Below are 72,089 nucleotides of genomic sequence, written 5' to 3'. Positions count from 1 at the left end.
AATGTTGCACTGAAGATTGTGCTTTGGTCTTGGGAATGTTTACTTTCCCATGGACCAAAGATGTTCTTGATGCACCTGACAAAACAACGTCTGGGGCAATTACTAAGAATTATAAACAAGCAATAGATAGTGTGGGAACGTTTTGAATAAGTGGGTCTCGCTATGGATTGTTGAAGGTAGAAACATTAGGATAAGGAACCTGATACATAACCTCCCTTTCCTTTAATTCAAAATTCTCCTGAATTTTTCTCGATTTTGAAATTTTATTATTTATGGTGTTAACCGGTAACAACATCCATCGCATTTATTTAAGACGCACTCAGAGGAGACTTTCTAAAAATGACATATGATGGGTGATCTGAATGCCAAGGGATCTGACAACGTCTTGCTTGGACATGTGACTAGGAAGCGCGGTCTTGGCAATCGTAATAGGGCCCATACACTGTCAAACAAATTGCGCAACGGAGCGATGCGCAACGTTGCGTTGTGCAATTGTAATTCCCATAGACTTAGTTGAAATTTTGTTCAAACATTAGTTACAAGTTGGAAACGGAACGAGTAACATGCTATTAAAATGGTATTGCACATCTCTGTATTGTTATCGGAAGGGGTAGAATGGTGGGGGTGACCCCCTTTGTAGCCCCCCTTCCACATTGGGACGATAATTACTCGACCTTATTTATGATTCGAAAATAGCCGCTTTCGGGGTGCCATAACTTTGATAGGAGTGGAAAGGAGGGACATTTTTTTCCCTTCTACATATCCTCTTTACACTCTTACTCTCCGGGGGTATGGTAAGCAGACTCAACTGATGATAACAAAATACCCCCCATTAGACGGAGGAAATTTGGGAGAGAGGACATCCTTTATCACTGCGGGAATAGGACTCAAAATTAAACCCTACCTTTTAAAGGGATTATGACCGCCGCTGTCCTTTAACGGGGTTTAAAGAAGAGAACCTTTCTTTCCTCTACCTATCCTCTCCCATTATGTCCTTCTCATGGGATAGTTTTGAAAATTCAAGTTAGCGATGCTGATGTAAAAGGAACCCCACTTTAAATGGCCATAACCTTATAAGGGCGATGGGCACATTGAGTTTTGACCGGGTTTGAACAGGAGGCACCATCCCCTTTCTCCTCCATAAACTTTCCAACCCCTCCGGGGACGAGGTTGAAAATTCTGCCTTCTCGAAAATTATATTTTAGCCGTCACCTGACAAATATTGTGCAACAGAGCACAATATGCCCACACACTACGCAATGCATTCCGCAAAAGATTTCAAACATGTTTGAAATTTGTCAAACATTTGCGCAACGCATCAAACGCGCCCATACATTAACAAATTATTGCGCAACAGCCTGCGTTGCACAATTTGTTTGATAGTGTATGGGCCCTATAACGATAATGGTGAGTGAGAAGTTTGTGGATTTCTGCAGCTACCACCGTCCCGTCATTGGTGGTACATTGTTTGAGCTCAGAGCCTTTTTTTGTAAGGAAGAGTGTGGGATTTTTACCCACTAAAACCACCCCCGACTCCCTCCTATCGCGTGGAACCACGATAAGGGTTGTTGGGTATCGGAGTATAGCAAAAAATCCTTAAGATAATTGCTTAAGGCTCTTAAGCCACAACAAAGATTACCGATCCTTGGGACGGGTAATGGGACTAGTAAAAACCACGGATTGATTATGACTAGCCTACTCTATTCATTTCCTTCTGATTTATATACAAAATTATTTCTTAGTTCAAATGCTTAATCAACAAATTATAATTCAATTCAACAAAAATTCTTGGTTGTAATTCGAACGCCTTGACTGTGATGAACTTCAGTTAGCGTTTTGTTCCCTATATTATTGCAGGCACAGTTGATATAGGTCGATTACCTGTTCGTACCTGGTTAGCACGTTTTGTGGTGCAAGGTGAAGGTCGCTGCCTTGAGTATGGGGCATTGCGTGGGTATCGTGTATCTATCATGAACATTTTGCCGTGGAGCGAAAAATGTTTGATGATCTGTTTCTTGGGCAATTGTTGTTGGACTTTGCTAGTGTCCGGCAAGAATTGTTGCAATAAATTTTGATTGTTTACATTTTGTAATTCATTCAGTTTATCTCTTGATGTGGATTAATTTTTTTGATTTATACAGCGAAAACTGTTCGATCTGTTTCTCGAACAAGGGTTAGCTCACTTTAGCTATTTCTTCACTCTTCTATGCGCAACTTTCGTAACCGCGTCTTCCTCACCTCTTCCGCTTATCGCAGTTTACCCTGGATTGAGGCGATCATTGAATTGATCGCACCCCAATCCTCCCGCAATATTAGCATTCTCCTCACCACATTTGCCGGTATCAGTGTTTCAGTTTTCTCTAGGTTTCTCCTCTCGTCCCTGAATCTCTGGGACTCCCTCGCAGTTTGGACAATTGGGGAAATTGTCCAATTTGAATCAGTAGAAATACTGGCGATATCCTCCATGCCTAAGTGAGATTATCTCCCCATGTTGTCTCCTCAGCCACTACTTGATGGTAGGGATCAGTCTGTGTGTTCAGCGACCCTTTTCTGAGTGACCCCAATGCTCCCGCCATCTATTTACAGATCTCAGCTTCTCGTAGTGCTTCGTCTGTGACAATGTAGAAACTGACTTCAGATTGTATATATTCGTCATCTCATTTGCCAAGATGTCAATTGACATCATTCCGGAGATGATGAATGCAGCCTCATCTGAGACGGTTCTGAAGGCAGAACACACCCTATAGACCACACTCAAGTTATGGGCATTACATGATATGCGAAATGCCCTTCTCCAAATAGGAATAATATAAAGCAAGATCGGGCTCACCACCCTGGCAATAAGTAGCCTACAAATATACCGTGGCCCTCCCACGTTCGGCATTATTCTTACCAGGTCATACTCGTCAAGCATCCCTCGTCACAAGCATATTGCACGTGTTGTTTAAAACTTAACTTGGTATCTATCATCTCTTCCAAGTATTAGGTTGCCGATTCTAATTTCGCTTACGGCGCTTTGTGATGAGGACCACTTCCGTTTTTTCCTCCAGAAGTGCCAATCTAGCAGTCTCTAATCACGCTTTAACAGCACTGATTGCTTCGCAAGAGTATAACTTGGCATCCTCTAGATGCTTCGCGACCATAACCAATGCTATATCATCGGTATAATCCACCACCGTGGCCTCTTTCGGAACCGGAAGGTTAATTACATCATTGTACATGATGTTTCACAGTAGTGGGCCAGGCAACAGATTTTTTGGATTCATCATCGGTGTCATACAAGAGCTTCCGTTCTCGCAGGTAGCTAGCGACAATAGCTCCGAGATAGGTGAGAACACCAATCGGGACCAGGCGTATAAGGTCCCAATTGGTCGAATTAAATCCATTCTTCACGTCTAGGGTCACCACCACGTAATATTCACTGATACTGTCCCCTTTCGTAAATTGGATTTTTGGCCAAGTCAGTAACGATTTTGATGATATCAATGGTGATCTGGCTTTACGGAACCCATACTGCCGATCTGAAAGGCCTCCCTGGCTCTTGACGACATTTTCCCCACAGTGTCTAGAAGACATATGGGTCTAAAAAAGGATGGTTCATTTGTAGGTTTACCAGCCTTAGGCAGTAGTAATCGCTTCTGCCACTTCCATGCTGTAGGGAATATCTCCTCGGACATGCGCGCTTCGAACAATTCATGACGAGCTTAAGGGCTCCGTTCGGTATGCCGTTCAGGCCCAGAGTTTTGTTATCATCTATTCTGCTGCAGATCTCCGACAACTCGTCCGTGGTCACTGCAGGAATTACAATCACATTCAGAGATTTGTGTCAGTGAAATGTGTCAGTGGTCCTCTCTTCCTGGGGAAGTAATCCCTGGATGATTTTCAACAAGAGGATAGGGCACGTGGTCTGTGGGGATGACCGTCCTCAATCGTCCCATCAATTCTATAGACGCTCCCCCACGGATATACATTTGCTTCCGATCAAAGCTCCTTAAAGCATTCCCTCTTGCTCCGCTCAATGGCAAGCTTGAGGTTTTTGCGGGCTACCTTGTAATCATGCTCCTTTTGTCCCTGATGAATGAATGAAAGTTTATAGTTACTTTAAGGTTTCTATTTTTTTTTTTTAAGTAAAAATATAGTGAAAATTGCTGTAAGTACTAAAATGAAAATTATTGTTGAACCAGCAATGTAATTCGTCAGTGATAATTTCCAGATTCTCTGCGGTAGGTACTGCAGTAATTAATTTATAATCAATCAACTGGTAAGAATTTGGTACTTTAATGGCTGGAACCAGGGTGTCCTTGTCGTATTTTAGAAGTCCTACTTTAATATATTCGGGTCCGTAAAAATCTAGTCGATTCTCTTTCAGTTCCGTTGCCGTCAACATACTAGGATGTATTAGACCATGTTTTATCAGCGCTATGTTATCAATTATTTGATTTAATTTGTCCTCCAAGGTTTTTAATTTAAAGATTTGATTGAATTTTGTTCGTTGTAAGATTATTCCCCTTTCGTTTTCACTCATTTGCTCAAATACTCGATTTATCTGATTTCTATCTGCTTCTATGGTATTTTTAAGGTTTGTTATGGATTCGTTGAAGTGAGAGTTTATTTTAATTTGACTATTTAGGTTTTTAATTATATAGGGTTGGGGGAAAAAGAAATGTATTTATGATCAAAATTTAACGCTTTATTTAACATACTTAGAATTATCCGATTTAAGTGAAATTTACACCGTTTTGTTTGCAAACCTGTTGTCATTTAGAAGACAATTTCATGATCCCCTCCTTATTTGCTAAAAACCCAGACAACCAGTTTTCGAAAGCCTCTTTTGAGGCGAACTTAGTAGCACCAAGAGCGTTTTGCATGGACCAGAAGAGATGGTAATCACTTGGTACCAGGTCCCGACTTTACAATGGGTACTATAGGATATCCCATCCGAGGTCCCGTAGCTTCTGGCGAGTCATCAAAAATGTGTGAAGCCGAGCGTTGTCTTGGTGGAACACAACACCATTCCAGAATTGGTCAATTCTGGCCGCTTCTGGTCAATCGCCTGCTTCAAACGGTCGAGTTGCTCCCAGTAGAGGATCGAATTGAGGGTCTGGCCATAGTTGAGCAGCTCATAGTGGATGATTCTCTTCCAATCCCATCAAACACACAGCAAAACGTTTGGGCCGATTCGCCGCGCTTCGACCACGATCTTTTCCGCTTGAGGTTGTCGTACGTGATCCACTTTCCATCACCAGTCACCATCCGCTTCAAAAATGGGTCGAATTCGTTGCGTTTCAGCAGTGCATTGCAGGTGTTGATTCGGTCCAAGAGATTTTTTGCGTCAACTCGTGTGGCACCCACACATCCACCTTTTTTGGAATCCAATCTTCTGCAAATGGTTCCAAACGGTTTTATGGTCTATACCCAGTTCCTAGCCAATCGAGCGAATGCTCGCATGCCGGTCTATTTAAGATGATTTCGACGATTTTATCAGTTTCTACGACGATTGGTGTATCAGTACAGGGTGTATCTTCGACAGCCACTACACCACAACGAAATCTATTAAACCAACGCTGTGCTGTGCGAATCGTTACAGTATCGGACCCATAAACTTCACAAATTTTTTCGGCCGCCTCCGTTGTATTTTTACCTTTCAGGTAGTAAAAACGTAAAATATGACGAATTTCTTGCTTGGTGGACTTCATCTTTGACGCGTTATAACTTAAGACTGAAACGTAAGGAACCTACTGTTATAGTTTTGGACTCTGTATAGTTTTTGAACTATTGTCAAATCCAATTTTCTCGTAGCTACAAGTCTTTCCTGAATCATCATCATCAACGGCGCAACAACCGGTATCCCGTCTAGGCCTGCCTTAATAAGGAACTCCAGACATCCCGGTTTTGCGCCGAGGTCCACCAATTTGATATCCCTAAAACCTGTCTGGCGTCCTGACCTACGCCATCGCTCCATCTTAGGTAGGGTCTGCCTCGTCTTCTTTTTCTACCATATATATTGCCCTTATAGACTTTCCGGGTGGAATCATCCTCATCCATACGGATTAAGTGGCCCGCCCACCGTAACCTATTGAGCCGGATTTTATCCACCACCTGACGGTCATGATATCGCTCATAGATTTCGCCGTTATGTTGGCTACGGAATCGTCCATCCTCATGTTGGGGGCCAAAAATTCTTCGGAGGATTCTTCTCTCGAACGCGGCCAAGAATTCACAATTTTTCCTGCTAAGAATCCAAGTCCCCGAGGAATACATGAGGACTGGCAAGATCATTGTCTTGTACAGTAAGAGCTTTGTCCCTATGGTGAGACGTTTCGAGCGGAACAGGTTTTGTAAGCTGAAATAGTCTCTGTTGGCTGCCAACAACCGTGCGTGTTTCATCATCGTAGCTGTTATCGGTTGTGATTTTCGACTCTAGATAGGAGAAATTATCAACGGTCTCAAAGTTGTATTCTCCTATCTTTATTCTTCCTGTTTGATCAGTGCGGTTTGATGTTGGTTGGTTTTCGGTACTGACGTTGCCACCATATACTTTGTCTTGCCTTCATTGATGTGCAGCCCAAGATCTCGCGCCAATCGCCGCCTGCTCGATCTGGATGAAGGCAGTTTGTACGTCTCGGGTGGTTCTTCCCATGATGTTGATATCGTCAGTATAGACCAGTAGTTGGGTGGACTTAAAGAGGATCGTACCTCTTGCATTTACCTCAGCATCACCGATCAGAGGACACATGATAGGGTATCTCCTTGTCGAAGATTGTTGTTGATGTCGAATGGTCTTGAGAATGATACTGCTGCTTTTATCTGGCTTCCCACATTGGCCTAGGTCAGCCTAGTCAGTCTTATTAATTTCGTCGGGATATCGAATTCTCTCATGGCCGCGTACAGTTTTACTCTGGCTATGCTGTCATAGGCGGCTTTAAAGTCGATGAAAAGACGGTGCAACTGATGGCCATATTCTAACAGTTTTTCCATCGCTGCCCGCAGAGAGAAAATCTGATCTGTTGCTGATTTGCCTGGAGTGCAGCCTCTTTGGTATGGGCCAATGATGTTCTGGGCGTATAGGGCTATTCGGCTTGGCAAGACAGCGGAGAATATCTTATCGATGGTACTCTGCAACGTGATACCTTTATAATAGCTGCACTGTGTGATATCTCCCTTTTTATGTATGAGACAGATAATACCTCGTTGCCAGTCGTCAGGCTTTGATTCGCTTTCCAACACATTGAGCATCAGTTGATGAACCACTTGGTGTAGTTGTCGCTTCCATATTTAACCAATTCGACTGTAATTCCATCGGCCCCTGGGGACTTATGACTTTTAAGTCAATGGATTGCACGTTTCTTCTATGTTTGGTGGTGGTAGCATTTGTTGGTCGCCTTCAGTTGGCGGGACACCCAACTCGCCGATATTTTAGTTGTTGAGCATTTGATAAAAATGCTCAACCTATCCCTCCAATATGTCCATTCTGTCGGAAATGAGATTTCCTTGTTTGTTTCGGCAAGGTGAGCAACGAGGTGTATAAAGCTTCATTCAGGTGACTTGTTGGTAAAACTTCCGCGCCTGGTTCGGTTGCTCACTGTACTTTTAGAGCTCACACTTGTTAATTCTCCCAGGCTTCCTTTTTCCGTCTGTGAAGTCGCTTCGGGATAAGTCTCTGCGTGTGCCTGCGTTCTTTGAAACTGCATGATTATTCGGTATGTTACATTCTTCCGTTCCGTTGCTAGTTTACATTCATCGGCAAAGAGAGCCGTTCCGACTTTTCTTGCGGCTGGGGCCAAGTATCTTTGTGGCCGTATCAATGATAACGCTCTTCAGGTGGTTGTGAAGATCATTTGTTGATGCTTCATCTTCAGGATCTCTGTTGACTGCGGTTATTGCGGCATCCATTTCCCTCTTATAGGTGTTGTGGATGGCTTCAGTGTTAACTCTCACCTGATTGTGAGAGGGGATTCTGGGTGGTGTTGTAATTCGAGCTCCGAGCACCATGCCAACGAGATAGTGATCCCAGTCTATATTGCCCCCCTATATGTTCTGACATTCATCAAGGCTGAGAGATGGCAGCGTTCGATCAACAAGTGGTCAACTTGGCTGAAAGTGGTCCCGTCTGGAGAGGCCCACCTATGTTTGTGAACCGCATTCCACGCAAACCAGGTACTTCCAACAACCATTCCGTGTAACACTGCTAATTGAATAATCCGCAGTCCGTTATCATTTGTATTTTATGTAAGCTATGGGAGCCAACGTATCGCATGGATTCGGACTCTGCCCCTACTTGACTGTTAAAATCCCCAAGTATGATTTTGATACCATACTTGGGGCAGGCTTCGAGGGTCCGCACAACTGCCTTGTAGAAGGTATCCTCCTCCGACTCTACAATCTCCTCTGTAGGGGCGTGAACGTTAATATTTCTAAATTTACCTCGCAAGCGCAGACTGCATAGCCATTCGCTTATGTTTTCAAAATCGACAACAGCAGGTTTCATTTTTTGGCTGACTAAGAAACCTACTTCAAGCATATGGTTTACTGGATGGCCGTTATAATATATGGTGTAGCCGACTCTTCTCCAGGAAACCAGTCCCTGTCCAACGCATCTTCTGCAACGCTATTACATCAATCCTATATTGGGACAGGGTAGCGGCTAACTGCTTGGCAGCTCCATCTCTGTACAGGGAGCGCACGTTCCATGAGAAAATGCCCAAATCGTTCTTCCGTTGTCGTTGCCGGGTTCGTGGTTGTGTTGCCAGTCTAGTCCGAGTTTCCTGTTGTATCTTTGTAACACGTTGTTTTCCATGTAGGGTTGACAGACCTACCCAACCTCCAACCTGGAGGACCGGTTGGTACAATTTGTTCCGTTTTTAGGCGCGGGAGACTCGCCTTCATCCTTCTCCGTCTGCAGCTTTTCGTTAAGAAAGAGCTCCCAGCGGTCACCACGTGGAGGTGAAAATAGGGTTTGGTACTAGAGCTTTTGGTGTTGGTTCAGCAAGCGTTTCCCAGGTTTTATGCTCCATCGTGGGTACCAATCCACGTTTCGCCCTGCGACCTACATTACCCTTTGACCACCACGGATTCGATATCCTCATTCAAAATGTCGTAGTAGTTTTTGTTAACATCATTAAGAATCTCCTTCCTTGTTTTTCCGGAAGCGGTCATAAGTTTGTTTAATTCTTTTTCCTGGACCTTTCATGGACAAGTAGAATCTTTCGCCGTATGACTAGCGCTTTGGCAAAGAATACATTTTATTTCTTTGCCATCAGTCTTCTCATCATGTGAATCCCCGCAGTAGAGGCAGATGATTCTCTCGCTCCTACACCAAATGTCTTTATGCCCCAATTTCTCACACTTTCTCCATTGCATCACCTTTCTTTCATAGTATACAAAATCATACCACTATTTTCTCAGGCAGGTCTTGTCCTTCGAACTCGGCTTTAGTGGTCCTAGTCTTAAAAAATTTCCCACCCTCTTCCCTCCTTTTGAATCTGTAAACCTTCTTAGGGCACCCAATATTACTTATTTCCGCGTCTTCTAAGTCATCAGGGATATTCCTAATGACTCCGTAAATTGATACGAAAGCTTGAGGAATATACGCTATCAGTTCGTACTTTTTCAAATTGGGATTATCCACTAATTCATCAGCAATTTTCGCCGATAAGAAGTTGGCCTTTACCCTATTGAAGGCTGTTTTTTTTTTATGTCAAGAACTCCTTTCACGTTTGACTTATTCAGTGTCCTAAAGATATCAATGTCAGAAATTCTCTCAGATTTTTCGCGCTTTTGGATATACATATTATAATAATAATCGTTGGCGCAACAATCCAATTGGATCAGGGCCTTGAAGTGTGTTAGAGCACTTCATTCAAGACCGTAACGGTACACTACAGAACACTGTAGGAGGCAATGTGGTCAGCATTGCGCTTCCTCGAGATTATTACTCTGATTTGATTCAGGTACTCATTCACAGCTGAGTCGACTGGTATCCGACGTCAAATCACGATACAAATTCCACTGCCATCAGTGAGATTTGAACCGCGACTTTCCGTACGATAGCCTTGCGCTCTAACTACTCAGTTATCCGGACGAGTATATACATATACCATGAAGTTTTTGGTGGCAACGGCTTCCCTATATATAGAAACATATCTATTTTGAACTGACCTATTCTCCATTTGCGTCCTATGTTCCATACTGTCCTCGACCTCTATATTTACTATTAAGGGTCATCCCGTGTGTCGGGTTGGAGAAATCGATTTTTTTTTGCATGAATTGTATCTATATATAGTGGAGAATATGTGGGCAAAGGGATTTTCCGATATTCCGAGTCCTTCAGAAATTACAGGGTTAAACAGGTAAGGAATTTGCAGCCGCGGCTAGAGTACTCGATGAGAAAAAGCATCGAATCTTTTTTGCCTGTTAGTTTTTTACCTCAGCCTTATAAATTTGAACATAGGTATAAATATAAAAAGATGAAAACCCAATCAATTGTCTAAACTTATTTGCTGTTTGGAATAAAAAGGATAATCCAGTCTAGAGTGAGCACTGAAAGGCTTTCAAGCTATACTCAGTTATATTTTATTGTAAGTATTGTGCTGTTTGTGTGTTCAGTGATTTTTTTTAAATGGATCGTACGAAGGGAGATCGCTTTAACGTTCAACGTCATGCTCGTACTAAAAAACGAGTATTTCATGGGAATCTATACTTATCAAAAAAGAAAAGCAAGCATGAACGTGGATGTTTCAATTGCGACAAGTTTTGTATATTGGATTTTGCTGGAGTTTTCTCTGGGCTAGCTATTCGTCGACACGCAAATTCGATAGAAGGAATGAAGCAAGAAATTTGGGCAACTTTCTTCCATAATTGTTCTACAGACGAAAATCCTCAGCATCAAAATTGTCCAGCAGCAAATGGCGCAAAGCGGAAGCTAAAGGAGAACTGGATAATTTTCACCACGAGAAGGCACCTTTGACTGAAGAAGTTCAAACAGTCATCAAACCAATCTACGAAGATTTGTCACGATATGATCTCTTGAACAGATGTTTAGGAGCAGAGACCCAGAATGACAATGAGTCGTTAAATGCATTGATCTGAACTTTCGCTCCTAAACACCTTCATTCTGGGGCCAAGGTCATAGAAATAGCTACTTTTCTGGCTGTAATTATTTTCAATGAAGGATTCAATGGCATTTTCGAAATCCTAATGACAATGGGATGTCAAGTTGGTCACATATGTCAGGTTTATGCCGACCGCCGTAATGAAGCGCGAATATGGCGCTCCGAACGACGATCGACTGACCTCGCTAAAAGAACCACAATTGACACCAGAGAGCAACAATCGGCCTTACAAGACTTTTTTGAAGAAACGGAGGGTGCTCTCTGTGGAGCAGGTATAGCAGATTAATGGTGAGCTAAAATTTTACTGTTGATAATCACATTTAAATTTTCAAATGCGTTTTTCTCGAAACTGCATCTTGAAAATCGGCTGCCGCCATAGCTCAAAATCTATCCAACCAAATTCTTTGAAATTTTCACTTCTTTAATACATATTTCTACGGTCCGCAAACTAGGATAATTGAAATCGGACGGGTCGTTTTTTTTTTATTCATAAAAAAAGCCGTAAAAAAACACCAAAATCCAAAAAATTAAATTTAAAAGCCCACCAAAAATTTACCTTTTAATATTTTCTAATTATCCTAGTTTGCGGACCGTGGAATATTTTTCACATTAAAATGCCGTTTAGTTTTTTTCCCTCAGATGAACACAGTGCCCTCCCCATCGTGGCAGCAGAAAAACACCTTTTTTTGGAGATGGGTGCATGAATTAACACCTGTTCCAAAAATTAGCTACGAAATCAAGCTGAAAAATTTATCACATATACTAGAGATATCAATAAACATATGGTGAAAAAATCGTTTCTATCTTTATCCAGTCCTTCAAAATAATTTTTCAAAAAAAGGCAAAAAAAAACAGCCTTCACATGAGATGACCCCCTTAATTTAGCGTCTTTCTTGGGGTTTTTCCCCCTATCTGGAGGATCAGGATCCCGCATGTCTATTAAAGTTTATGGTTTTTATGAATGTTTCCAGTACTTACTAGTTATTTAGATTTTTAAATCGTTAATTTTATCTCTTATTTACGCTTTTCCTTACATCAAAATAAATTGATCCCTAAACAACCAACCACACATAGAATCGCTGGAATAAAAATGTTAGCATCACTCACTTCGCTACGCTACATTTCACTTTTAGATTCAAGAAGATAATCTACCGAATAAATGGTTGTAATTTGGGAAAAAATTCCATTCAGTTTTCAAATCGATCGGTTAATTCCGTTGCCCGTTATTGATTTGAGGTGGGCGGACTACTTTTCATATCATCGTGTCGTATCAAATTGGGGGATTCCCCGGCTTTCCAAACGCGAAGTAGAAACTTGGCAACATCGACCATTGTAGTCAGCTGTCTTAATGCAGTCGGCAGTTGTCATCGTCAAATTTCAGTGTTTGGTGAATCAGTTTGACATCGTATTTTCGTTTGGGTTGTGCAGTGACACCGTAAAAATGACGGAAGTATCGTGTAAAGCGCCAGTTTCCGCTCTACAGGAGTATCTGATGCAAAAAGGGCATACGCCTCCTTTGTACGAATTCTGCGATACGCTCGAGGAAGGTGGCAAAACATTTCATTGCACTGTGACGGCCTTAAATGAAATGGCGATGGGATCGGGACGGTCGAAACGCGAAGCTAAGCATGAGGCTGCCGACAACATTTTAAAGAAGTTTCAAGCTAGCGATGCAAACGTGCGCTACGCACCGCAGGCCTCAATGCCATCGGTGGATGCGATATCAGAGCTCCGCTACATGTGCTTGCAGCGCAATCATCCTTTCCCCCAGTTCGAAATTGTTCAGGAGATACCTCCGCCGGCGCCAGAGTTCACTTGCAAGTGCAGCGTAGCCAGCATTGTTCGTTACGGGACATCATCGACGAAAAAGTGGGCTCGCCAACTAGCGGCGCAAGCCCTTATCGAAATAATTGAAGCAGTAAGTAAAGTGACCTAAAGACAAGCAAACTGATCTCAAACCAAGGTCCTAGTTCTTATGTCGGATCCGTACGTTTACCAGACCTCAAAAAATCAACAAAGGCTAACGCACTTGCAAGGGTGTGAATTTGTGGAGGTTGGCAGTTTGTAGCAAGTGCCAAGGTTGTGGACCAGGCATGAGACCGCTTAAGCCCTTTATTCTTAATATCGAGTAAACAAAACCCAGTTTGGATGACGTGTGCTTGGGCTGGGTTTGGTAATCTGCGAACGTTAGCAAGAGTGAGTCTTTTGTCAGTAAATCAGAGTGTGTCGTAAAGTTGAGCTGTTGGTCTTCTATCCATAATTTGTCCCTAAGGCTGTGTCGTGTTCCAATTATAAAGTTTAATAATGAAACGTTTCGGAGGAAATGATAAACGATCGGTAAGTGTGCTTAAGGGAAATTGTTTCGAGGCTCATCTAGTTTGCTCGAAATGTGATAGTTGACACTCAGCATCGGATCCTTTTGTTATGAGTTGTCTGCACTACACAGTGGTGAAATCGAGAAATCCTGGGCACTCTGCATTTCGTAACAATAGCGTTTTCACTTCAGATATTTGATGCATAAATCTTGCTGAGGCAGCAGTTATTTTTCCATGGAAAATGCATAGACGGCTCACTTATTTTTAAAACTCCAGTAGGGATCTAAAATGAAGGAGCTAATATGTCCTGTCGGAACGTTTTAAAATAGCATTTGTGGAAGAGGTAATTAGTATAGTTGATTTTGGTAAAGCTGTAGAACAGTGAGTCCAACGAATATGCATAGGGTGCGGCAGCATAACTTCCTTTTTTAAAATGCGCGCCACTCAGTTAGTTGATGTCATAGCGGAGCGCTAGTGGTCTCGTTCAAGAGGGGATACTGTAAAGTTTTGTCCCGACACGGTTCAGTCGCCATCATGCGTTGGAATAGTGAGGAGTGTGCCTTTGCCATTGGGGTTTACTTTTCAAGCGGATGTTCGGTTATTGCAACACTGCGTGCATTTCGGAATCGCTTTAATTTAGCCCCGTTGGCTCCCGTCCCAGACCGCAAATCAATTGTTACATGGGTCACTACATTCAGACAAACCGCAAGTGCGACAAAAGGAAGAACTGGAGTTCATCGGCCCGTTAGATCACCTGAGAACATTGAAGCAGTGAGAGCGTCAATGTTGCGATCGCCACGGCGTTCTGCGCGCAAACATGCATCTGCCCTTGGACTATCCGATCGTTCTGTGAGAAGAATTCTTCGTGATGATCTTCATTTTCATCCCTATAAGATGACGATAGTGCAGGAACTTTCAGAACGTGACTTCAATTCTCGGATGAACGCGTGTGAGCTTCTTCTTGATGTCGTTCTCGAGGGTGCTATTGTTTTTTCAGCGATGAAGCCCATTTTCATTTGTGTGGGTCGGTTAGCAAACAAAACATGCGCTACTGGGCTGACACCAACCCTCGAGAATTGCATCAAAAGCCTTTGCATTCACCCAACGTCACAGTGTGGTGTGCAATTTCCTCAGCTGGAATTATTGGTCCCTGGTTTTTTGAGGAAAATGAGGTTACAGTGGCAGTGAATTCGGACGGGTATGCAAACATGCTACAGAATTTTTTTTCCCACGGCTAGAAAATTTGGATTTGAGGGACACTTGGTTCCAACAAGACGGTGCAACAGCACACACTTCAAGAACATCGATGGCTGTTTTGAGGGAACACTTTCCAGAGCGTCTTATCTCGATTTGGCGATTTGGAATGGCCGGCACGCTCTCCCGATCTGTCCCCTTGTGATTTTTTTCTATGGGGTTTTTTGAAATCCCGTGTTTATGTGAACCGTCCAAGAACCTTACAAGATTTGAAGACCAACATCCAAGAAGAAATTGCCAACATAACACCTGCTATGCTAACAAGAGTCATGACAAACGCCAGAAATCGGTTTACGCAATGTATGGAGAATGGGGGACGTCACCTAACAGATTTGATCTTCAAAACAATGTAAATAAAAACTTTAGACATGTACCTACATTATAAAAAATAAATAAATATTTTCCGATGCATACAATAGTTTTTATTGAGTTTTGAAAAAAAGGAAGTTATGCTGCCGCACCCTGTATATGTGATAAATTCAGCTTGATATCGTAGCTAGTTTTCGGAATACGTGTAAATTTATGCACCCATCTTCAAAAAAAGGTGGTTTTCTGCTGCCACGATGGGGAGGGCACTGTGTTCATCTGAGGGAAAAAAACTAAACGACATTTTAATGTGGACAATATTCCACGGTCCGCAAACTAGGATAATTAGAAAATATTAAAAGGTAAATTTTTGGTGGGCTTTTAAATTTAATTTTTTGGATTTTGGTGTTTTTTACGTCTTTTTTTATGAATAAAAAAAAAAACGACCCGTCCGATTTCAATTATCCTAGTTTGCGGACCGTAGAAATATGTATTAAAGAAGTCGCGAACATTTCAAAGAATTTGATTGGATAGATTTTGAGCTATGGTGGCAGCCAATTTTCAAGATGCAGTTTCGAGAAAAACGCATTTGAAAATTTAAATGTGATTATCAACAGTAAAATTTTAACTACCATTAATCTGCTATACCTGGTCCATAGAGAGCACCCTCCGTTTCTTCAAAAAAGTCTTGTAAGGGCGATTGTTGCTCTCTGGTTTCAATTCTGGCTCTTTTAGCGAGGTCAGTCGATCGTCGTTCGGACCGCCAAATTCGCGCTTCATTACGCGGTCGGCATAAACCTGACATATGTGATCAACTTGACATCTCATTGTCACTAGGATTTTGAGAATGCCATTGAATTCTTCATTGAAAATAATTACAGCCACAAAGAAAGAAGGTGTTTAGGAGTGAAAGTCCAGATCATTGCATTTAACAACTCATTGTTATTCTGGGTCTCTGCTCCTAAACTTCTATTCAAGAGATCATATAGTGACAAATCTTCGTAGATTGGTTTGATGACTGTTTGAACTTCTTCAGTCAAAGGTGCCTTCTCGTGGTGGAAACTATCGAGTTCTCCGTTAGTTTCCGCTTTGCGCCGTTTGTACCAACTGTCCTCTTCTGCAGGATAATTTTGATGTTGAGGATTTTCGTCTGTAGAACATTTATTGAAGAAAGTTGCCCAAAATTCCTGGCTTCATTCCTTCTATCGAATTTGCGTGTCGACGAATATCTAGCCCAAAAAAATGTAGTGAGGTCGTTAATAATCTTATCAGTAAGTTTTCCAGCCCCTTTTCCACCAATGCCTTTGTGATTCTTCTTTGCATTTCTAAGCCGTGTTCCCATTCTTTTCTCGACATGTCCTACGCATTCCTATTTTACTACTACGTATATTTTATTATCTGCAGAAATTTGCAGAAATACCGGAGAAAGCTCCAGCAAAATCCAATATACAATATACAAAACTTGTCGCAATTGGAACATCCATGTTCATGCTTGCTAAAAGTTTTTTTGCTGATGTTGATGCGAAGTCCTTTTTCATCTCTGATAAGTATCGATTCCCATGAAATACTCGTTTTTTGCGAGCATGACCTTGAACGTTAAAGCGATCTCCCTTCGTACGATCCATTTAAACTGAACACACAAACAGCACACAATACTTACACACACACACAACTTGAACGCCTTTCAGTGCTCACTCTAGACTGGATTATCCTTTTTATTCCAAACAGCAAATAAGTTTAGACAATTGATTGGTTTTTCATCTTTTTATATTTATACCTGTGTTCGAATTTATAAGGCTCAGGTAAAAAACTAACAGGCAAAAAAAGATTCGATGCTCTTTCTCATGGAGTACTCTAGCCGCGGCTGTAAACCCCTTACGTGTTTAACACTGTAATTTCTGAACGACTCAGAATATCGGAAAATCCCTCTGCCCACATATTCTCCACTATATATAGATACAATTCATGAAAAAAAAAATCGATTTCTCCAACCCGACACACGGGATGACCCCCTTAAGACACTTGCAATTTGTCTACCTTTCCAAATCCTGACCCATTTGGCCAAAGTACATGACCCCCCCGTTGAGATGTTCGAGGAAAGATGTCATCGTCCATTGAATTCCTCCACGTTCTCCGGAAGAAATAATATCGGTGACAGAATGCAACCCTGGCGGGCTCCCAATTTCGACCTCAAATTCCTTCGAAGTTTTACTTCGGATTAGCCCATGACATTTTGCGCTATCATATCTCGCTCTGATAATAGCTATTAATTTCTCTGGGATGCCCCTTCTACGTAGAGCATTTCACATACATTCCCTGTTCACGCTATCAAAAGCTTTTTCGAAATCGATGAAGAGCATGTGCAGCGAAGATCTAAATTCGGCGTATTGTTCCAAAATTATCCGTAGGGTGTTTATGTGGTCAATGCAGGAGGATCCAGAGCGGAAATCAACTGCTATCTGTCCATTAAGCTTTCGAGATGTTCTTTGATGCGTTCCAGGATTATTTTAGCTATTATCTTTGCGACGGCAGGGAGCACGCAGATATCCCTCCAATTGTGACACTCAAAACAGGTCTTCTTTATTTGGGATCTATGCAAAGGAACTACAGGGGGCAGAACATAGCTATTCTCACCGATAGCCAAGCAGCGATCAAGGTACTTAGGTCCAACCAGGTGAACTCTAAACTGGTATGGGAAGGCCTTGAGAGACTGAATACACTCGGCTCGTCCAACAAGGTCTGGATACTTTGGGTTCCAGGCTATGCTGGGTTGGAAGGCAATGAGGCAGCGGATGAACTAGCCAAGAAGGGAGCAGGGATGCCTTTACACGGGCCAGAACCCTTCTGTGGAATCGGAAACGGTTTCATGGCTATGAATCTAAGAAACGAAGAGAAACGGTTGAAGGAACTATATTGGGCGGGCCTACCAGGGATGGAGCAGTCCAGGGTGCTTATTGGGGGATACGAAGCCATGCGCACAAAGGATTGCTTAAACCTCACCAAAAAGAACCTCCGAATCATAGTGGGATTCTCACTGGTCATTGTCGGCTTAACTATCACCTAGGGAAGCTAGGGATATCTACGGACACTGCCTGCAGGTTCTGTGAGGAGGAGGACGAAACCTCTATGCACGTCCTGGGACAGTGTCCGGCACTTGTGCAAAGTAGGTCGATACATCTGGGAGAACACTTAATACCAGATGCAAAGCTGAAACTTCTGGAAGTGGGGAACATACTAAAGTTCCTAACGGTTACAGGCCTGCTTGAGATACTATGATCAACAGGTACACTATAACCAGTAAAAGGGGCACAATAGTTCTTCAAGGACGACTTTTCCTTAACAGAATAATAATAATATTTGGGATCTAAACGATCGTCCCCTTCTCCCCTAATTCCCTTTTTCTATTATGCTCGGATCAATAGTCCGTATTTGCATGTTACAGTGCTAGCCATTTTATCCACAAGAGGAGGGACCTCGCCGGTTGTAAGAAGTCGATTGTTAATGTCCTTCACAGGACCATCGGAAAATTTGCAATCACCTGCAAGCTCTTTCGTGATGCGGTATACAATCCTGAAATCATTGTGACCTGCGCCATCTCCCGTTCCCTGACCAGCGCAATAGCAAATTCTCTTTCGTCACTTCTTGGGATTTTGCTCGGTATCGGAGTTCGAGCGCACCATGCCCGCCATCACTCGCAGCGGTCAGTAGAGTCTTCAACCCCGTCGTTCATCGATCCGCTTTCACGACTACACCAGCCAGACCTTATGACGCCCTTTCGGGACGTGGGCAACTACCTGTGCAGCACCCGGGAAAAGCATTTTTGATGGCCCAATGCTCATCGATATTCTCAGGCGGGTTACACAGTATATTTGCTGTTCGATCAGTAAGATAGCACTTCTTGAACGGCAGTTTGGTCGTACAAGCGGTCAATGTTGAACTTATGGGGTTGCAGCTCACCAACTATGCGAGATGTGGCGAACGCAATATGCAAGCCGATCCGATGATGATCCTTTCGAGACCGATGTCAGCGGAAGAAGAAGGGCTTACTACGAACTATGCGATCGGGCTGGAAAACTTACTATACACCCTCAAGATATTAATAAAGCTATGGTGAAAAATTCGTATTTGTATCTTTATCCAGTTCTTCACAAAAAATTTAAAAAAAAAAAGCCAAAAAAGACGGCTTTCACACAGGATGACCCCCTTAACTGGAAATCACTACAAAGAAAGTTTCTTGCATCTCGTAAAGAATCTGCCGCACGGGGTTTTAAGATATGCAAAGAAAGGGTGACCGCTATGACGTGTGTTAATTTTGCTGAAACTCATAAACTGCCGTTGTTGCATATTGGAAAATGCAAAAAATCGTGGCGTTTCAAAAACATCACAAACTTACTCGTGTCGTATAGAGCGAAAAAGAGCGCTTAGATGGAATTATTCATCGAATGATACAAAGGCGTTTTTTATAAAAATTTACGATTTGGTGGTAACAGGATCATAACAAAACCGGTAAAGTGCTGCTTCTCTTAGATAATGTACCGTCACACCCACCCGGACTTTTAAGTGATGTATCCTTCGCCAAATGTTACATCTTTACTCCATTCTGTGGACCAGGGGGTCATCGAAAAACTGAAAAAAATGTATCGGAAATAAGTTCTAAGACGATTTCTGTTAGACGATAGCACTGACGGTAGCGTCGTTGCATTCTCGAAGGCACCTGAAGTAGTGCTGTTATATGATAGCGCGAATCAGCAGATAATAAAAATAATAAAATTCCTCGGCTGCAGCCAAAGCTCGAAGACTCAAATTCGAAATTTCAAATTTGGATATTCAAACTCCGAATGGGGGCCCAAAAAACTCATCGATGTAACAGTCACCAGGCCAGGTAAGCGGGTCATCAACCGAATGGCGTTGGAATGACGATGTCCAAGTGTCGTGGGAAGAAATGCTTCTACTATAAGTTTCTCGACTGACGCTGACCGATTGGCAAATTTACGAGAATTTTAACCGGAAAGCAAAGATAGCGACTGCTATTCGAGCGGTCCATTACAAAGATCTTTACGAAAAATTGGACATTCGGGACGGCGAGGGAAATCTGTATCGACTTGTCAAAAGCCGACACTAACGCACACAGGATATCGAACATTTCTGTTGCGTTAATGACAAGAATGGTACTTTGATTACCGACCGATAGATGGCGAGAATATTTCAAGCGGCTTTCAACGGAGGACTGCTCATCCTGCACTTCCACAAGCACTGCCGACATTTGATGGAATTCCCCCTATCAACGCGATTGAAGTCGAGGAATCTATAAAACGGATGAAATTGAGGAAAGCAACAGGACCTGGCGAGACGTACAAACTGCCTTCATCCAGATCGAGCAAGCGGCGCGATATTTTGGGCTGCACATCAATGAAGGCAAGACAAAATATATGGTGGCGACGTCAGTACCGAAGACGAATCAACCAAAAGTGCGGTTTGATACTGGTCAAACACAAAGAAGAATAAGGATAGGAGAATACAACTTTGAGATCGTGGACAATTTCTCCTATCTAGGGTCGAAAATCACAACCGATAACAACTACGATGATGAAATCCGCGCACGGTTGTTGTCAGCCAACAGAGCCTATTTCAGCTTACAAAGACTGTTCTGCTCGAAACGTCTCACCATAGGGTCAAAGCTCTTACTGTACAAGACAATGATCTAGCCAGTCCTCATGTATTCCTCGGGGACTTGGGTTCTTAGCAGGAAAAATTGTGAATTCTTGGCCGTGTTCGAGAGAAGAATTTTTGGCCCCCTACATGAGGATGGACGACTCTGTAGCCAACATAACGACGAAATCTATGAGCGATATCATGATAAAATCCGGCTCAATAGGTTACGGTGGGCGGGTCACTTAATCCGTATGGATGAGGATGATCCAGCCCGGAAAGTCTATAAGGGCAATATCTATGGTAGAAGAAGAAGACGAAGCAGACCCTGCCTAAGATGGAGCGATGGCGTAGGTTAGGACGCCAGACAGCTTTTAGGGATATCGAATTGGTGGACCTCGGCGCAAAACCGGGATGTCTGGAGTTCCTTATTAAGGCAGGCTTAGACCGGATACCGGTTGTTGCGCCGTTGATGATGATGAGCAGGACCTGGCGACGTCACTTCTGAGCTGTGGAAAGTAAAGAGCTGGGACCCAATACTGTGGCTCAGTAAGTTCTTCAATCGGGTTATTCAAGAAGGTAGAACACCATCTGACTGGCAGTTCAGCAGAATGTTCAAATTACTGTCGATCCGATGAAGACCGTATTCACGGCATCATTCAAATAACCGTGAATCAAGCCGGGTTTGTCAAGAACTGTGGAACTACTGATGCAATACACGCTGCGTGGTTACTCATGGAGAAACGCCGTGAGAAACATCGCCTTCTTTACGTTGCATTTCTGGATCTGGAGAAAGTGTTTGATAGTTTGACACATAAACTTATTTGGTATGCTCTGCGGCAACACCTAAAACCAGAAGAATTCATTCGTCGGATTAAATTGCTCTACGACGATTCGAAAAGTAAAACTGGAAGTGTGGCGGGCATATCAAGAACGTTTCGTGTCTCAGTTGGTGTTCATCAAGGAAGTTTCTTCTCGCCACTCCTTTGTTCTTGTTGCGGACACTGTCGCCCTATACACTGCTTTATGCAGATGATATTTTCCTAACGTCTCATAGGAAATTGAATCTGAATTAAACTGAATTTCTGATGACCAATCCTAATGAAACAGGCGCTATCAATGGCAGTGACCTACCCAGAACTGAACGATCTAAATATCTCGGATCAATGATATCAGCCAATGGTGAACTGCGTTATGTAATTGCCTTACTGATTAGTGTAATTGAATGAGGTGGTGTTCCACAATTGGTGTTCTTTTTGATCGACGATCGTCAAAAAATTACCGTACTGCCGTCCGCCCTGTCGCTCTCTACAGTTCCGAGTGTTGGTCGACTATAAAAGACAATGAACTGCGCTTCATGGTAATGGAGACGAAGATAATACGTTGGGCCAGTGTCGTAACCCGCCATGATCACATCCAGAATGAGGATAATCGTGGTCGATATGGGGTTGGAACAATCGTGGAGGGTATGGCCGCGCTAACGAGAATTCACTTGCCAGAATTGGTCTGAACATCAAAGTTGATGGAAAATGATCAAAAGACCGACCGAAGCAACGTTAGCTTGATACGGTGGATGGTGATTTGAAAGCCTCACGACTTCATCCAGATCAACGCTTTGATAGGGAAAAATTACGAAATCAATCAAGACAAGCCGAGGGCGCTTCCAAACAGGACAAAGGCTGAAGAAGAAGAAAAAGTTTGTAAACTGGATTGACTAATTTAGAAATCGAGCGTCACGTGTTGGTTATATTGTAAATAAGATGGATTGATGCAGTGATACAAATGCATGGTAATAGGTAAGGTGCGGATTCTAATTTCAGAGTTCTATTTAAAAAGGGACTTCGTAAGTCTCCAGATTCCCAAGTCTCATGGAGGCTAGTCGGGATTAAAGTTTTTAGAGGTTAGCGACATCTCTATGTTATTTAGCAATCTAAAAATTCGGAATAGGCTGTTTTCGAGAGCTTTAGTCTGGGAAATCGGAACCTCACTTTGAGGAATCACAATAATTGTCGTGGCATTACACTATTCAGATCTTCAGACCAGAACATAATTTACAAGATAACTTTTATGAAAAGCCAGCTAATCGCAACTAGAAAAAGAATCCACTGACCGTTTAAGCATTTTACGACTGGACGTAAATATTCATTTATTGCCAGGAAAAGGGGATAGTGATGATGAGCGTATAGATTTGTAGATATGTCCGGCAAAAAAAGGTCCAGTCACTAAAAAAACCGCAGAAGTTTAGCTTTGTTCACAATAAATTCAAACTAAAAAACTAAATTTATCCTGGCCCTTACCTTTATCTCAAAAAAATCTCTTCTGTCTTGAATTAATCCTTTTTTTTTTCAATTCCATATAATTACAGATTCCCGTACTGGACAACGTAGATGATCTTATGAAGTATGAAGATGAAAAGAATCGTTCTAAATTTAAAATTTACAAAGAAATAACTGAATCCGATGAAAAAGATCTACCCGGGGTCTTGTTGAGTAATCGTCATAATTATTTCAAGAACTTACCAGAGGAAGTTAAAACGGCCGCGAAGCGAGCACTTACTGACCAATACCACATTCCTTCTGCAGATCGTGTTGATCAAGTGCTGAGGGCTATGAATATAATCTGCAAGAAGAGTAAACTCCGATGCAATCCTGGTCCGGATATGCTATTTATTGAATTAGTTTGTCAAATGGATGTGGTTTTTGCCGGTGATGAGGAACTTTTGTATGACGAAATCTTGGATTACTTTAAAGTCATGTTAGAATAGGAAAACGCGTTTATTGTGGTTCTGAAGATATTGTATGCAATACATTATATTGTCGTTAATAATGTTGCTGAGTTTATGAATTTGGAATCAGGTCAAATCTAATAGGTTACTTCCAAGGTGATAATTCGCCGAGTTACGATGTAGCGAGGTGAAAAGCTGCTTTGAGTAAAGATGTCCTAAATGGACTATCAAGAAAACATGATGAAAAAAATACCACTTTTGACTCTACAGGTGGTCGTGGGCAGCAACCGAAGACGCGATTCCCGCTGAGAACACCTTGGCCAAACAATGGATATATAGTCCATTGTAGTAGGAACTTGGAGAGAGAAGGACGCCTCTGAAGGAGACTTCATCTAGGTAGGTTTCAAGGCCCAACAAAGAAGGACAAGAGAAACAACACGCCGCTCAGTTAGAAAATCGTCTACTCAAAGTCTAGGCGGTTAAGGATGGCGGAGCACCAACTGAAAAGACGAGGACTCGACGGTCAGCGCTGGTCATTTAGTGGACCGTAGGTAAGACATTTGCGGAGGTTCCCAGCGAGATCCGTTATAGGATCCTCCTCCTCCACAAGGAAAACGAAGAGGGGCAGAGTCCTCGTCGCATTAGGTCAAAAGAAACCAACCAGAGCATGTTTTTTGAGACGGTCGAGGGGCTGTTAGGGCATAAGGCTTTGATTTCTAGTCTAGAACCTACCTTTTTTTCGGAAATCCGGGATCTTGGCTGTCTCACAGGAAAAGGTCGATATGGAGGAACCCTTCAGAAGATCCAGAGGTAACCAATTCCCGAATAGGTATCACTTCTGCAAATTCTCGAGGCCAAAAACTTCATACCGTGGAAGTTGCTGAGCAACCCGCGAGGAAACTCCTTAACAGCGGAAAAATCAGAATTGATTGTGTGGTAGGGATGGTACTAATGCGAATGGTCTCCACAAAGTGTTACAGGTACTTAGGCTATGAGCGCACATTTACAGCAAAAGGCCAATGCCAGGTAGATCACAGAACGAAGACTTGCAACGAAAAATTGGAATCTCGGCAGGAATTGTGGTGCATTTGGTGAGAGCGTTGCACACATAGCGGACTTGGAGCGGTATCCAGCCTTCAGGCAGGAACTAGAAAGGGCTTGTAGACGGCTAACATGATTCGCATCCTACAAATTAACATGCATCGGAGTGCAACCGTTCACGATTTGCTAGCGCAATTCGCTGCGGAGGTAAAAGCTGATTTAATACCGATCAGCAAACAGTATCAGAACAAGGGCATAATATCTCGGCTTATTGGGTACCGCTGCCAACTAGGTTGCAGACGACATCTGATTTCGGATTCTTGCTCAAAGCGGAGGGAACGGTTTTTTTCTGAATTCAGTGTTTAACACGACAAACTTTCGACGCAAGCTTGATGGTTTCGAGAATGTCGTTTTGGGCACAAAGGGGCGGATTTTGGTTGGGGGCTGATTTCAATTCCAAGGCAATTAGAGGGAACTCACCTCACCCAGACTCGAGGGGAAAACGAATCCTGGCGGCGAGAATGGGACATATAGCCAACGTTTCGGCGCCCAGGCTACAAAGGAAGTATCTCCGACGCAACCCCTTCGTTGGAGTCATTGGTGTAATCGGTAGATGGGTGATGAGTTCTGGCTCGGCAATTGACCAGAAATACATCGCGTTTGAAATCATTGATGCAATTTATCGGTGTTCTTTTGGTCTTTATCCAATTTTATTTGTTTTAATTAAATTAATGCACGGAAAGCAAATAATCTATTTTCGGTATAATCCACAAAGAAATAATATTTTAGTATTTAAGAAACAGCCAAAGAGATAAAACTTAATTCACGATTTTACTTTATGTATTTTTGAAACAGCAAAAGAGATATTTGAAATTTACGATCGCGCTGAAGTGTTCCGTACCGCGGTTGGATCAGAAGAGACCGACTTATTTCCATGCGGTCCTTACTGTCCCAACCAACGGCATTTTTTTACCGCTGGCTCTCCACTTCCCCGGTGCGTTCTGAAAACGCGTGAGTGGAGAGTTTCCGCGTTCAGCGCCATCTACCCGTCCGCATCCACAACATCCGAAATAAATTTCGAATGCTGCAGATCCTGCCGCACCACATCACTCCGCCCCCAGACGAAACCTAGGGGTTTCGGCGACGGATCCCCGAACTTCGTTCGCCGTTAATCCACAAAGCGGACACGACGTTGCCTCGGGGCGCACACGGGTTTCAGCCTGGACAAAGAGACCGCCTTTTTGTGACCACCGATCTCGAGCTGGAAGAAATGTTCTCCCCGCTCGAGAACGCGGTACGGGCCCTCATATGGAGGCTGCAGCGGCTTCCGGACGGCATCCGTCCTGATCAGCACGTGCGTGCATGTGTCCAGTTCCTTGGGCGAACAAGCAGGTATGGACGAGTGTCGAGTGGGTGGTGGCGCTTTGATGCGTCGGAGATTGTCCCTCAGCAGACGCACCAACCCCGACTCCGTGAGACCCGATCTCTTGTCGAAGACCGGATCGCTTGGGAGTCTTGGGTTCTCCCCGTAAACCAGCTCCGCGGGGCTGGCAGCAAATTCCTCTCGGCGGGTTGTACGAAGGCCGAGAAGGACGAGAGGCAAGACTTGAGTCCAGGACGGGTCGTCGCGTGCCATAATGGCGGCTTTCAGCGTCCGGTGCCAACGTTCTAGCATCCCATTGGACTGCGGGTGGTATGCAGTAGTCCGCTGGCGTTTAAAACCCAGGAGTTTGCCTAACTCGGAGAAAAGGGTGGACTCAAATTGCATTCCCTGGTCAGTGATGATCACTGCAGGGACGCCAAAGCGAGGTATCCACTCTCGGCAGAGGGCTTCGGCACAAGATTGCGCCGTAATGTCCTTCAGAGGTATTGCCTCAGGCCACCGCGTGAACCTGTCGATGATTGTGAGGCAATACTTGTAACCGTGCGAGTCTCGCAAAGGCCCTATTATGTCGAGGTGTATGGTGTGGAAACGCTTGGTAGTGCGGGGGAATGAGCCCACTTCTTTCCTTACATGCCTGGAGACTTTACACTTCTGGCATGCGATGCACTCTCTGGCCCAGGAATTGATATCCTTGTTCATGGAGGGCCAGAAGTATTTTCCGGTGACTAACCGGTTTGTTGTCCTGATGCCGGGATGCGCCAAGTCGTGAACTGCGTGGAACACTTCCTTGCGAAATGTGGCCGGAATGTATGGCCGAGGTCCCTTTTCCGAGTCTTCGCAGCAGAGCGAGAGGTTTGAGCCGAAGATGGGCAACTCCCGAAATTTGTATTTGGGGTTGGACTTGAGGCTCTGAAGTGCTGCGTCATCCACTTGCGCCTTGGCAATAGCCGAGAAATCGAGTGAGGCGGGGATGTTAACTTCGGAGACACGAGACAAAGCGTCAGCAACAATGTTGTCCTTCCCGGACACGTGCTGGATGTCTGACGTGAACTGGCTTATGAAGCTCAGGTGTCGAAGCTGACGAGGGGACGCTTTGTCGGGCTTCTGTTTCAAAGCGAACGTGAGAGGCTTATGGTCCGTGAACACTGTGAACGGCCTGCCTTCTAGGGAGAAACGGAAGTATTTGATGGACAGGTATGCGGCGAGCAGTTCGCGATCGTAGGTGCTGTAGTTCCGTTGAGCGGGATTCAACTGCTTCGAGAAGAAGCTCAACGGCTGCCAAACTTGGTCCACCTTTTGGTGAAGGGCAGCACCTACTGCGATGTCAGAGGCATCAACAAAAACGGCTAGGGGTGCATCTTGATGAGGAAATGCCAAAAGTGTAGCATCAGCCAGTTGCTGTCTGGATTTATTGAACGCGCAGACAGCCTCTTCAGACCACACAATCTCTCGTGTGTCTTTTGTTTTGGGGCCAGACAAGTACGCGTTCAAAACGGACTGGTGATGGGCGGCCTTGGGCAGGAAACGACGATAAAAGTTTAGCCTTCTGTAATCCCCACAGGGACGCCATTCGCCATTTGGCTTAGGGACCATATGTAAAGGGGAAGACCAACGGCTGTTTGAGGGCCTGCAGATACCCTGTTGAACAAGTTGTTCAAATTCTTTCCGCGCGATAGCCAGTTTCTGGGGTGGTAGAGGACGCACCTTTGAGAAAATCGGGGAACCAGTAGTATTTATGTGGTGCTGCACATTGTGCTTTACTGGTTTCGAGAGACTACATTCGGTAGTTATCTGGCTGAACTTTTGGAGGAGTGTCCGAACACGAGAGTCGGAGATGTCTTCCAAAAGAACGGAAAGGTTATTGTCAGCGTGAGATACCATTTGGCCCGACGAATTTAGTTTGGTTGTGGGGTCTATAAGGGACTTATGTTGCAAGTCCACCAGCAACCCATAGTGACACAAGAAGTCTGCGCCTAATATGGGGAAGCTGACATCCGCCAGGATGAAACGCCACGGAAACGTCCTACGCAAGCCAAGACTCACGTCCACTTGCCTGTACCCGTATGTATTGATGCGGGAGGAATTTGCTGCCGCCAGTTTGAGGGGTTGTGGATATAGTCGATGATGCTGGGGTACGGGAAGAACCGAAACCTCCGCACCCGTGTCGACGAGGTAGTTGCGCCTGCTGAGGGGGTCGAAAATAATTAGGCGACGTGGCGCTGCGCTCTGGGTGGCCGTCGCCAAGACCCCCCGCGGACCTAGTTTTTTGTGGTAGGCGCGAATTTGCAAGGTAGCGTACATCTTGTCGCTTTATCTCCGAAGTTACGATGATACCAGCAAATACCCTGGTCCGCAGGCTGTCTTGACGACCTGCTACCCGAACGCCCTTTTCGTGTGGCAGACCGTGAGCGAGCTCGCGGCCTGGCACTCGAACGCTGAGCGTCCAACGTCGCCCGCATCTCGGCCACGCTGGCAGTTAAGGCCGCGATCTCGCGCCGTAAGTCGCCGACCTCATCCGACGGTGGTTGAACGGCCGCTATGGTTGGGCGAACGTACACCTCCTGTACTTGATCGGCCGTTGCTGCCAGTTCCTCCAAGGAACCGGAGACGCAGGCTAGGATCGCCTGGGTGCCCTCCGGGAGCCGACGCAGCCAGAGCGACTTGATCAGGTCGTCGCCGATCTTGCTCCCACCCAATTGCCTCATTTCACGAAGCAATTGGCTGGGAGTTCGATCGCCCAACGTTAAACCCGCCAGCAAGTGGTCTAATTTTGCCGACTCGCTTGCCGACAGGCGCCTGATCAACTCGCTCTTGAGCTGAGCATACGATGCCGACTTCACTACGTCGGACACCAGAAGTATGGACTCTTCGTCCAGACCGACCACCGCGTAGTTGAAACGGGTCGCGTCCGATGTGATGCCGGACATTTGGAACTGTGCTTCCAAATGCACGAACCACAGCTCGGGGTTTCGACGCCAAAACGGAGGAACGCGTACGGCGAGGGCGGTCACTTGTGGATCCGATGGGCCTGCCGCGTCTTTATTTTCAAACGACATTTTTCCTACCGAGAAGTACGAGATTGTGATGCAGACGCGGTGAGTTTATACTGAAACGCGGTGAAATTTACACAGACACGGCAGGCCGTACCCACAAATGCACGCACGAACCGAGAAAAACGACGACCGAAGCGGACGCTCTCCAGCGCAGACCAAAAACACCGGGAAAACAGAGAACCCGCGATTCGAAACACCTCAACGCCGTCTCTTGCAGCGGCTTTAATTTTATTGATTTTCCCTTTTTTTTTTTATATTTATAATATTTAAATTAATTTGTTGTAACAATGTATGCACGAAATCACTTAATTTAGCAAATGACTTAATTGTCCGCTGTGGTGGCGGTGGCTACGGCGTCTGCAGCGGCTACGACGTCTGCGGTGGCAACGATGGTGGCTATGTCTGAAGAAGACGAGGAAGACGATGATGATGATGATGAAAGTGTTGGCGGTCAGGTTGTTAGAGATGTCACGACTGCTGCTGATGTAGAATTCTGCTGCTCTGGATACTTCGGCGGCTTCCAAAAGTGTAGTTCCTGTGGAGGATTCCCGGCGGAGTGCCACTGAACAACACACTCGGATTCTCGTCGCACTGCTCGGGACAATGTAATTTTCTGCGGAGTCGCTGGTGCATACAACACGGACGACACGTCGAGCTCTGGCTGACGGCAGCGGGCTGCCCGAGGGCGTCGTCGACGGGGCGGCGCAAAAGAAAAATACAACCCCTGACACTATGTCGAGTACGAGAGCTGCGGCTGCACCCGGGTTCCTTGTAATATGTAATCGGTCAAGCCGTTGTCCAAGATGAAAAGAAAATGCAGAAAGAGCGGCGCGAGCTGGGCACGGACTCGGAACAGCTGCGAGCGACACAGCCACAATTCAAAGCGATTACCAAGAAATGTCTGGCGTTTACAGGAATGCAATATGGAGATCTCGTCGACACTTTCTTTTTGTTGACGAACGTCGTCAGATTTTTACGCCATTAATCCGCACACACCTTGGGAACACTTCTGAAGCGCGTATAGTATTTCCTGCAAAGATTGTCGGAAGGTCGTGGCAATGATGGCTGGTCCGGCGTGTGAAAGGCGTTTGAAAGTTCTATTTCTGCCGTGTTGCTCGGACGAATTTTGTCGTCAATAGAACTTCACCAATTGCGGCGATGGCGGATAATTTGTTACTTTTTCTTTTTTTTTATTTCGGGGTCACCAATTTGGTCTTTATCCAATTTTATTTGTTTTAATTAAATTAATGCACGGAAAGCAAATAATCTATTTTCGGTATAATCCACAAGGAAATAATATTTTAGTATTTAAGAAACAGCCAAAGAGATAAAACTTAATTCACGATTTTACTTTATGTATTTTTGAAACAGCAAAAGAGATATTTGAAATTTACGATCGCGCTGAAGTGTTCCGTACCGCGGTGGGATCAGAAGAGACCGACTTATTTCCATGCGGTCCTTACTGTCCCAACCAACGGCATTTTTTTACCGCTGGCTCTCCACTTCCCCGGTGCGTTCTGAAAACGCGTGAGTGGAGAGTTTCCGCGTTCAGCGCCATCTACCCGTCCGCATCCGCAACATCCGAAATAAATTTCGAATGCTGCAGATCCTGCCGCACCACATTCTCTGCGCGTGGAAAGTTGCAAAGGTGAACATCGAGAGATTTTTTGAAGCTCTTAAAATATGCAGAATCGCACTAGACGATATTTCGAGTGGTGATGGTGTTGCAGCTGACAATGTCGGTAGTTCAGCGACGAACCTGAACTGAAGGGTAAGGATCAGTGGAGTCGGTGGGAAGGAAATAACTGTCTCACATAAAATGAAGCTCTCCATCCAGTCACTGCTCATAAAATATCGATGGACGCTATTATGATGGATAGGATCACATCGGCTCAACCTTCCTGGCCTTTGGACCTCATCAAGCTGGCCAATGCCAGGAAATATTCGCATGGCTGACCCAAACCCTTACCAGCCGGCTCAGATCGATCTCCTAATCGGCATTGAAATCTGTAAAATCAAAGTCGGCAGCAATTTGCTGGTGGCTGCTTGGATAGGTCATCATTGGCAGGGTAGCAACCTCCGAAAATACGGAAGTGGATCAAGAGCCAGCATGTAGTATTTACACCAAAAAAAACAGTCCTTAAGCGAGCAACTAACAAAATTCTGGGAACTTGAGAAGTTCGACCAGAGGGCACGTCCCTTCACAGTTGCTGAACCCCGCTGCGAGAAGCACTTTTTACGATTCATAATCCGCTTGCCATTCATTGGTCAAACATCAGAACTAGGAGACTCGTTTCATATCGCCCTTAAGAGATCTACTTCTCTGGAAAGGAAGCTGAACTGAAAGTTCAGTACGCAGCCTTTATGGACGAGTATACCCGACTGGTTCATTTGGCAAAGTTTGACGTGAAACAATATTCGAAACTTCGCTATTTTATACCCCACCACACCGCCCTCAAATCAACAAGTACAACCACCAATTGGGATCCACGAAGATGACCAACCCTTCCAAACCATCCTATGGAAAATGACGAAAAATTGTAGTGATGTTCTATTATTAACTTTATTTGAATAGGTATTGATATGGAGGGGATTGCGGAATCTAGGCACCATATAATGGGAGCCTTTTGATTTTTTTTTTTTTTTGATTTTTCAATTGGATTGTTTCTGAAGTTTCGATCCCACTTTTCCAACAAACATCAAAACTAAAACCAGCTTCGGAAAGTACTAGCCGAGATCTTTCATTTGATACCTTACACACACAATTTACACCCCCCTTTTTCATATATGGTGACCCGCTCTTAACTTCGATGATGAACAGTATATGCGTGAGCGTTCACAGTTCCCACTTTTCTACCAAATTTTACAGATGGAGAGACAGTAAACCGATTTTGCTGTACACAAAACCTTAAAAGGAAGAGAGTAATCATATTAATAGGCATAGTTTTAGATAAATCACTTAGTTATGTATTAGCACTGATGAAAGAGACATGTGGTCTCCGTAACAACTGTATGCTATACAAAATAAACAAGTTTACAGAATAAGGAGACCAAACCCCAGTTCTTTTTAAGGTTTTGTGTAAAACAAAACCTTATTAAAATCGATTCACTGTCGGTCTGTTTGCCTGTCATACGCACTTTTCTCCAAAACGGCTAAATCGAACCGAACGAAATTTGGTGGACAGATGAGAACTATGAAATTCCACGCATACAGCGAGTGGTATAAATTTAGGTTTAGTTTAAAGGGGGGCTCCTCATACATGCAAAGGAAAGATTCAAATGTTTTTTTTTCACCGGATATAGTTGTGTAGGATATCAAATGAAAGGTATCGATTAGTACTTTCCGAAACTGATATTAGTTTTGTCTTAAATTGCAAAGTGCGTGAGTCAAGGGAGACAGAGATCCCACAAAAGGATTTATTTAAATCGCTTTCTAAAATAAAGGGCAATGAAATTTTTAGTTATGTGACACGCATCTGTCATGCACACGTCGCTCCTCACATTTTCTTCTTTTTCTTCAGCCTTTGTCCCATTCACAAGCGAGGTCGGCTCGTCGTGATCGGCTTCGCCATTTTATTTTATCAAACGCCTGATTTGGATGTAATATCGAGGCTTTTAAATCTCCATCCAGCGTATCAAGCCACCGTTGTTTCGGCCCGCCTTTTGGTCGCTTACCATTGACTTCGATGTTCAGACTAATATTGACAAGCGAATTCTCGTTAGCACGAATTACGTGACCATACCATCGAAAACGACTCTGTTGCAATTTTTCCGCGACCGGCTCAACCCCATATCGATCGCGGATATCCTAATTTCGAATGTAATCAAAACATGTCACGCAACATGGGCTAATGCGTAAAGCAAATTCATTACCCAGTTCTCCATTGGCTGACAGCATTGACCCGAGTTATTTAATCCACTCACTCACTGGACAGGTTACTTAAGCTGACATCACTGAGCAATCTAAATATCTCGAGTCAATGCTGTCAGCCAATGGAGAACTGCGTGATGCTCCTCACATAGGGAAACACAAAACCTTTTATACCTGAAGCGTCAAGCTTCCGGTTTCCCGACTTGTTTTGAAAATGCATTGCTTATTTAGAATTGTGTGAAACCAGCCAAGTATTCATTTTATCTATTCGATGATAGGGCGAGAATTGAATCGATTTTGTCAAATTTACCTCCTAATACACTGTACGGCACGCGCAGTTTTGTCATCTGGAAATATTAATTTGCGATTTGTCGGTGCTTCTAGCTTTCTTTTGATTGTACTTTCCTGAGTGTCTTCGGTGAATTTTTCCAGCCGGAGGCGAAACGGAAATGAGGATGGCTCAAAACCCCTCAAAAAGTTTAACAAAGAAAGTATTTCTGTATTCTATTATGAAATTACAAGCAGCGTCTGCTGTCCAATAGTCGATGTGGCTTGCACGTTAGTTGAGAATGTTTTGTACTTTTCTGGTGTGTGTGGCACATTCGGTGGCTACGAGGGGTTATTCGCAGAGGCATTACTACTATGTTGCTGGTTATGTGATCACATGCAATACGATAGCATTGATAAAGTAGTTTCGATGGAGAACTGCGTGATGCTCCTCACATAGGGAAACACAAAACCTTTTATACCTGAAGCGTCAAGCTTCCGGTTTCTCGACTTGTTTAATTTATAATTACTGTACGAATTAAAACATGGACTGACTGAATGACCTTGTAACATTTAGGCCTCTCAAGGAGTATGTGGGGTAAACTCCACTTAGGCAAATTGAGTTAACTATTACGATCCGAATTCGGTCCACCGCTGAGATAGTGACTGCGTTGAATTCGTTCAAAGTATTCCCTGCTTATCGCAAAAAGCGACGAAATTAGAGAGGAATTTATGGCTTAGCAACTAGCGAGTTTCCGTATGCTTCGGAATGGGATTGATTTTTATTATGCATTAATAATTTATGAAATCAGTGGTTGCAAGTCATAAAGTTCAATAATTTCAATTTACAATCGTAGACATTTAAACGATTATAAATTCAAATTATTGAACTTTATGACTTACAACCAAGCATCTTGATGTTATTCGCCAAGTATTATCTTTACTATAAAACTAATACATATCCTACTGATACGCGACAAATAACATCGGAATAATTCCGAACGGGGAGGTCAAATTTTGTTTTCCCTACAAATAATATGTGTAATTCAATTGTTTTTTTTTGCTGCTTGATTTCAAAAAATGTCCAAAGCAACGGGTAGCCAGCCATCTTACGGAAAAACTTGAATTCGTATCCAGTCTGCTGCCAACTTCACATTTATGTTGTTTGTTGATCTTCTCCCTGTATTTGTGTGCGGGGTGATTGCATGGAATCGCGTTCATGTTTGGGAACATCCGTGTAAAGTCAGATTAGTATTTTTATCCAGTGTTTTATTAATTACTCGTAAGTCGTCAAGTTCGCGGGGATTCATCAGACAACAGCGATGGGCAAGAAAGACAAACAGTTCCAAATCGGTGATTTGGTTTTCGCCAAAGTTAAAGGTTATCCGCCCTGGCCGGCGAAAGTGAGTGCGACAAAAACGTTTTGAATGTTCCAATTTCGGTTTATAATGGTTTTTTCACTTGTAGATTACCAAGATTGCGAGCAAGAAATACAATGTCTACTTCTATGGAACGGGAGAAACGTAAGTAAAATGTTAGCGGAGCACGTTCGTGTGATGTAAGCAAGGAAAAGGGGCCAAAGCGCGACGCTACCAGTTGCCCAAGTGGTGTCGTGTTTGGGAGCCTTCCGCGCGTACGTTCACATCTGTCAAAGCGGTCAAATGGCGGAAATTCGCCGTCTGGATTTCCCGCGCATATTCTTTGGAATGGAATTTGCTGAGAAACTATGAAATCTAGGAGGAGGATTGGATATTTACGTCACTTAATGGGGATACAGGCTTGTGTTTGAAATGGTCTGATGTCCGAACACTTCACCGTGAAGTAGAAAATCATAAAAACGTTTGAGAGTCTACCTACGCTGTGGCAGTAACTTCTCTTCCTTTTACAACTTTTCTGCTGAAGCTCTTGGGAGGATTATTCAGTGGATGGGAATGTGGTGTTTTCTTGGTGTAGTGAAAGCATGTGAAAGCATGTGAAAGGAAGCAGAGCCTTCTTTGTAGCGTTGAGTGAAAACTACGGCACAAATGATTTTTCTTTCCCTAACCCAGGGGGCTTTGCAAACGAGAATAAGTGGACCCCAGCGCATAGCAAAGTTTATTTAATTTTTGTTTGCCTTCAAACTCGAAGTTGCCTCCAATAGGGCTTTATTTGAAAGGATGTGGTGATTAGGAAGTGCGGATCACTTTTATTTATCGCAGAATAGATCTCCATCTTTTGGTAGATTGTTTACAGTTTAGCGGACATTCCCAACTCAATTGTATTTTATATAAGGAAAATGTGAACGTTGAAATTGATCACTTGGAATTGATGAATTTTTATAGCCATTCGAGGCAAAATACCCTTTATCTGGCCAGAATCGTGCTTTCACTGGTGTTTGTATTCCACTCTCTGATGGTCTGGAGGCATAAGGCAACGCTTTCCTGGGAACCGTTTCAATCTATTCCAATAATAAGTCGATGCCCTACATGGGTATCACTTTTAATCAACAAATAAAACGATAAGACGCCAATTTAAATGTTTAAGGCGCCGACTGAAGTTTCAGACGCTGTTTTGAATCATTCACGTTCAAAATGGATGGCAATGAGAAGCGGGCGCGAAGATTTAATACGAGTACATGCCCGGTAGGTATTATCTCACGGTCCGCATCGAGGACAAATTTGGGACTACAATCAAAGCACATTTTCTAGAAAGTTCTTTTGGAGCAATTGCTCTCAGAGGACCATCCTGGTTTTCATGATATCAGATAACCTAGGGTGAGGCTTCGTGGCAAGATCTACTTTGAAGGCACTGGTCAGCTCGCCCTGAGAACCTAAAGCGGCATTGTCCAAGAAGTGCGCCCGAAGGGACGGGACGTTGTCCCCGTTGTCGATGCTTGCGACAAGTTGTCAAAGCCTATACCATTGACCTCACTGCACAGGGTTCGCAAATTAATAAGCTTATTGATAAGGCAGCTATCGTAGCGATTTGCAATAGCTTCCTGAGTCACACTCCTGTCTCCTCTACCAATCCTTTCGGCGTCATGATTTCTCTAAGGGAAGGAGAGATCACCTTACTTCTCATCTTGTACCCCTCTGAGGCCATCAACATACCCTGCTACACATTGTTCTCTTCTGTATCAATCTTCTCTGTCTGTGCTTCAGAGTTCGGCATGTAAATGTTTCCAGCTTCACACTGGTCATACATCACTCCTGATACCTACATCTATTCTGATGACTGCGATGGCGATAGTCTGGCTGCGTTATATTTGGCTAAAAAATCATAGCCAACTATTGGCCGCAAGCTTAGGAATCTCGTCCTCATCCATTTTAATGCAATGTTCAAGGATTTACTGAATGGGCTATTACAAAAGCTTATGTATTTGCCATTTCCTTTCTTCTTTTTTTACCTTTAGCCTTTGTCCCATTCACAAGCAGGGTCGGCTTGTCGTGATCGGTTGCGCTACTTTGTTCTATCAAAGGTCTGATTTGGATGCAGCTGCGAGGCTTTCAAATCCCCATCCAGTGCGTATCGTGGTTCATGCCTCCGATGTGCCGCCACATCACTACGCCTGCAGCTGAAAGCGCCCTCGTATGGTGGGTGGAGCGGCCTCGTAAGAGCGTCAATCCTAATGAGAACTTGCGAACAGGCATCGAGATCTCTGGGGATGCTAACCTCTGGCGTCGTGTGTCGTGAAACTGGAGTCGCCCGCAGTTTCGAAACCGCGTCCCTGAGCAGGCACATCATGCTGACGTCACTTAACCCTTGCTCCAATATCCAGCACAGCGTCGGCGGGGAATCGCAGATCCTCCCTGTACATCATCTCCGCGGGGCTGGTCGTAAATTCCTCTCGGTGAGCTGTGCGGAGGCCAAGGGGGACGAAAGGCAAGGACTGGGACAGCGACGGATCGTCACGAGTCATTAAGGTCGCCTTTAATGTCCTGTGCTAACGCTCCAGCATACCATTGGACTGCGGATGATATGCAGTAGTACTGTGACGTTTGACACAGCAAGGATCTTGCTTAATTCTGACAAAAGAGTATATTCAAACTGTATTTCCTGGGCCGTGATGATTACGGTAGGCACACCAAAATGCGGGATCCATTCTCAACAGAGGGCCTCGGCATAGGTATTGCTTCAGGCCACCGCGTAAACCTGTCGATGATTGTGATGCAATACTTGTATACCACCGAGACTCGAGACAAAGCGTCTGCAATGACGTTTTAGCAATCACTTAACTTCCTTTGTTTAAAAACACGCAATAATCAATCTGGATTGTTAACCGGCTGCACTACTTTCGTAGTTGATGTACGATGCGAAGTTAATAATAGTAGCTGAAACACAGTTGAGTCAAAGAAAATAAATTCGAGGATAGTGTATACTATTATTAATAAATTATAATTTATTTTGCACTTTAGTCGGGCTAAGGCGGCTTAAAATGTCCAAAACTACTCGCGAGTGTTACATGCCACGGTCGGAGACAGAAGAGATCGGCTTATTTCCATGCAATCTTTTCCTGCCCCAACCAACGACACTTTCTCACCGCTAACCCTCCACTCCCGTGGCGAGTTCTAAAAAAAATAAGTGGAGAGTTCCGCGCCATCTACTTGTCCGCATTCGAAATAAATTTCGAATGCTGCGGATCCTGCCGCGCCACATCACTCCACCCCCAGATGAAACCTAGGGGATTTCGGCGACTGATCCCGGAACTCCGTTCACCTTCAATCCACAAAGTGGACACGACGCTGCTTCGGGGCGCACACGGGTTTCAGTCTGGACAAAGAGACCGCCTTTTTGTGTCCACCGATCTCGAGCTGGAAGAAATGTTCTCCCCTCTCGAGAACGCGGTACGGGCCCTCATATGGAGGCTGCAGCGGCTTCCGGACGGCATCCGTCCTGACCAGAACGTGCGTGCATGTGTCTAGTTCCTTGGGCGAACAGGCAGGTGTGGACGAGTGTCGAGTGGGTGGTGGCGCTTTGATGCGTCGGAGATTGTCCCTCAGCAGACGCACCAACCCCGACTCTGTGAGACCCGATCTCTTGTCGAAGACCGGATCGCTTGGGAGTCTTGGGTTCTCCCCGTATACCAGCTCCGCGGTGCTGGCAGCAAATTCCTCTCGGCGGGTTGTACATAGGCTGAGTAGGACGAGAGGCAAGACTTGAGTCCAGGACGAATCGTCGCGTGCCATAATGGCGGCTTTCAGCGTCCGGTGCCAACGTTCTAGCATCCCATTGGATTGCGGGTGATATGCAGTAGTCCGCTGGCGTTTAAAACTCAGGAGTTTGCCTAACTCCGAGAAAAGGGTGGATTCAAATTCCATTCCCTGGTCAGTGATGACCACTGCAGGGACGCCAAAGCGAGGTATCCACTCTCGGCAGAGGGCTTCGGCACAAGATTGCGCCGTAATGTCTTTCAGAGGTATTGCCTCAGGCCACCGCGTGAACCTGTCGATGATTGTGAGGCAATACTTGTAACCGTGCGAGTCTCGCAAAGGCCCTACTATGTCGAGGTGTATTGTGTGGAAACGCTTGGTAGTGCGGGGAAATGAGCCCACTTCTTTCCTTACATGCCTGGAGACTTTACACTTCTGGCATGCGATGCACTCTCTGGCCCAGGAATTGATATCCTATGGTCGCTTTCTGGCAATTGGTCTTGAAACGTTCAACATCGAATGCTCGTATTGCCCTTGAGAAACCAAACACTTGTGAAGTTATCTAAGCAGATCTTATGGCTACAGTCTTTCCATCTTCTCTCTCTTTGTACTCAACTTTTTCATCAACACTCATTATTCGTTTGTAGCCATTTTCTTGTATAAGTTGTGAGTGTTCGTTTTTTCGGGTCGAGCACCGAATCTTCAAGAATTTTTACAGATTTTGCGTTATAGAATCGTTCGCCCCATTTCGGAACATGATTGGTTTTTGAAAGGAGTCTCCTTGTATAAAGTTTGCCGTCACGAACTTCTCGCTCGATTGTGTCTTCTGTTAGAACATGAGCGCTGGACGGGTTGGGGTATCTGTTCCAAAACGCCTGCTTCCAGCTGAAGTCGAACACTTGAATGTTTTCGTAATAAGTGGCCATTGCGGTCGTCTGTCTCCGATTTCACAGCAGCACCATGCCCGTGCCCTATCCGGAACAGACGGATTCCGTGCGTGACTTTACGAGGATGCGGGAATCGCCTAACATGAGAACGGATCCTCTTTCCGGCTAGTCGATTTCCATCAACACAACACACGAGGAATGCCAAGTTAACGCGAGTGAAAACTCCAACCGGCCACTGTGCCCTCGACAAACGCCGACTCCTCGAGTTTCGTAAGTACAAAGTCCGTCAGCACTTCAACACCAGTAAATGACTCGCCACAAAATCTCTTATCGATGATTAGAAACGCGTGAATTTGACGATACAACGAAACGCGGAGGCGCCGGCGATAAAAATAGCAGAAAAACACGACCGGGAAATTTTCTTAGAGGGATCGGACACAACGAATTTGGCGAGGGATTTTGGGCTGCGGAGACGTTTGCTGCAGATCCGGAATTGACACCCGTACAACCGGTTGAGTCGATGGGAGAATTATGAAATTTGGGATTTTTTGGACAACTTTATTACGGAGAAAACTAAAAAACAAATCAACCTTGCGAACGATCTACAACGTCCGGATCCTGCCGCGCCACAACGTTGTCGGTTCAGTTCCCGAAGTTGGTGAGGAGACGCTTCGACTGACTTTTGTTTAGGGGCGAAAATAAGGGGCTTGTGGTCCGTGAACATTGTGAACGGTCTGCCTTCAAAGGAAAAGTGGAAGTATTTAATGGAGGTACGTGGCGAGTAGCACACCATCGTGGGCGCTGTAGTTACGTTGAGCGGGGTTGAGCTGTTTCGAAAAGAAGCTTAGCTGTTGTCAGGTTTGATTCGCTCGTTGGTGAAAAGCGGCGTCTACCGCTGTGTTTGAGGGATCGACGTGCACTGCTAGGGTTGCATCTGATCGAGGAAACACCTGGATGGCCTCAATATAAAATGCAACCTCGCGGGAGTCTTTGGTTTTGTGCCCAGGGAAGTAAACGTTGAGGATTGCATGGTGATGAGTGGCCTTGAGCAAGACACAACCATAGAAGCTTAACATGCCCAAGAACTTTAGCAGATCCTTCACCGTAGTTGGCAGGGGAAAGTTTTTAATCGCTTCAACATTGTTTAAGTGTGGTTGAATTCCGTCAGGGATAATCATGAGTCCGATAAATTTTAACTGTTCTGTAGGAATTTGCATTTTTCACCTTTAGAATGAGTCCGGCGTCAAGGAGACGTTGAAAAATGCACTCGAGATGGTCCAAATGCTTAGATTCGGAAGAAGAAGCGACGTAAATATCATCCATGTATACGAAGCAGAAATATAAGTTTCGTAGGACAGAGTGGATGAATTTCTGAAATGTCTTCGCAGCGTTGCACGAGCCAAAAGTCATTCTGGTGAATTCGAAGAGTCCGAAAAGTGTGCAGATAGCCGTTTTCGGTATGTCTTCGGGAGCAACAGGGATTTGGTGATACGCCTTGTCTAGATCCAAGGTCGGGAAAATATGGCAGTTTGTCAGCGAATGCGCGAAATCATGGATGAGTGCAATATGATATCGGTCCAGAATTTTTTGAGCTTAGGAACCAATTAAAGTGGAGATGACCAATACCTATTGGAAAGTCTACAAATACGCTGTTTCATTAAATAATCAAACTCTTTCCTTGCAACAACAAGCTTCTGGATGAATAGAGGACACATCTTTGAGAAGATCGGGAAGCCGTTAATGTTGATATGGTGCTGCACATCGTGCTTAACCGGTTGGGAGAAACTATTTTCAGTAGTGGTGATGCAATATTTTCTGAGGAGTGCGCGAATGCGATGATCGGCAACGTTCTCAAAAACAATGGAAAGAATGTCGTTTTCGCAGTTGGAAATTTTTGCTGACGACTTTAAAGAGGTTGCGAGGTCTGTTAATGCCTTGTTCTGCAGGTCTACCAATAGCTCATAGTGATAAAGGAGATTTTCGTCTAAAGTGGGAGTGCTAATGTCCGCCAAAATGAATCGCCACGAAAACGTTCGGCGCAGTCCGAGACTCTTCTGCGTGTAGCCGTAATTGCAGATGGGAGAGGAGTTCGTGCCTGTCGCAAGTTCGGTATGGAGAGAACCGACATCTCCGCGCCCGTGTCGACCAGAAAGCAAAGGATGCTCAGATGGTAGCGGTCGCCGAGGCACCTAGCGAGCCTAGTTTTTTGTTGCATTAAAAGTGCATCCCATGATACATTTAGTCGCTTGAACTCCGAATTTACGGTGGTACCAGGAAATCGTCGAGGCTGATGAGGGTGCCGGGCTGCGACTACCCGAACGCCCAATCCGGGAAACAAACCTCGACTGTGACTGTGATCGAGATCTTCCTCCCGTATGCAAAGTACCTATCGTCACTGGAAACTTCGATACTGCGTTCGCCAGTGTCGTTACCATTGCCTTGAGGTCTACCACCTCCCGACGTGTATCTCTAAAGACTTCCGCGACCACGGGGCGTGCGTATACCTCGTGGACCTATCGACCGACCGTGGCGGACAACACCTCCAGCGACCTCGAGTCCGCACTGGCCGAGATGGCGCGGGTGTTCTCCGGGAGACCTGCCTCATTTCTCGAAGCAGCTAGCCGGGAGTACGGTCGCCCAGCATCAGCTCGTTCAGTAAGTGATTTAGCTTCGTTTCCTCACTCACTGACAGCCAGCGTATGAGCTGCTCTTTTAACCTGACGTAGGAGCAGTCCTCCAACACGTCCGTGACTAGTTCAATGGTCTCGTCGTCAAGACCGATAAGAGTGTGGTTGAAACTGGATTGCGCCGCTAAAATGGGGGCACTCTGACCAAAACTGCTGTACCAGGGGTGTTGCGCATCATGCATGCATGCATGAACCAAAACGACAAATGCGGTTGTGATTCATGCCCCGATGTGCAACCATAGTCTCTCTCGCAATTTTTCCACGAACGGTGCAACCCCATATCGATTGCGGATACCCTCATTTCGGATGTGATTAAAGCGTGTCACGCCACTAGTCCAACGCAACATCATCGTCTCCATTACCATGAAACGCCATTCATTGTCTTTCATAGTCGGCCAGCACTCAGAAACATAGAGAGCGACAGGGTGGACGACACTGCGGTCAATTTTAGATTTGAGATAAATCTAATCAGACTAATTAAAAACACTCCACTTTACTTCAAATTTCTGGTGATTTTGTCATTCAGCAAAGCGTGATATTGTCAAATATTAACCTCGTTTCGGTTTCTGTTGAAAAGTACTGAAGGGTACTTACTTAAAATACTAAACATAGTGCCTTGGGTACTAAAAAGATAAACACCGTATGGGACAGTAATCGGAACGGATGGTAATTTGAACATTCTGCCCCATTACCTTTCTTTTCCCATATTGGAATTGTGGCGTTTTTTGTCAGTTCTGCCTGAATAATCCGTAATATTGGGTCTCAGTCAGCTTTTCGCTTTCTAGAACTCAGATGTAATGCCGTCAGGTCCTGCTCCTTTGTACGTTTGGATTGGAGGATTTTCCTTTTCATCTCGTCTGGTAAAATTAGAAAATTATCATCCAACAAGCCTCCAACAAAGTGCAAATCAGTTTGAAGATTTATATAATAGAGTAAAGCAGATTAAAAATTTAACACCGTAAGATTTGTTAAGAGTCAAATTGACAGACAACATAATGGTTGCAGATCAACTGCTCTTCTACATTACTAATAATAAATCCTTCGGTCGAAACATAGCTGGTTCAAGGCAGCACCCAAGGTTCGAAAACGCAACCTCATTCACTGTCTGCAGCTTGAGTTATTTTAACAAAAAGCTTGACAGCTTCACAAGCATCCAGCTTCGACAATGTTCAAAGGAAAAACTTCATTCTATGGTTGACGATTCGCACCTGAAAGAAATTCAGCTTGTTTGGGCTTTGATGCACAGTGGTGGTTTTTGAATAGATGAGCTTGCGCACAAAATTGCGAGAAGGAGACCCACAGCAGTTGGCTGGGATTACTTTTTGTAGGATTGGGTTATGTTGCCTCATACTATCTAATTTTTGGCAGCCAGAGTTTTGAGATTTTGCTGGCATTCCCAAACCAGTTGAGATGTGGTTTGGAAGTATATAATGCCTTTTAATATCGCCTGAACATTAGAAGGAATATGGACTTTAGTATTTTCATATTTCCGTCGTATTTCTCTTTTTCAAACAGGTCTATTTCATAGACATCCACTTGGAGATCAATAGTATGTTCGTACCTCGAATGCATTCCATGCATCCAAGACCCATCCATCTGTATATCCCAGTACGTAATTTATTAGATGGTTTTCCTTTTAATGATTCCAGTCCTCCAAAATAATAGCTCTTTCTAGTTTGGAAATCTAAGAGAGTCAAGTTGATTCAACGCGCAAATCGTCTTCTGCCCTGAAACCACGGCCTAAAAATAATCACTGAGAAGTCATGGATGCCTGACGTGAAGAGACGGCGAGAACCAAGTGTTATCATACTTGTTAGGAGAATCAAGTTCTTCGCCAAGATCTTCCCTCAAACACCAATATTTGATAGTAGTAATTGTTAATTATATGAAATAATCCTTTTTCCCCCCGGAAGCAATTCACAATTGTGGAGCAGTTCAATTCAAGCTTTTTGCTGACTTCTTGTGACTTCCAATAATAATTGTCAGGATGTCTGCCGATTAACATTTACGAGTTAAATGTTGATGCGATTCATCCTCACATGTTAAACCCAAAATCACTTCATTGACGATAAACACTGAATAGTCTGTAATTGGGCCTTTGCTTTTCGTAGAGCTAATATCAAACTTGAGGATCTCTTCGGCTATGTGGATTCTAAGGAGAAATTTGCGACTGAAAAAAACATGAAAAGGAACAACTTCCGCGAAGCGATGGAACAAATTGAAGCAGCGTTGAATGGCGAAGATTCGGCTCCAATAAGTGTAAGTATATCTGCACATACAGGTCCCAGCATGTTAAACTATCGAATAAAAACACATAAATAAGCTGAAGATATAACATGTAGCATACTCGATAGTTTAACCTGATGCGGCGATAGGTATAGTTCACGTTTCTACAATTCTGTCTTTATTAACAATTATAGATGGAAGCGTTAAGGCAGGATATTAACGAAGTTCCAGAAAACAATGAAGCTGATGAGGTAATTACATCAAATATTGAGTTTTAATTTCCTTGATTTCTTATGAGCTACATTCAATTTTAGTCGAAAATCGATCAAACTTCCTTGGATGCTGATGATACATTGGTGACGAACGATACTTTGAATGACTCTGCAGTACCTGATGTGGATAAATCAACGGTAAACACAACAGTTTCAGAAACACCTATCAAGGATACAGAAATCACCAGTCGAAGTGGGCGTAAAATAAAACCTAAAAGGTAGGTAAAGACGTTGTTTGTAATAAAGCGAAATTTGACGTGGAGATGTTTGAATCTTACAGGTATATTGACGAGGACGAGCCACCTGCAGTGAGGCGACGCACCACTTCTGAAAATACCCCTGTCAGACCCAGCAAAATTGCAAAGGTAATAGGGGGATATCAATATTATGCACATTTTCTTGGGGGCTTTGATCTTAATAGAATTGTGGCGATTGTGCACTTTGGGGGAGAGGGAGGGGCGTTGCACAGTTGTCGCTCCCGGGCTGGATTTGAATTTTTATTTCTCCGACCCGAAATATATCACTAGCTAAATATTTAAAGTTATTTATTAATTTTTCAGATTGACAACAATGTGGAGGAACAGAAGGAAAAAGGTGAGTTAATGTAATGATTGGAATAATTTTCAGTTCTAGGTACATTCTTTTATGATTTTTAATGAAAAGTCACAAAGCAAATTTCTTGTTCCCGCCATTTGCAATTGAAAATATATTAATTTTTGTTCTTCGATTGAGAGAGACCTGAGCCCGCCATCTACTTCATGGCAGCCCGGACCAAGTGGAAAGAAACTTTTTTCTTTTTTAGGCTAGCATTTCTCTCTAATAGGTCCGGTCTGCCATCAACCGGATGGCGGACTCAAAGCTTACTCAACCCAAGAACAAGAGTTAGTTTTAGTTCCATCGGCTGGAGCTACTAAGCGCTCTTTCGCCTTAATATAATTCGCATTCATGTCATGTTTGAGAATCTATATAAGGAAGTAAGTAACACCTCGGAACCACTTCGGTCTGGTTGCTTTCAAATCAAAGGTGGGGGGCCTTGGATGTTTTTTTTTGAAAATGCATTGCTTATTTAGAATTGTGTGAAACCAGCCAAGTATTCATTTTATCTATTCGATGATAGGGCGAGAATTGAATCGATTTTGTCAAATTCACCTCCTAATACACTGTACGGTACGCGCAGTTTTGTAATCTGGAAACATTAATTTGCGATTTGTCGGTGCTTCTAGCTTTCTTTTGATTGTACTTTCCTGAGTGTCTTCGGTGAATTTTTCGAGCCGGAGGCGAAACGGAAATGAGGATGGCTCAAAACCCCTCAAAAAGTTTAACAAAGAAAGTATTACTGTATTCGATTATGAAATTACAAGCAGCGTGTGCTGTCCAATAGTCGATGTGGCTTGCACGTTAGTTGAGAATGTTCTGTACTTTTCTGGTGTGTGTGGCACATTCGGTGGCTACGAGGGTTTATTCGCAGAGGCATTACTACTATGTTGCTAGTTGTGTGATCACATGCAATACGATAGCATCGATAAAGTAGTTTCGATTGGCTGGCCGAAAGGGGCGTCGAAACGATTTCCCCCACCAGTGCTGTTCGTGAGAAATAGGCAGAATGAAATCTTTTTAGGGCGGCCTCTCCTTGTGGCTCTCTGTTGGTATGAACTGTCCCCGGTGATTGATGTGGTAGTTGTAGGTTGTGGGGTTAATGCTGATACTGACTCTTCTAATTGCCGAGGCATTGGATATATCGAGATGTGTCCGTCAGGGTACTTCAGCCTGGACCACGGGCGCTTCAAAATGTGCAAGTTTTAGGGCATCTGTCGAGACCGTAAGATAGTAGCCGTTAATGTTCGTGATGTATGATTGGTCATCATTGCCTCAGATGATATTTTGAGGGTTGTTGTGCGAAGGATGCCTCTACACAACTCCTTGAGAAAGAACACGATATTTTCTGGAATACGCATGGATGCTGGTATAGGTTTGATAGGCCGAGAGCTCTAGATCAAATTGGAGGAATAGATGTCTGGATGACTCTGCTTCAGGAAAATTTACTGGAGATTTTGGGTTACCCGCTATAGAGCATTTCCGCTGGAGATTCCAGAAGCTTGTCCTTGAATGTGCTGCGTTGTCACCCTGTTCGTCCGTCATAGTAGTTTCACTAGGGTAGTGCCGCGCACCACGGGCCCTTAACGATCTAAAAAGTTTGACTAATCCGGAAAACAGGTTGATTTCGAACTTGAAGCATTAGTCTGTCGTACAGGATCGTCTCTGCCGACGGTGATTGCTTATTGGTAGAGGGATTGTTTAAAACCATGAGCTGGGCGGCGTTGATGTGGCAGGCAGATTTAGGAGTTGTTGGGGAAGCAGTTTGATGAAATCGATATGCAGATTCTAGAATTTCTTTTTGGTGTTGTGAAGTTGCCAACGCCGAGCAGTTGCGCCAGAGTATCTTGGTATGTTGTTATTATTCGTAAGAACGTGTCCATCAATTGAGATCCTTACGTCGGAGTAGATGGAGTTTCCGTAGATTGCAAGCGTTTGAAGATCAAAGCTCAAGGTCTTCTTTCGTACTATCTGATTCTTGTCATTTGCTAGGACAATGGACTCTGTGAGTCGAGTACTGAGGGCATGGGATAGTGGTGAGATATAATCGACTAACCCATCGCCTGCGCCCGCGCCAAGAATAAGGTGGTACCAAAGGCATGGAGATGGTGGTGCTGTCCTTCACAAGAGCCAGCAGGGTGCTGAGTTATAAAATAAAGTCAAACCGGCTTATCTGCCTGTATTGATCGTGAATAATGTGCTTTTAAGTTTTTTTTTTTTGGCTTGTAGATAACCAGACATTCAAGATCATTGTGTAGGTTTTCTCGCTATCGAAGACTTTTCTGGAGAAGTTAGCGATCTTCACACTACATGTAGGTTATTCGAAAAGCTAGTAAATGCAGCCAGAGCCTCGGGAATAGCACTTTTAAGCAATTCGCTGAACAGTTTTGCGGTGTTGACTGCGCCAGGGATATACCGTTGGTAGTCATTCAACAGCCCCCTTAATGGCACGGCTCTGTAGGAAGCTGCGGACGAGGGAGGCTCAAAATAGGTTCGACATTGTGCCGTGGAAGCTTGGAGCTCTCGCTAGAGGCTACAGACCCTAGCTACTTCTTGACCTTTTGTGTTTGATTATGTTATTCAAGGGGCTACGAAAGGGGTCTCGAAGAAGGCGGCCAACAGAGAGAGGGGAAGACAGTGCTACATTACGTTATCATAGTAAAAACCAGACGCTATTTGTTCAAAAGATCTAGTGATCGCACACTTTGAAATGGCATCTGCTGTGGTAGTGATTGTGTCAACTGTAGGCGTCCATGACGCACCAAGGGTTTCGGGATGAAATGCAGCGGGCTCGATCAGTGGTAGAACGAGGACCAGGAATCTCTTGGATGGGTGGATTTGGTAGCAGCTTAGAAGTTCAGGTAATTTGGCTTCCGAGCCGTCTGCATTAGGTCGATGAATTCCTATAAAGTAATACAATAAAAATTTGATACTCTAGGGACGACGGCAACGTTGACAAGATTATCAGCCCTCAGAGATCAATGAGGGGGATATAACAGTGGGTCAAGGTTTGGCGTAAGCATAGGAGCCGTGAAGTGTGAGCTGTGCGAGGGATTGTCCCCATGTGATTCGGCAGCAACACTACTTGTTTCCGTGCTTTGATTTCAGGGAAGATTCGGGGGTCATGGTCGTGGTTGCGGGCATGGTTCTTTGTATTGGAAAGTGCTGATCTCTCGACGCCGGTTATCTGGCTAATTCTAAGTGAAGAGACTTGCTTTGTGAGAGGCTGAATTTGAGCACACATAGCCGTCAATGGCGTGTTTTTGATAACTGCGGTGGACGAGCTTGCCAGCTCGTCGGGAAGGGGGCGAGAGATAATCGGGCGTAGAAATCATACTATTTGATTCTGATCAAATCGTTGGTAGTAACATCCAGCTAGCACCTTGTTGGGATAAAGAAGTCGGGACGGAAATCGCATCAAACGCTGTAATATTGCTATCGTGAGATAATCATGGTAGGGTTGGTAGGTATCAGTGGCCGCTCCGAGGAGCGCAATTACCACTGTGGTGCGCCGTTTTGATGCCACAAACTCCCTAAGACCTTGACTGCGGTTATGGAAGCAGGGAGGCGGAGTATAGCCGGTTCGGACCTTTAGAGCATAGACAGATAGTCATAATGACAATTTTTTGTTTGGGATGAGTTGTCCTGAGCCCACCATCTACTTGATAGCGGGTTGCACTTATATGAGAAGCAACTTCTATTCAGTGCGCGGACTACTCTGTTCGTGGGCGAGCACCCAGTACTTTCAAAAATTATAATTTGGCTTTAACGGTTTCGATCGCAGGACAGAGGCGATCTCGTTAGACGCTGCCTCAGCACCTCTACCCTGCGGAGTAGCGTGACCGAAAGCGACAACGGGTTAGAACCTAAACTGGTTTGAGCTAATAAAATGAAAATGAGGCAGCGTCTGATGAGATCGCCTCTGCCCTGTGATCGGAACCGTCAAAGCCAAATTATAATTTCTTAGATAGTCATACTTATATGGCTTTAGTAAATTCAAATTTATGTCGGTGATCATTTGAAATATAGCATCGTCAAGGGCTGAGACGATCTGGTTGAATTTGCTTGTGTACAACCGTGTTTATTTTTGAAATCACGATGGTTGAGGGGGTGATTTGAGAGTCTTTCTAATCTGTCAAAATCAAGCCTATGATCGAGAGAAATCCCACAATCTGAAATGATTAATGTGGGATGGGCGTTGGTCCAACGACCAATCTATTTTGTCATTAAAAATTACGTCAAACGTGGAATGCGAACCTACCACTCTGAGATTAAGAGTCTCATGCTTTACCAATTGAACTGACTGGGACAATGTTGAGAAACTATTGTATCTCTATCCGACACATTAAAACGAAGTTGTAAGTTGGAGTAGGCCTATCTTCCTCTGGTCCAGGTAATCCGAACCTACGAAATGTGTGGGTGTTATTTGTAATGACAAATATGGGATGGCCGGTGTTCCGACGTCCAATCCATTTTGTCATTAGAAATCGACCCAGGCGAGCTGACTTTACTACTGGACAGGGGAAAGAGTGAGAAAAAAGAAGAGGACGACACTTCACATGTCCTCATTCTAAGGGAGTTAAAGTAGGTGGGAACCCATAGTTATCCTGTTTCGCGAAATGTTATGTTTCGTTTTCGGAACTTGGATTTTTTTTCGGTTGGGACCATGGCGATGCGATGGTTGAGGAGGTAACTCTCGGTCTCGTCGCTTCGGGTTCGAACCGTAGTCATTGTTCATTGTCTGTGTTCGTCTTTGTGCTGGTCTCACTCTGTAAACTTACCGTTGTACGCTTATCACATGCATATAATTAAGTGTGCTGATAATGAAAATGAAGCACAATCTTACTGAACAGGAGATTTACAAGTGTGTTTTGTGGTTGTTGAAAGTTGACTTAATTCTTATAAACTGCACCTTGGGGTTGGTCTCCGTGGATGGCGGTAGGTGCACAGTTGAGATAGTTACACATTGCCCCAGAGCTGTATGTTTAGTACGGCGTTTGCTATTGGATTCGTTGGTGTGAGTTTTTTGTTGGAAGCGTCTTGTTTTTTTCATCCATGCCAGCACAGGTTAAGTCAGAACATTAGCATTTGTCGGCTGTACTTTTTCATCATCCAGTCCGGCACGTAACCATATCGGGTCGGAATTTAGATTTTTCGTCGGAGTCAATGAAATGGGGATGGAATAAAAACGCTCACATGGTTCAACAAAGGAAAGACGACTTCATTCAATCAATTCGTGTTTCCGCGAAGATTGATTTGATTTGTAGGAAGAGAGGAAGTAGGTGCATTTGGCTTGCCGATGGCGTGGCACTTTCCCATTGAAATCGTTTTTGAGAATGATTTTCGATGTAATATGCGGACAGTTTAGATTTTATTAGTTATTCAGGCTTTCTTGCTTCCTAGCTAAACTTTGGATAGAAATTGGCCCCCAAAGTTTTCTGTGGTTGGAGAAAGTGTCAGTTCAAATCAGAAGTCCAGAGTCTCCGTAGTAGAAGTAATTAGTAAAATATTTTGCTGATTTTTATGGGCTGTGCAGACGGACCTTTGCCTCGACATGGGGACTCAGGCCTCATGTGGTAATGTGGATATACGTTGTCATCATTAGGCCGATGTTCGTATATGCATCCGTAGTGTGGTGGGTTAAGGTGAGACAAAAAGGTTTTCACCGTAAACTAGCCACACTATAAAGAACTGTGTGCCTGGGTATCACTGGTGCCATGAGCTCGACATCCGGCGCAGCTCTGAATGCACTACTCAATTTGCAGCCCATGGATATACTTATTCAAAGCACTGTAATGAGAGCAGCTCATAGACTAACTCGATTAGATCTATGGGGAAACAACGGATGTGGGGGGCACAGAGCATTGGAAGAGTTACTGTGAGGACTGAATCCAGTTCTTACAATGCCTTCCAATTCGCGTGTCTCCATACATCTTTTTGGTAGAAGATCTGAAGTTATCCTGAAGCGTAGAGAGGACTGGGGAGTCCCAGAGGAATGCGTGGCGAGATATATGGAAGTTTTCTACACCGATGGCTCAAAAACAGAAGAGGTTTCTGGAGCCGGAGCCTACCTCTCGCATAAAAACGAGAAGTGGGCTTTTCCTTTGGAACAATATGCAACGGTTTTTCAAGCCGAAGTTTATGCGATCCTAAGGGCGGCACACTGGGTGATTGACGAGCGGTTGAAGGGCAGGCGCATCGCAATCTACAGTGATAGCCAAGCTACATTGAGGGCGTTGAGTAGTCCTTAGATCACCTCGAAAATCGTTCAGGAACGCGGAAGCTGTTTGAACTCTATCTCTAGATTCAATACGGTGGAACTACTCTGGGTACCTGATCACTGTGGAGTAGAGGGAAATGAAATCTCGGATGCTTTAGCGAAAGAGGGGTCAATCTCCCTATGCCGGGATCGGAACCAGCAATTGGAGTATTAGTAGCATTGGCTAACTTTATTTTCAAAAACTAGGAACAAGCTTCCCACAATGACAGGTGGCAGAGCCTAAATACTGCTTGACACACCAAACTTTTTCTGCCAGAATCGAACATGCGTACCGCAAAGTTTATCCTGTCTAAAATCAGGAGGACTTGCAGGTGTATTGGGGGGATTCTGACAGGCCACAGTTCAGTAGCTGGGCTTATGTTCAGAATAGGAATTATTCAAGATGGTAGGGTCCCTCCTGTAATGAGGAAGCGGAATCCACGAAGTATTTCCTATGTGAGGATCACATTTTTGGTGCCGATATTCTCCAGTTGCGACGGATAGCATTACATCCACTAACGGAAATCCTGCGATGCGTCAACGCATCCGGAATATTCCGCTAGACGGGGGAGGCGAGTACAATGGGTCAACACGGCCTGAGTGCTCAGCAGATGTAGCTTCTCCCCCACCATACACACACACACGGTTGATCCTGGGCAATCCGGATGGTGATTTTACCACCACTTATAATTTGTCTTTACAAGTGGCAGTGGTCGTGAAGTTTCTTTACGATAAACGTGTGACTGACTCCCAACTTTGGTGTGTCTGATAGAGATGCCCTTTGTTCTCGACTAGATCCCACATGGGTCATTTGTAAAGAATCTGCAAGTTCTAGGTTTGCCAAATGACTATCGGACTTGATCATGATCAAAGAGGGCTGAAATATCTCAAAAACCTAGAGAAAAAATGGTGAAGTTGACCGTGGAGGTCCGTCAGATTCGGAGTGTAGCTGTGCATGAAGGTCCTTTTAGACATTTTAGTTTCTTTCAAGTCGTTATCAAAAGCTCTACATTGCCGAAGTCGCTCCAAACTTTTAGGTTCGAAAGTTCTCTATTTTTCTAGCCAAAACACTATCTTCAATTCGATAGACATTTAAGAAAATTAAAATTAATCAACTTAAATATGTTTGAATTCGTGGTAAGTCACTGCTGCTGGTCGAGAATGAGAGGCTTAAATTATACCCTAGTTTTCAGATGAATTCCGCCCAATCAAGCAAAGGTAAATGCTCTCCCACCATATAAGCATTTTGGGCAATTTTCTTATTTAAACTTAACAAACAAAATTTGTACGTGTTTATGTATATTCGGTCAAATCTCATTCTCATATATATTTACACGTGAATTAACAAGCTGAAGCTTCTCCTATCTTCTTGGATTTACAGTTTCCTTGACGGAAATTTCGTCCAACACAAACAAAGTAGATTCAATTGATAAGGACACAGGAGTCAACGATTCTAAAAAACAACCACCCATTACAGCAACGAGTACACTTATCACAAAACCCGAAAAGCATAAGAATCTTCTGTTAGCCATCACACCAGATGGGAAATGTGTTGGAGTTAAATTAGATAAGAACAAACCCGATTCCTTTGCGAGTGATTCGGACCGAATAAGCTGGCAAAAGAGCACAGCTAAAGCGGCATTTAAACTCAAAGAGGACATCGAGAGTGGTAAAACCGATATAGGATCAGTTAGGGAGCAATTAGATCTGAATCCAAATGTACCAATCCATCAAATTGAAAGAATGAAACACGACATGGGAATTGGTTTGTGGTTTTTCTTATACATTTTATAATTTCCTTTGCTTTTACAAAATTCTAGTTTACACATATTGACTGACACCTTCGTATCTTTCATGTAGCAGAAAACATTTCGCAGCAAAAATATTTGTCACTGGAAAGGACACTCATCGACATGAATTTAAAAATAAAGTCTACAGTTGGATTGACGAAAGCAGATGTTGATAAATGCTTGGAACTTCTGGACGAATATAGAGGTAATTCAGAAGCAGTTGAATTCGAGAATCGTGTTAAATCAATGAATATTCTAGAGCTTGAAATCACACCACTTATGCTTAAGAAGAATCCGCATTGTGTGGAAACAATGAAACGGTTACGACGCTACGTGGGCAATTTGAAAGAATGGAAAATTTCAGATGAGGAGAAGTTGCAATTTTTAGAGAAGGCCGAGAAAATTAGACAAAAGTCAGAAAGTATTTATAATAATTTTAAGGTAAATGAACTTACTTGCTGTGTACTATTGGAAACTACAAAATATTGTATTTTTTTCCATTCAGAAAATGTTCACAATTCCCAAAGGAAAATCCTTCTGGGAGGCGTTTACAGAAGAAGTGGAGGACTTCAGAGAGAGAACAAAGTCACTGAGCGCGGACGAGAAAGTAACGCTAATAGAGGAACCCAGTAAGTATTTTGTGATGTGTCCTATATATTTGAAGCAATTTCTGATTTGGAAAGAAGCAGATGAAAATCTCATTTGCAGTTTTTCGATTGACTGAATTTAAGATCCTGTGTCAAATATTTTAAGTTTTCTCTCTGGACTTTTGACTTTGGTAATTAGTTCAGATTTCCCTGTGGCTAAATTTCTTTGGCGAAGTAGTACGGAAAAATTGAAGAAATTGCAGTTTTTTAGTTTTCCAGCCTAGCGCTGTGGAATTTTAAAACTTTCAGTTAATTTATGGTCAAAAGGCTAATAAGAGTTATTCACTTTCCGTATAGTTCGCTCCGAACCTGAACGTGTTGAAGCAGATAATGGACAGAATGAAGAGGTAACGTAGATTTGTGTGGGCAAATTTTAACTTCATGTCATTTACGTGTGCTTTTTCATCATCCAAATCCATTCTCATTGTTAATCAAGACATTTGGTTTAACGTTTTAGTTTTAGCTTTAGAATAATTTTTGAGTTGTAAGCGCTTGTTTAATGGAGGAATATAATAATTCGCATCGATATTAAGAGAATGTGGGACTATGAAGTTTACTTAGTGCAACACAAAGAGATCAAATTTGAAGTAACGTTATTAGACTTATTTTAATAAAGCAGAGATGCTCAGGTGAAGTAGAGGTAGCTTGTATCTAATGTTGACATTTAATTAGAATTATTTCCACATTAATTCTTAATAGGATAGCGAGTAATGTTATTTGTATACGATGATAGTAGAAAATCGCTGTAAATTAGTGACATTATTATCATTATTTCGATTCCAATATTCGGAAGCTCTTGTGAATATCATGAATCATCACAATATATGGTCACGAGAAGTGTCGAATGTTAAACATCTCCCTCTTTTTGGAAGCAAATATTTGTTTGGATGCTTATCACATTGTATTAGGAGTACATATTACACTGCAGTATTTTTTTTTGATTGCTGTCATTATCTTAGGCGGTTAGAATAATTAGATAACAATTTCTGGTAGCCTGGTCTGCTGACATGGAATTAAAAAGCTTTAGGAACATGGAATAACAATCTACAGCTGTGCATTGCCCTTATAGATTGGTTTGTTGTGCGCGAAGGGTGATCATGTCTTGACATTGCAAATCATCAGCTCAAATTTGATTAACAAAACCGAGAGTGTTTGAGTAAAATTACGATACTTGAAATAAACAAATAAAATTCGAAATTATTTCCTTTTGCCTTACTAAAATCTTCTATTCCTTTTTGGGTTCGAATTAAAAAAAAAAGACTTTAGTAAAGCAAAAGTAAACGGGTTCGAATTTTTTATTTTAACTTAACAGTTGGAATTATAGCGAGCATTTCGTTTGACTCGGGATTCGGAGCATTGAATGTTAATTCAAAAACCTCATCCTGTATAACTGCAAGGCCTTATTTTTCTGATTTGATCTGATTGTTTTTTTTTTTAATTTGGACACATTGGAATAATCATTTTGACTCTATGTTCGGAATATTTTTTCGCCGATCTATCTAAATAAGTGAGTGGAACTGCATTGAATTAGTTGTGGTAAAAGAACTGTCAGGTAAACCTTGTCGATGTAAATCGAATCCTTAATTTTTATCTTAATTTACCTTAATTTTTACGTTTCACATAAATAATTGAGTAGACTGCAGGCATATGTGACGGAAACACAAAGTTCCGTTTAAACGAAACCGAGAAAACACCCCGACTTTAAAAATTAGCAGGTCAATGTTTCTGAATATTAAAACAAGTCGGGAAACCGGGAATTGAACGCTTCAGGTATAAGTGTTTCTTTATATGAAGAACTTTAGGTGGATGACAGTTCCGTAGGTAAATAGTTAAAAATTCAATTGCGCTCTGTTTTTTAAAGAGTCATTTACGCAAATAATTTGATCTGGAAAACCCTGTATTGAGAATAGTCAACCTCATACGTTTCACACTACGAATTCAATATTATTAGCAAATGTGGAGAAGTTAACCTACAACTGATACAAACAAGTCGGAATAACGGAAGCTCGCGCTTCAGATATAAAGGTTTTGTGTTCATCTTTTGTAAGAAACTTCAACGCGCATTTTTCTATCCATCTATAGCTACAAATCCAACATAATCCTTCATATTTTCCAAACTACAAGCCATACGTACATATTACAGGCATAAATATTACCCTCAGCCTAAACAAACAAACTGCCTATTTCCGAATACTGCACATATATATGCACGTATATAAATTGGTCGTACCTATGTTTCCGATTTACTTCGTGCGCAAAAGCATACATATGTACATATCTTCTTCTTTTTCTTCAGCCTTTGTCCCGTTCACAAGCGGGGTCGGCTCGTCGTGATCGGCTTCGCCACTTGGCTCTATCGAATGCCTGATCTGGGTGCAATCTCGAGGCTTTCAAATCCCCATCCAGCGTATCAAGCCACCGTTGCTTAGGTCTGCCTTTTGGTTGTTTACCATCGACTTCGATGTTCAGACCAATCTTTGCAAGTGAATTCTCGTTTGCACGAATTGCGTGACCATACCATCGAAGATGCCTCTCTCGCAACTTTTCCACGATCGGTGCAACCCCATAACGATCGCGGATATCCTCATTTCGGATGTGATCTAAACGTGTGACGCCACTAGTCCAACGTAGCATCTTCGTCTCCATTACCGCAAGACGCCGTTCATTGTCTTTTATGGTCGGCCAACACTCAGAACCATAGAGAGCGACTGGACGGACGACATTGCGGTAAATTTTAGATTTGAGACGTTCGTTGATACGTTGATCACAAAGGACACCAGTTGTGGAACGCCACTTCATCCAGGTTGCGTTAATGCGTAAAGCAATTTCATAACGCAGTTCTCCATTGGCTGATAGCGTTGACCCGAGGTATTTAAATCGCTCAGTTCTGGGCAGATCACTGCCGCTGACAGTGATTGTGCCTGTTTCATGGGGATCGGTCGTCAAAAATTCAGTTTTGTTTAAATTCAATCTGGGCCCGTGTTGCATGAGGCGATCATTCCATTTTTGAACAAGTTGCTCGAGATCATTTTTGCTATCAGATGCTAGGAAAACATCATCTGCATAAAGCAGTGTGTAGGGCGCTGGGCGTTGAATATCCCGTGTGACGGTGTCCATAACAAGGACAAAGAGGAGTGGTGAGAGGGCACTTCCTTGATGAACACCAACAGAGACACGAAGCGGTTTTGATACACCCGCCATACTTCGAACTTTACTTTTCGGATCGTGGTAGAGCAATTGAACCCAGCGTACGAGTTCTTCTGGCACGAAGTGTTGTCGTAAAGCATACCAGATGAGTTCGTGTGGTACACGGTCAAACGCTTTCTCTAGATCCAGAAAGGCAATGTAAAGAGGGCGATGCTTCTCACGGTGTTTCTCCATGAGTAACCGCGCAGCGTGTATTGTGTCAGTAGTTCCGCAGTTCTTGACAAATCCGGCTTGATTCACGGTTATTTGAACGATTTCGCGAATACGGTTGTCAAGAATGCGTTCAAAAATCTTCATGGTATGGGAAAGTAACCGGATCGGACGGTAATTTGAACATTCTGCTGGGCTACCTTTCTTTTTCCATATTGGAACGGTGGTACTTTCTTGCCAGTCAGAAGGTGTTCTTCCTTCCTGAATAATCCGGTTAAAGAATTCACTGAGCCACAGTGTTGGGTCCCAGCTCTTCGCTTTCCAGAGCTCAGATGCGATGTCGTCAGGTCCTGTTGCTTTCCCCGATTTCATTTGTTTTATTGCCTCCTCGACTTCAGTTGCGCTGACTGGTGGAACTGCTCCAAATGTCGGCAATGATTGTGGAAGTGGAGGATGAGCAAATTCTTCAGTTGAAATCTGCTCGAAGTACTCTCGCCATCTATCCGTTGCGGCTCGACGGTTGGTAAGCAAAGTACCGTTCTTGTCATTAACACAACAGAAGTGTTCGATATTCTGTGTGCGTTCATCACGGCTTTTAGCAAGTCGATGCAGATCTCTCTCGCCATCCCGAGTGTCCAGTTTATCGTAAAGATTTTTGTAATGGTTCGCTCGGGTGACAGCTACCGCTTTCTTTGCTTCCCGGTTGGCATTCTTATAAATTTGCCAATTAGCAGGCGTTTTATCGTCGAGAAATTTGTGGTAGAGGCGTTTCTTTTCACGGACCTTCATTCGGTTTGCCGGGTAAATTTCTAAAATGTTAAAATATGCTATTATTAACTTTATTTGTGCAGATATCGGAACCGGATGTATTTTTGACGCCTAGATTTCGTAGAGATACATCACTGATTTTTTTTTCAGATTTTTCGGTTGGATAGGTTCTGAGATCGAGATCTGTTATACTTTTTGATGGTCATATTTTGAGCCCTCGCTCCCCTATGCTTCACCCGATATCAAATATGGATCCAGTTTCAAAAAGTACTAATTGAGCCCTTTCGTTTGATATCCCACATGGCCACATTGTATGAAAAAAAAATTTGCATTTTCCATTCACATGTATGTAGCCCCCGTTAAAATTAACACAAAATGGCGCCACTTGTTGCATTTAAAGAGAACAATAGATCCCACGTTGCTACCAATTTGCGTGACAACCGCTTCAGCCATTTCCGAATAAATCGGATGTGACAGACATACAGACATCGGCTCGATTCTAATAAGGTTTTTTTTCACACAAAAGATAAGTTTAAACTGTTATAACTTTGCCATTAATAGCCGGATTTCTATGAAACTTAGCACGCGTATGCACGATACTGTTCTCTGCTGGTGCAAATTTAGTACCAGGATGAACTTAAGGGGGGTTTTCAGTAAATTTCTAGAAGTTGGCAATAAAATAAAATAGAGACAAAAGTTTATTCTTACTTCAAACTAATAAAAAATTTGTTTTTCTTTGTATGTCCAACAAAATGGTGGCGTTAAGAATAGAATTCAGACGCTTGTTTCTCGCGACATCAAAAAGTGCTGTAGTTGTAATTTTAAAGTGTTATTCGTTTACTAAAATATTAGGAGGAAAGATATACCTATAACATGATAAAAAAGTGCAAAACTGAACATTTGGGAGCCATTTTACTTGGAAGGTCGAATTTTCGACTATTTTTTCGATATATTTGATCCCAAGAAGATATTTACAGAATACCTATCAAATTTCATTAAAATCGGTCGATAACTTTTTAAGCTACAATATGAGCAGTTTTTGGAAAAGAAGTTTCGAGATAATCGCATTTAAAGATAAAAAATGTTAAAACTATTGATTCTATTGACTAAGCGATTAATCAGCTATTCTGGGCGCATACATCATCATCATCAACGGCGCAACAACCGGTCTAGGCCTGCCTTAATAAGGAACTCCAGACATCCCGGTTTTGCGCCGAGGTCCACCAATTCGATATCCCTAAAAGCTCTCTGGCGTCCTGGCCCACGCCATCGCTCCATCTTAAGCAGGGTCTGCCTCGTCTTCTTTTTCTACCATAGATATTGCCCTTATAGACTCTCCGGGTGGGATCATCTTCATCCATACGGATTAAGTGACCCGCCCACCGTAACCTATTGAGCCGGATTTTATCCACAACCGGACGGCCATGGTATCGCTCATAGATTTCGTCATTGTGTAGGCTACGGAATCGTCCATCCTCATGTAGGGGGCCAAAAATTCTTCGGAGGATTCTTCTCTCGAACGCGGCCAAGAGTTTGCAAATTTTCTTGGTAAGAACCCAAGTTTCCGAGGAATACATGAGGACTGGCAAGATCATAGTCTTGTACAGTAAGAGCTTTGACCCTATGGTGAGACGTTTCGAGCGGAACAGTCTTTGTAAGCTGAAATAGGCTCTGTTGGCTGACAACAACCGTGCGCGGATTTCATCATCGTAGTTGTTATCGGTTGTGATTTTCGATCCTAGATAGGAGAAATTGTCAACGGTCTCAAAGTTGTATTCTCCTATCCTTATTCTTCTTCGTGTTTGTGTTTGACCAGTGCGGTTTGATGTTGTTGGTTGATTCGTCTTCGGTGCTGACGTTGCCACCATATATTTTGTCTTGCCTTCATTGATGTGCAGCCCAAGATCTCGTGCCAATCGCCGCCTGCTCGATCTGGATGAAGGCAGTTTGTACGTCTCGGGTTGTTCTTTCCATGATGTCGATATCGTCAGCATAGGCCAGTAGTTGGGTGGACTTGAAGAGGATCGTACCTCTTGCATTCACCTCAGCATCACGGATCACTTTCTCGAGGGCCAGGTTAAAGAGGACGCATGATAGCGCATCCCCTTGTCGTAGACCGTTGTTGATGTCGAATGGTCTTGAGAGTGATCCTGCTGCTTTTATCTGGCCTCGCCCATTGGTCAGGGTCAGCCTAGTCAGTCTTATTAATTTCGTCGGGATACCGAATTCTCTCATGGCCGTGTACAGTTTTACCCTGGCTATGCTATCATAGGCGGCTTTAAAGTCGATGAAGAGATGGTGAAACTGTTGTCCATATTCCAACAGTTTTTCCATCGCCTGCCCCAGAGAGAAAATCTGATCTGTTGCTGATTTGCTTGGAGTGAAGCCTCTTTGATATGGGCCAATGATGTTCTGGGCGTATGGGGCTATCCGGCCTAGCAAGATAGTGGAGAATATCTTATAGATGGTACTCAGCAACGTGATACCTCTATAATTGCTGCATTGTGTGATATCTCCCTTTTTATGTATGAGACAGATAATGCCTCGTTGCCAATCGTTGTTGGTAAAACTTGCGCGCCTGGTGCGGTTGCTCCCTGTACTTAACTAGTTCACAGACTTGTTGGTTCTCCCAGGCTTCCTTTTTCCGTCTGTGAAGTCGCTTCTCCGCTCGACGGAGTTCGTGATAAGTCTGTGCGCGTGCCCGCGTTCTTTGAGAATGCAACATTACTCGGTATGCGGCATTCTTCCGTTCCGTTGCTAGCTTACATTTATCGTCAAACCAGCCGTTCCGACTCCTTTTGCGGCTCCATGATAACGTTCTTCAGGTGATTGTGAAGATCATTTGTTGATGCTTCATCTCCAGGTCCTCTGTTGACTGCGGTTATTGCAGCATCCATTTCCCTCTTATAGGTGTCGCGGAGGGTTGTGTTGTGGATGGCTTCAGTGTTCACTCTCACCTGATTGTCAGAGGGGATTCTAGCTGGTATTGTTATTCGAGCTCGGAGCACCATGCCAACGAGATAGTGATCCGAGTCTATATTGGCCCCCCTATATGTTCTGACATTCATCAAGGCTGAGAGATGGCGGCGTTTGATCAACACGTGGTCAATTTGGTTGAAATTGGTCCCGTCTGGAGAGGCCCACGTATGTTTGTGGACCGCTTTCCGCGCAAACCAGATACTTCCAACAACCATTTCGTGTGACCCTGCTAATTGAATAGTCCGTGTAAGCTATGGGAGCCAACGTATCGCCTGAATACGGGCTCCTTCCCTACTTGGCTGTTAAAATCCCCAAGTATGATTTTAATATTATATCTGAGACAGGCTTCGAGGCTTCGTTCTACTGCCTCCTAGAAGGTGTCCTTCTCCGACTGTGCAGTCTCCTCTGTAGGGGCGTGAACGTTTATGAGGCTTATATTTCTAAACTTGCCTCGCAAGCGCAGAGTGCATAGCCGTTCGCTTATGTTTTCAAAGCCGATAACAGCAGGTTTCATTTTTTGGCTGACTAAGAAAGAAGGCTATAATATATGGTGTAGTGGCTCTTCTCAAGGAAACCTGTCCCTGTCCATCGCATCTCTTGCAACGCTGTTATATCAGTCCTATATTGGGACAGGGTATCGGCTAGCTGCTTATCAGCTTCATCTCTGTACAGGGAGCACACGTTCCATGAGAAAATGCGCAAATCGTTGTTCCTTTGTCGTTGCCGGGTCCGTCGTTTTAAAATCCGTCCTGTGCGACGCTCCTGTTGTGGCTTTGTAACAAGTTGTTTTCCGTGTAGGGTTGTCAGCCCAACCCAACCCCCAACCTGGAAGACCAGTTGGTACAATTTGTCCCGTTTTTAGGCGCGGGAGACTCGCCTTCATCCTTCTCCGTCTGCAGCTTTTTGTCAAGAAAGAGCTCCCAGCGGTCACCACGTGGAGGTGGAGATAGGGTTTGGTAGTAAAGCTGTTGGTGTTGGTTCAGCAGGCATTTCCCAGGTTTTATGCTCCATCGTGGGTACCAATCCACGTTTCGCCCTGGGACCTATACTACCCTTTGACCACCTGGGCGCATACAGTATTGTTTTAATTATTAAATTAAATATAAATCCATTTTAATTTTTCCAAATACTTGAAATACTTTTGAATCCTTGATCTTATGAGAATTTAACATTATGAATGCTTTTATATCTTTGTGCTTAAAAAGGGGACTGCAAATGCTGTCGCAGCGCTCTAAACTATATGCGATCATTTCTAAAGTATTCAATATTTCGAGTTATTCTTTGGTCAATATACTCGTAAGATATCATACTTTCGAAATATGCAAAGCAAAATCGACGTTGTTTTTTAAGTTTCTAAAGGTATTTCCCCCCTTAAATGAGCAGATACTGGAATGGGACATATTTTGAGGTCTAGATTTCATATAAGCAAACTACTCTTTTTCAGATTTGTGGGTTGAGTAGTTTCGGAAAATGAGACCTGTCTCATTTTAACTGTGCGCATTTTGGCTCCTTACTCCAATTCAGTTTCGGAAAGTACTAATCGAGGTCTTTCATTTGAAACTTCACATGACTATATTCTGTGGAAAAAATGTTTACATATATGGGGAACAACCCTTTAAACTCCACGTAAATGTACGTTACTGTATGGGATTTCATAGTTCCCATATGTCCATCAAATTTCGTTTAGATCGGCTTAGCCCGTCTGGAAAAAAGTGCATGTAACAGTCAGATAATTTAATAAGGGTTTGTTTTAAACAATACCTTAAAACCGTACCGTAAAAGTGATTCAAGTGTAAATAATCGCATCAATCGTATTTCCATAAACGATTTGTTACAAATCCAAGGTATACGATCCATTTTTAAAATAAATATGCACGTTTGGGATATCAAAGAGATAAATGTGTCAGCCGCAGACATTAGAGAGACAAATGGCTGCTTTAGCCAAATATCTGTTTCAGACAGTCTGTTTCTGCATCAGACATTCGTGATATTCGGATGGAATTTGGATTAGTGTCGAATCCAAGCTATCCGCAAAGCTCATCACGATCCGCATGCAGGACATAATATTAGTGACTTCCAGATCCAAGCTATGACCCAGACAGACTTCTCAAAATACCTAGGAATTCTGCTCATTCTGCCCATGCTCGAGTTGATCTGAAGGATGCTTTGCTGTCCGAATTTCTGCGACGTGTAAAGCTGGTACTGAAACTGCATCTCTCGGGGAAGAATCAAATAAGGGCATTGAATGTATTCGCCGCGGACGAAAACCAATTTGGAAAATGTCCAGTCGCGGATACGGACTACAATGTCCAAATTCCCAATGCATCATCCAAACTCTGTCGTGGAGCGTATGAACCTGCCTCGTAACATGGAGCAAGAGTCCCTTGTATGCGGCCGTCTGTAAGGCAGACTTTGGACTGAATCGACTTAACTTGAAGGATCGATTTTTGAAGTCGGAACAAGTGCGGATCGATAAATGGAAGTCGAAGGCAATGCACGGTAAAAATGTGAATTGTCTTTGGCAGCCATTTGTCGAACAGATGGCTGTGTGCTAGGGAGCTCTCAGGACGGCGTGGTCGCCACCTGAGCTTATAAAAAGAACGGGTCTAGAAAGACCACTGCAGAATGTGTGATTCGGCGTTAGAGACGTTGGATCATCTCATTTTTGGCTGCACTGTTATGGCCCCGGTGCAATACACGAGCAGGCATAGTGCTGTATGTAAGGGGATCCATTAAAACCTTGCATACAAACATGGGTTGATCACGGGAATATGTTCGGTTTACCGATATGAGCCGCAAGCAGTACTTCTAAATTCTAACTGATGCTCAATGTTGCGGAGAGTTCTCGACGAATTCTCCCATTGACCTACCGCCGGCCACCAATTAATAATTTAGGTAGGTAGGGTTGTCTGAGCCTAAATGCTGGACACTTAGTGGTAGTATTAGGTAAAATCCGACACATGTCGAGATTGTGACAACTCAGAAAAATGAATAGATAAAATCAAATAAACAGCAAGAGTTCCCAACAGAACTCATAATTTTTCTGGCTCAATTAAAATTATTATAGTTTGACTGGGATATTCTGCCTCATCCGCTATAATTGGATTTTCATTTATTTCGGTCGCTTAATAGCGCCAACTTTGCAATATTTCGAGTTAGGGAATTAAAGTCTTCAAAGGACACAATTATGAAGATCAATTTATTGTTTCTACAGTTTGTACGATGACCCATTCCCCCCACCCCCCTTCATAACTAGATGGTAAAATGGATGTATATGAAAGCTTGACAGCAAATCTTTGTACCATTTTTTTTCTACAGTGTCGTTCATGGCCTACTTTTTCGGCCGCATGAGCGCATAATTCAAAAATCGATTTGAAACGTATTTAGTGGTCTACCATCCAAACATCCAAAGGTAACAGAGACTGGAGACCACTTTGGCGTGATAATAAGGGTTTTTGTCACCAGAAGGATCAGTAGAACTTTTTATCTAACAAGAGGCAGGGTGGAGTTAAAGTAAACGACGAGAAAACATCGGGAGAAGCTGATTCCTAAGCTGTTTTTGAAAAGTAACTTAATGAGATTGAGTTGATCCGAAAGTATTCGTATGTAGGCGTATTTCAGAATACAATGCATTCATTGACTTTTTGAGGTTTTACGTGAAACTTAAACCTTATTGATCGGTTTACTGCCTTCTTTTACTTAATCATTGGAAGATGGAAACGTTCGAAACCTACTACTGGCTGTTGTTGTATTTCCTAGCAATTTTTCAACTTGTTTCGAAGCCTTTGTTGACGCCAGCATGAACTGCATAATATTTTCAGGTGTCGAGTGCTTATCTGCGATAGCCTCAATCTTGTTTGGTGCGCAGTAAACCTGGGGCAATCAAATACAACATTCTCCACGTTTTGTCTTATTAATACACCTTGAGCACTATGTGAATCGTCGTGCCCGAAAGGATGTAGGTCAATAATTGTGTTACTTCGTAGATTAACTCCCTATGGTTTGTCCAAACGTCCGGAATGATGGAGTATGTCCAACGACCAGTTTGCAACTCGTCTCATCTCTTTTGCCATTCTGCAATAGGTACAACGTGCCAGTTTCCGTCGCGTTAGACTTCCGAATTGCCTACTTTTTATCGTACAGACGCCCCTTTCGTTTATCCAGATGTCTATGGGGAGCATTTCGTTAATTCTTCGTCCGGTAAGCGCAAGTCCGAAGTGCACTTAACCTACATGTTATTCCTAATTTTCTTAGTTTAACTTATTTTTGAGAAGAGAATGATCACGAACAAGTAATTGTTAGGGAACGTTTGCCTTTTAGGGATGATGTCACCGACCTGCAAATTAATACTACTGGATGAATTGTGCCTAAATTCTGAAGCTAAATAAACTGAAACTGAAAATGAAATAGGTTTCATAAACCCTCGCTCTTCTATACGAGAATGTCTGAATATACTGTATAGGCTTTGCAATGTAGAGGACGAAACAGCCTCCTACATCTTATAAGATTGCCTCGCGCTCCCTTGGTGGAAACATACTGCTTGAAGAATAACAACCCCCGAAAAAGGGTTCGATCAAGTGCACCCAGTAGTTAACCTTTTCAGCCTCGTAACTAGGGGCAGCTCCATGACGACTATATACAGGAGATTCAGCTCCCAGCGCATTCTTTGCAATTTTATGCAGACGGAGAAACATTGCACATCTTCGACTGCGATGGGAATTGCGCGACCAAAAATTCGGCGCATAACGACTGATGTCGATGATCGAGCTCATTCTTTTTCTCAATTCTCAATGCGCAACACGACACCATCTGCCAGCGCTCCTCAGAATGTGAATGAGTGAAATTATGCGGTGTTTCCAACGATTAATTAATTGAAGTAATAAAAACTTGTCTGAGTGAAATTACTTTACTTACTTCAATTAATAAAAACTTGTTGTTTCTTTTTCGTTGGTGTGGATATTTATTCTTGCAAATACCGATATTTCGGGAACCACTTGTTCCCTTCATCAGTGCTAACAAGTTGTTAGTATTTTCGGGAACCACTTCTTCCCTTATTTCGGGAACCACTTGTTCCCTTCATCAGTGCTAACAAGTTGTTAGTACTGATGAAGGGAACAATTGGTTCCCGAAATATCGGAATTTGCAAGAATAAATATCCACACCAACGAAAAAGAAACAACAAGTTTTTATTACTTCAATCAGTCTCTAACAATGTTGTTTAGACAGAGCTCCCCTGAGTTTGCATAAAGGTGCTGAAGAATGGCACCCCACCTTTCACAAGAGAAAAAGGTGTGTTCTCGGCGTCGACGGACACTCAATTGCAGAACACACAATCAGGAGATGCGCCTTTCCAATCTTGTGCAGGTTAGACTGAAAACCTCCATGTCCACTTAGTAGTTATATTGCTCGGGGACTTCCACAACAGCGAGTTTTTGGCCTCGAAGTAATACCTATTCGGGCATTGGTTAGTTCTCAAAAAAGTTAAGGTAAAGGTGGTTTTCCATTTTTCAAATTGTAAGTCAACCTATAGAAGATATTTACAGGTAGATTATTAGAATGTTGAAGTAATTGATAGGTAATTTGTTATTTGGTGTAGTACATTGCATATCGTGATAAAGCAGAAATAGTCGCCAATTCAAGTGTTTTAATATTTACGTATCTTTCGTTGCAGGATCAGCAGCCAAACTCGAAAAATGATGAGGAAAATAGTGATTCAAATAACGTTACAACCGAAAAACTGGCCACTCCTGTTGAAACAACTGAAGTTAATTGAATTCATGCACGTTTGAATTTTCTTAGTTCAATAATATCTAGTAATTTGTAAATACATGCGAAGTTTTGTATAATTTCTGTTTATTTAGACGAATTTATTTCCAGTCATCTTCGAGCTTTTCCTTTCGTTTCCCTTTAATTTAATTCAATGCAAATAAGATCCGTTGGCTGGGTTTTAATTTGTAGCAATAACAAGAGCTAGCTAACGTGGTTGAATAGGTATCTCGAAATTGTTTATCTGGTAAATCATTTCAGCATTTTCTGCTCAATTGCATTCAACATGTGTAACGGGATTTTGATATTTAAATATATTAACAATAGTAATATAATATATGAGTGGAGGTACAATTCCCAAGTAAATAAATACACAATTAGACAAATGACACGAAGGGTTCTCAATCAAGCGAGAGAGAGGGTCGCAAGACTAGGTCAAGATTAGAAAAATTGTATTAAATTAATGTTTTGTTCCCATTTATTTTCTTTTCCTTTCTTTGTTTTGTATGATCGTGTTTAACATAATTTCCCGCATGATGTCTGGACTACATCTGAAACGAAATGTACGTCATTTTAATGTGGTTATTTTGATATTAAAATACATCTTTCAATATGTATCGGTTATGATGTGATTGCCATTATCGTGTTGTTGTTTTGAGACGTGAAGATTATGAAAGAAATGTATTTTACGCTTGCATTTTTCTGATGTCTGATCAGCGTATTAAGAATAGATATCTTTGCGAAGGAAAACATTTTGGACGCAATTGCTTGAGAGTAATTACGCAATAATCGGATTCGTCTTGGATCTTACTCATGTATATTTGAACTACTAAAATTAATAAGGCAGAACGTTCATTATTTCTACCAGTATAAATATTTTAAGGAGGTATTTTATAAATATAAATCCCAAAATGAAATTCAATCGCCCTCACCACACGCTTGTAAGTGCAGTACATTTAATGTACCTTTCTGAAGAAAAAAAATCACTTTAATGCATCTGTATGAAGATAGTATGTAATAAACAAATAATAAACGTTCAAATTTTCGCATTTGGTTTGAATGAAGACTAATCATCATCATCAGCATCAACGGCGCAACAACCGGGATCCGGTCTAGGCCTGCCTTAATAAGGAACTCCAGACATCCCGGTTTTGCGCCGAGGTCCACCAATTCGATATCCCTAAAAGCTGTCTGGCGTCCTGACCTACGCCATCGCTCCATCTTAAGCAGGGTCTGCCTCGTCTTCTTTTTCTACCATAGATATTGCCTTTATAGATTTTCTGGGTGGGATCATCCTCATACATACGGATTAAGTGACCCGCCCACCATAACCTATCGAGCCGGATTTGATCCACAACCGGACGGTCATGGTATCGCTCATAGATTCGTCGTTATGTAGGCTACGGAATCGTCCATCCTCATGTAGGGGGCCAATTCTTCCGAGGATTCTTCTTTCGAACGCGGCCAAGAGTTCGCAATTTTTCTTACTAAGAACCCAAGTCACCGAAGAATACATGAGGACTGGCAAGATCATAGTCTTGTACAGTAACAGCTTTGACCCTATGTTGAGACGTTTCGAGCGGAACAATCTTTGTAAGTTGAAATAGGCTCTGTTGGCTGACAACAACCGTGCGCGGATTTCATCATCGTAGTTGTTATCGGTTGTGATTTTCGACCCTAGATAGGAGAAATTGTCAACGGTCTCAAAGTTGTATTCTCCTATCTTTATTCTTCCCGTTTGACCAGTGCGGTTTGATGTTGTTGGTTGGTTGGTTTTCGGCGCTGACGTTGCCACCATATATTTTGTTTTGCCTTCATTGATGCTCAGCCCAAGATCTCGCGCCTCCTGCTTGATCTGGATGAAGGCATTTTTTATGTTTCGGGTGATTCTTCCCATGATGTCGATATCGTCAGCATAGGCCAGTAGTTGGGTGGACTTGAAGAGGATCGTGCCTCTTGCATTTAACTCAGCATCATGGATCACTTTCTCGAGGGCCAGGTTAAAGAGGACGCATGATAGCGCATCCCCTTGTCGTAGACCGTTGTTGATGTCGAATGGTCTTGAGAGTGATCCTGCTGCTTTTATCTGGCCTCGCACATTGGTCAGGGTCAGTCTAGTCAGTCTTATTAATTTCGTCGCGATACCGAATTCTCTCATGGCCGTGTGCAGTTTTACCTTGGCTATGCTATCATAGGCGGCTTTAAAGTCGATGAACAGATGGTGCAACTGTTGTCCATATTCCAAAAGTTTTTCCATCGCTTGCCGCAGAGAGAAAATCTGATCTGTTGCTGATTTGCCTGGAGTGAAGCCTCTTTGGTATGGGCCAATGATGTTCTGGGCGTATGGGGCTATCAGGCCTAGCAAGATAGTGGAGAATATCTTATAGATGGTACTCAGCAACGTGATACCTCTATAATTGCTGCACTGTGTGATATCTCCCTTTTTATGTATGAGACAGATTATGCCTCGTTGCCAATCGTCAGGCATTGATTCGCTGTCCCATACCTTGAGCACAAGTTGATGAATCACTTGGTGTAACTGGTCGCCTCCATATTTAACCAATTCGGCTGTAATTCCATCGGCTCCTGGCGACTTATGATTTTTTAGCCGATGAATTGCACGGACTCTTTCTTCTATATTTGCTAGTGGCAGTATTTGTTCGTCGTTTCAGTTGGCGGGACCTCCAACCCGCCGATGTTCTGGTTCTTCAGTAGTTCATCAAAGTACTCAACCCATCGCTCCAATATGCCCATTCTGTCGGTAACCAAATTTCCCTCTTTGTCTCGGCAGGATAGGCATCGAGGTGTATAAGGCTTCATCCTGCTGACTTGTTTGTAAAACTTCCGCGCCTGGTGCGGTTGCTCCCTGTACTTTTCTAGTTCACAGACTTGTTGGTTCTCCCAGGCTTCCTTTTTCCGTCTGTGAAATCGCTTCTCCGCTCGACGGAGTTCGTGATAAGTCTCTGCGCGTGCCCGCGTTCTTTGAGAATGCAACATTACTCGGTATGCGGCATTCTTCCGTTCCGTTGCTAGCTTACATTCATCGTCAAACCAGCCGTTCCGACTCCTTTTACGGCTGGGGCCAAGTATATTTGTGGCCGTATCCATGATAACGTTCTTCAGGTGGTTGTGAAGATCATTTGTTGATGCTTCATCTCCAGGTCCTCTGTTGACTGCGGTTATTGCGGCATCCATTTCCCTCTTATAGGTGTCGCGGAGGGTTGTGTTGTGGATGGCTTCAGTGTTCACTCTCACCTGATTGTCAGAGGGGATTCTAGGTGGTATTGTTATTCGAGCTCGGAACACCATGCCAACGAGATAGTGATCCGAGTCTATATTGGCCCCCTATATGTTCTGACATTCATCAAGGCTGAGAGGTGGCGGCGTTCGATCAACACGTGGTCAATTTGGTTGAAAGTGGTCCCGTCTGGAGAGGCCCACGTATGTTTGTGGACCGCTTTCCGCGCAAACCAGGTACTTCCAATAACCATTTCGTGTGACCCTGCTAATTGAATAGTTCGCAGTCCGTTATCATTTGTTTTTTCGTGTAAGCTATGGGAGCCAACGTATCGCCTGAATACGGGCTCCTTCCCTACTTGACTGTTAAAATCCCCAAGTATGATTTATTGTTATTGTTAGGCCCATTGTACTATCCCCGTAAGTTGCCTATTCAACGGTTTCCCGCCTACTGTGTTCGCAGGCTTTAGCGAATCTGAGAACATTCTCCAGAGGCAAAGAGTGTGCAGATTCTTCATTGAAGAAAACCTTGCCAAGATGTCTGAGATCCGGATATTTTTCAAGGAATTTCCAGATAGACGCTTAATTGGCCACCTTTCCACGCCCCAGCGGTATCGAGCCTATATGCGGCGTTGGCTGCTTTCCGTTTCACCTACAAGTGAATGGGGGGTAAATTTAGGATAGTTTCAAGTGTAGCAGTCGGCGTAGTACTCATTGCTCCAGTAATACTTAGGCAATCAAGTCTCTGAATCTGCGTTAGCAGCTTCCTGCTGTTAGCAAAGTTCAGTCTTGGCCACCAGACGATGCATGCATATATCAAAATGGGTTTTATTACGGATGTCTACATCCAGTATATCCGTTTGGGTGAAAGCCCCCAGGTCTTACCCATCGCATTCCTGCAGTACCAAAGCAATCTGCAGGATTTCTGATATTGTTCCTGGATATGATGCTTCCACGTTAACTTGGAGTCGAAATGTACTCCTAAGTACTTGACTGTTTGTGCCAGCTGGATTTCCGCCAATGCTAAGGTGGGTAGCGTATAGCTGCCCTACCTGACGTTCCTAGTGACCATAACTAGTCCAGTCTTCCTAGCGTTCACCGTGAGTCCATTGCGGTGGCACCAGCTGTGGATTACATGCAGAGTTGCATTCAAGCGGTCACATACTGTGTCCGCAAACTTGCCGGTAATTATTACGGCTAGGTCGTCCGCAAATGCTTGCGCGAAGACTTTTTTGTCCTCCAGGAGCCACAGCAGGGTATCCATCACCAAGAGCCATAACAGTGAAGAGAGAACCCCTCCCTGTGGGCAGCCCCTGAGACATCCTGCTTCAATATACTTCTGGCCGACCGATAGCATGTGAAGGATCCAACTGATTAGCAGCGGTTCGATTCCATGCTGTCTTGCCGCATCACAAATTGCCGCAAATGAGGCATAATTGAAGGCACCTTCGATGTTAATGAATGCGCCTAAGGCGTATCCTTTTTCGTACATTGCCTTTTCAATTTTTTGCCGTAAGTTCATGGAGTGCTGTCTCCGTGAATTTGCCTGAAGTGGCCACTTAGGAATGTGTGTATCCCTTATGAACCGATCTACTAGTCTTTCTAGTCCTTTTAGCAGAAAGGATGTTAGGCTGATCGGTCGAAAACTTTTTGCGTCTGTGTAGGTGGGTTTTCCTGGTTTGGGAATGAACAACACCTTCACATCCCGCCATTTAATTGGAATATAAGCGTGTGCTAGGCATGCACGATATATATTCCGAATGTGTAGACCCAGGGCATCCATTCCCTCTGTTACTAGCGCAGGGGTGATGCCATCCGGACCTGCAGACTTGTATCTATGGAACGAGTTAAATGACCATTTCAATCCCTCCAGTGATACTACTTTGCATGCCAGATTCCAGTCTCTCGGTTGAGGGCTGTATGAACCTGTTGGCCCCGAGGTTAGATTTTGGATGCTGCCTGGGAAGTGCACTTCAAGCAAATGGTTTGCCGTTTCTTCATCGCTTTTTGTGTACTCCCCATTCTGTAAACGTAAGTGGCCCAGTTTCTGGCTACGTTCTTTGACCAGAATCCTCTCAGCTTTGAGGTTGCCTCAAGAGAGTTAGTCTCTTCGCAAAAGCGTCTCCATGATGATCATTTAGCCGATCTTATGCTCTTCTTCAGAGTCTTCTGTGTCTCTTTATAGCGATTCCAACTAGTGCTTGATTCACCCTTCAGAGTACGATTGAGCATCCTTGTCGTTCTCCTCTGTTTTGCCAAATCCGAGTTCCACCATGGTATTTTACCCTTCTTTGGCATCTTGAGTGGACAGATTTCTTCGAAAGCTTCTCTCATGCTCATGTGATCGTTTGGGTTGTCTTCTTAATTCCAGCAATAGATTTGATGCGCTTCCCAGGGATCGTGACTCGGGCGCTCAACACTATTTGATACATCACTCAATCTGTCTTCCTCGGATTCCGAAATGGAGTGGGTGGAGGTGGATCCATGCCTATAACGAAATCAATGCGTCTGTGAT

The 72,089-nt window shown here is 43.5% G+C and overlaps 3 protein-coding genes across 6 annotated transcripts in view; 2 read left to right on the top strand and 1 right to left on the bottom strand.

Moving 5' to 3' along the window:
* The window catches only part of LOC119661716 (double-stranded RNA-binding protein Staufen homolog 1), a 24,521-nt gene extending 1,059 nt beyond the window's left edge, over positions 1-23,462 (top strand). The window contains exons 1-2 of one of the 2 annotated variants that reach the window (XM_038071170.1): positions 12,471-13,029; positions 23,001-23,462. In XM_038071170.1, coding sequence (XP_037927098.1) covers positions 12,553-13,029; positions 23,001-23,399 — 876 coding nt within the window. In that variant the 5' untranslated portion in view covers positions 12,471-12,552 and the 3' untranslated portion in view covers positions 23,400-23,462. Of the gene's footprint in view, positions 1-12,470; positions 13,030-23,000 lie in introns of those variants that run through there. The other variant, XM_038071171.1, reaches the window with a different exon arrangement.
* Positions 23,463-34,150: 10,688 nt separating this feature from the next.
* LOC119661411 (hepatoma-derived growth factor-related protein 2) lies at positions 34,151-67,382 on the top strand. 3 transcript variants are annotated; one of them, XM_038070746.1, is made up of 13 exons: positions 34,152-34,379; positions 34,444-34,499; positions 43,791-43,938; positions 44,100-44,156; positions 44,220-44,395; positions 44,458-44,542; positions 44,738-44,771; positions 52,412-52,795; positions 52,894-53,025; positions 53,080-53,261; positions 53,326-53,449; positions 53,765-53,814; positions 66,243-67,382. In XM_038070746.1, the coding sequence occupies exons 1-13, from the start codon at positions 34,299-34,301 to the stop codon at positions 66,342-66,344; spliced, it is 1,611 nt and encodes a 536-aa protein (XP_037926674.1). In that variant the 5' UTR covers positions 34,152-34,298; the 3' UTR covers positions 66,345-67,382. The 3 variants fall into 3 exon arrangements, with proteins under 3 accessions (XP_037926675.1, XP_037926674.1, XP_037926673.1); XM_038070745.1 differs by having other exon boundaries at positions 52,891-53,025; XM_038070747.1 differs by lacking the exon at positions 53,765-53,814 and having other exon boundaries at positions 34,151-34,379; positions 52,891-53,025.
* On the bottom strand, positions 38,583-39,314 carry LOC119661413 (protein preli-like). Its single transcript, XM_038070748.1, has one exon. It carries the CDS (start codon positions 39,029-39,031, stop codon positions 38,729-38,731), a length of 303 nt encoding a protein of 100 aa, XP_037926676.1. The 5' UTR covers positions 39,032-39,314; the 3' UTR covers positions 38,583-38,728.
* Positions 67,383-72,089: the final 4,707 nt, after the last annotated feature.

The sequence above is a fragment of the Hermetia illucens genome, chromosome 1, assembly GCF_905115235.1.
Source record: "Hermetia illucens chromosome 1, iHerIll2.2.curated.20191125, whole genome shotgun sequence".
Classification (NCBI taxonomy): Eukaryota; Metazoa; Arthropoda; class Insecta; order Diptera; family Stratiomyidae; genus Hermetia; species Hermetia illucens.
Note: the sequence above shows the minus strand (reverse complement) of the source record. Positions and strands in the feature narration are given on the sequence as shown.

Excerpts from the sequence above, each read along its gene's own strand:
- LOC119661411 (XM_038070745.1), top strand. The coding sequence starts at position 34,299 with ATGGGCAAGAAAGACAAACAGTTCCAAATCGGTGATTTGGTTTTCGCC. Across the intron at positions 44,396-44,457 it reads CGTAAAATAAAACCTAAAAG|GTATATTGACGAGGACGAGC; the intron begins GTAGGTAAAGAC and ends TGAATCTTACAG. Across the intron at positions 53,026-53,079 it reads ACTTCTGGACGAATATAGAG|AGCTTGAAATCACACCACTT; the intron begins GTAATTCAGAAG and ends TGAATATTCTAG.
- LOC119661413 (XM_038070748.1), bottom strand. The coding sequence starts at position 39,031 with ATGGCCACTTATTACGAAAACATTCAAGTGTTCGACTTCAGCTGGAAG.